Below are 72,089 nucleotides of genomic sequence, written 5' to 3'. Positions count from 1 at the left end.
GGTGAAGGTGAATGACCAACCCAGTGGGCTGTCACAGTCATATAGTCTTTGGTTTGGCCACTTCCACTTGTCCACATATCTGTGGTTAAGTGAACAGTGGGCAGAATGGCATTTTTCAGCGCAATCTCTACATTTTTACACACTTTTTGGTATAGTTGTGGAATAGCTTTACGGGAGAAATGGTGTCGCGATGGAATTCTGTAACGCGGACACAAAACCTCAATTAACTGTGAAAAACCAGCTGCGTTTATTGTGGAGATTGGACGCAGATCTAACACTAACATTGCAGCCATGGCGTCTGTGATTCGCTTGGCGACTGGGTGACTGCTGTCATATTTGCTTCCCCTCGCAAATGATTGTTTCACAGTTAATTGCTGAAATGTAGGACTGCTCATTTTATTCACCTGCCTCTGGGATGACGATTCACCCCCAGCAGCAGCAACAGCAGCAGCAGGACTAACGCTTTCTTCAGAGGAATCAATAATAGTGCCGGAGTCATCCAGCCTTAAGTGGGATGCCGGGCTAACTCCGAGCGCTACTGAGGATATTGATGAGGATGGTGTGGTGGGTGTATTTTGTAGCCGTCGGTATGTCGGTGAGCGGAGGGTCTTAGCTGATGAGGGAGTGCTTGTATTCTTTTGGGAAGAACTTTCAGCTTTTCCCAACACTTTGCCATGAACTCTCGTTAAATGGCGTAACATAGACGAGGTTCCAAGATGGTTAAGGTCCCTCCCTCGACTGACTGTGGCTTCACATACACTACAAATGGCTATACAATTGTTGTCTGGATTTGGGTAGAAATAATTCCACACATAAGAAGTGGATTTTTTTGTTTTATGCCCAGGCATGACAATGGCCTTTTTCTTGTCACGTGCCAGAACTGCTGCCACTGGTGCAGGACTTACACAAACAACCTCATCCTCATCAACATCCTCATTAGCGCCCTCGTCGCCTACACAAATCTCCCCCTCATCCTCTTCTAATTCCAAAGTGGCATCCTCAATTTGGGTATCACCGGCTACACTCGGGCTATTAAGGCACACATCAGCAGAATGCTCACGATTAGACATCCCACTGTTGGATGGACTCTCCACAGGGATTGTTGTCATTTGTGAATCAGAGCAAATATTCTCCTGTAATGCCTCACTGGTATCTTGCAGCTCAGCTTTGACGCGTAACAGTAGTTGTGCACCAATTGTAGCCTGGGTAACTTTTTGGGATCTGCCACTAATAGCCAAAGGTGAAGGCCTCATTCTCTCTTTGCCACTGCGTGTGTAGAATGGCATGCTTGCAATTTTTTTTTTATCGTCACTTAACTTTTGCTCAGTTACACTTCTTTTTCGCTTCAATACAGTAAATTTTTTTTTGTTTTTTGTTTTTTGCACTAATTTGAAAACACTCTGTTGTTTGACATCGCCTTGGCCAGATGACGTACTGGGAACACTAACATCAGGACTGGTGACAGAACCTGGTTGCTCATTTAGATCATATGTGGACTGCTTTGAATCCATTCTGAGCGCAAACCACTGAGGAGTGCTAAAAATTATTGAGTAGATACTGCTGACAGATATGACTTTTGACAGCCAGAAATATTAATGCACAATTAGGGAGGACACCCCAAAAACACTGAGGAGTGCTAAAAATTATTGAGTAGATACTGCTGACAGATATGACTTTTGACAGCCAGAAATATTAATGCACAATTAGGGAGGACACCCCAAAAACACTGAGGAGTGCTAAAAATTATTGAGTAGATACTGCTGACAGATATGACTTTTGACAGCCAGAAATATTAATGCACAATTAGGGAGGACACCCCAAAAACACTGAGGTGTGCTACAAATTATTGAGTAGATACTGCTGACAGATATGACTTTTGACAGCCAGAAATATTAATGCACAATTAGGGAGGACACCCCAAAAACACTGAGGTGTGCTACAAATTATTGAGTAGATACTGCTGACAGATATGACTTTTGACAGCCAGAAATATTAATGCACAATTAGGGAGGACACCCCAAAAACACTGAGGAGTGCTAAAAATTATTGAGTAGATACTGCTGACAGATATGACTTTTGACAGCCAGAAATATTAATGCACAATTAGGGAGGACACCCCAAAAACACTGAGGAGTGCTAAAAATTATTGAGTAGATACTGCTGACAGATATGACTTTTGACAGCCAGAAATATTAATGCACAATTAGGGAGGACACCCCAAAAACACTGAGGTGTGCTACAAATTATTGAGTAGATACTGCTGACAGATATGACTTTTGACAGCCAGAAATATTAATGCACAATTAGGGAGGACACCCCAAAAACACTGAGGAGTGCTACAAATTATTGAGTAGATACTGCTGACAGATATGACTTTTGACAGCCAGAAATATTAATGCACAATTAGGGAGGACACCCCAAAAACACTGAGGAGTGCTAAAAATTATTGAGTAGATACTGCTGACAGATATGACTTTTGACAGCCAGAAATATTAATGCACAATTAGGGAGGACACCCCAAAAACACTGAGGTGTGCTACAAATTATTTAGTAGATACTGCTGACAGATATGACTTTTGACAGCCAGAAATATTAATGCACAATTAGGGAGGACACCCCAAAAACACTGAGGAGTGCTAAAAATTATTGAGTAGATACTGCTGACAGATATGACTTTTGACAGCCAGAAATATTAATGCACAATTAGGGAGGACACCCCAAAAACACTGAGGTGTGCTACAAATTATTGAGTAGATACTGCTGACAGATATGACTTTTGACAGCCAGAAATATTAATGCACAATTAGGGAGGACACCCCAAAAACACTGAGGAGTGCTAAAAATTATTGAGTAGATACTGCTGACAGATATGACTTTTGACAGCCAGAAATATTAATGCACAATTAGGGAGGACACCCCAAAAACACTGAGGTGTGCTACAAATTATTGAGTAGATACTGCTGACAGATATGACTTTTGACAGCCAGAAATATTAATGCACAATTAGGGAGGACACCCCAAAAACACTGAGGAGTGCTAAAAATTATTGAGTAGATACTGCTGACAGATATGACTTTTGACAGCCAGAAATATTAATGCACAATTAGGGAGGACACCCCAAAAACACTGAGGTGTGCTACAAATTATTTAGTAGATACTGCTGACAGATATGACTTTTGACAGCCAGAAATATTAATGCACAATTAGGGAGGACACCCCAAAAACACTGAGGAGTGCTAAAAATTATTGAGTAGATACTGCTGACAGATATGACTTTTGACAGCCAGAAATATTAATGCACAATTAGGGAGGACACCCCAAAAACACTGAGGTGTGCTACAAATTATTTAGTAGATACTGCTGACAGATATGACTTTTGACAGCCAGAAATATTAATGCACAATTATGGGGGACACCCCAAAAGCGCTGGGGAGTGCCAAATATGAAGAAAAAATAATAAACCTCTATCCTCCTCTCTGCACTAGCGATTTTGGTTAGAGCAATTGCAAGAACAATATGGTATTCTCTGTCCCTGCTCTAATTAGCCTATGACTACACCCTGCTCTCTCCCTCTGTCAAATGGCGATGGATTGCTGTGGAGGCGTGTATTTATAAAGTTGAAGTATCGCGAGAACCGAGTCCCGAGATCCGACGACGTCACAATGATGTTCGGCCTCGATTTGGATTCGGAATGGGCGGGAGAGTACCGAGCTGCTCAGCTCGGTACTCGGATACCCAAAGTTCGGGTGGGTTCGGTTCTCGGAGAACCGGACCCGCCCATCTCTACTAAACATGTAAAACTTTGGAGGGGGGCCTGTGACACCTCTATACATGGCTCTAAAGGAGAGGGTTTTAAGTGCTGGTAGACTGATAATCTTATAGGATTCAGTCTGTGAGGACAGGAGGTATGAGCAGGGCTGGAGGTAGTGCCCTGGACACTTTGCCCCCACCTCCCCTCGCCCCCACTAGGGTGCTGCGTCTCTATCACCCAGAGCCATCTGCTTCTTATCTTATCACAGCAAGGAGTTGGAGGGTGTAACTTGTGCTCCCATGTACCAGACTGCCAGTGTGGCACTGGCCTATGACATAATAGCCCACGGCAGCACGGTGGGCAACATGGTGGCTTAGTGGTTAGCACTTCTAAAAAAGATCAGCTGGCGCTAACTTAAACAGTAATCACACTTAAACCGGAACCAACGAACGCAGCTGTAGAAGGGTGGTGTCACATCCCAAAAAAGATAATCTCAATAAAAACAGGGCCCTCTTAACAACATTTTGGGCCCCCGTGCAAAGCAGTGCACCGGGGCCCCTATATATATTAAAAAAAAGTGATTATATATATATATAGGCCCTGCAGCCCGGGGGCCCGTCAGAGACAGCGAAAAATAAAAATCCTGAAAAAAAAAGAAGAAAATACTCACCTTGCGGTCAGCTGGTGATCCGGCTCCCTCCCTGGTCTCCTCCTCCGTGCTGCGCTCCGCAATGGATGTCGGGCGGGTGTGATGACATCACACCCGACATGCACTGCGAGCGCAGTAAGGAGGAGGAGACCAGGGAGGGAGCCGGATCGCCAGCTGACCGCAAGGTGAGTATTTTCTTCTTTTTTTTTCAGGATTTTTTTTTTTCGCTGTCTCTGACAGACCCCCTGGGCTGCAGGGCCCCCGGGCAGCTGCCCATTGTGCCCAATGGGAGAGACGGCCCTGAATAAAAAAGGATATACACAGCGCTGAAAGTAGACTTCCAAAAAGTGTGTATCAAATGATACAACAGTACCTGGTTGATGAAAATTAAAGATATCCAAGGTAATATAGAATACAATGTAACATTTTAATAAAATAACCACACATATAAGGCACAAATCCCAATTTCTAAAATGTTACTGCAGTAATAATAGAATGATAAAAATTATCCCAGAATTAGGCATCAACCATGATAGTTAATGTTATAGCAGCAATAAAACGATATGTGTATACTTAATCAATGTAGGACTGAGAGTTCCACGATAATCAGCCAGAAGAGATGGTAATTGCTGAGAATAATAGTCCTATAAGAGATATCTGGAGAATCGTGGTATATTCACAAAATAATATGAGCTTGTGACCTCTCCAATCGTGATATCAGCAACCGGTACACTGACTACTCCAGATAACAAATTGCTAAACCAGTGAATATACTATGATTCTCCAGATATCTCTTATAGGACTATTATTCTCAGCAATTGAGATCTCTTCTGGCTGATTAACTCTCAGTCCTACATTGATTAAGTATACACATCGTTTTATTGCTGCTATAGCATTAACTATCATGGTTGATGCCTAATTCTGGGAAAATTTTTATAATTCTATTATTACTGCAGTAATATTTTAGAAATTGGGATTTGTGTCTTATATGTGTGGTTATTTTATTAAAATGTTACATTGTATTCTATATTGCCTTGGATATCTTTAATTTTCATCAATCAGGTACTGTTGTATCGTTTGATACACACTTTTTGGAAGTCTAATTTCAGCGCTTAGGTGATTAATAATAGTAATCAATACCACCACGTGAGCAACGCAACACCCCTGTGGTGAATGCACTCACAGAATATTGATTGTAACATTGCGTTGTATATCAAAGATTTGTCATCTTCTTAAAGCCAAATACGTGCAATATCCCTTTAACATCAACTCGTTCCTTGTATAGAAAAAAAGAAATGCTACTAATAGTGCTTTATCGTTTACATATCCATACGCCTGTATAAAGATTTTCAACACATGGTTTCTTATGTGAGGAGGTCCCATAGGACTTGATATAAATATTTTCAAAATCAAAACGCGTCGGGCGAGCGCCAGTGAACTATTCCTCCATCCTTGATATCTGTAAAAAAAAAAGAAAGCCGGCCACGCCATTGTGGGGAGTACATTTCTATATGCGTATATCTAATGTGATTGGGGTAAGAGTCCACCTTTTATCTGTGTGCATTAATCTCCATCTGGGGAATCATTGTTATTTTTATAATTGTTTTTATCTGTTTAATAAATATGTAAACGATAATACACTATTAGTGGAATTTCTGTTAAAAACTGTCTTCTATTGCCATCTACTGGTCAATTCAAGTTCAGGAACACAAACACTTCACAGTTCAAAAGAAACAGGGGCTGCAGAAGGCAAGCAGTATTCAAAAGGGAGATGTTGCAAAGCACACAGAGGCAGATCGTGAAAGACTTGGTCCGTATCAGGTTGAAATAAGTTATATATCGTAACAAAGGAAACATATTCCAATGGTAGACCTTAGTTAAAGATAAACAGGTAGAGGACATATGTGTGACAAAATAATAGTATAAAGTCTCATTTAATTTACAAGCATCTTTTTCTACAGCTACATGATGTGTCTGTAGTCAGAGCAAACAGAAGCAGCTGATGAAAACTCCTTTTAAAAGAGAAGGTGTTTGTGTCACATGCCCATCAAGCTAGAGCTGTGGGAGAAGTGTCAGGTATTTCACTGTTCAACGTGACCGATGCTAGAAAAGCTTGCCAGTGTCTAGAGGTCTCTGTTTAGTGTTTAGGGTTGCAAGAAACTGTATGGAATCTTTATGCTGTCAAGTACTGTACCATCCTGACATTAAGACAAATTAAAAAGGCAGTAAAGTGTTTGCGTGTTTTTCACCAAAAGTGTGCTCTTACTACAATATATATATATATATATATATATATATATATATATATATATATATATATATATATATATATAGATATATATATATATATATATATATATATATATATTCACCCGTTACTGTGATTTTTGTGTTCTGTGTAGAGATAAAATTCCTTACTCGACTATTAATTTAATTGTTGCAACAGTGGTCAAGTTGACAGTAATAATTTGAATCAGACAGTCAAAGTGTGAGGATAGTTTGAGGGGTAAGCTGACCCCAAAACAGATTATGATGGAGAGACAAGGGGGTATATTTACTAAACTGCGGGTTTGGAAAAGTGGAGATGTTGCCTATAGCAACCAATCAGATTCTAGCTGTCATTTATTTAGTGCATTCTACAAAATGACAGCTAGAATCTGATTGGTTGCTATAGGCAACATCTCCACTTTTTCAAACCCGCAGTTTAGTAAATCTAGCCCAAGGTCTTAGAAGCATTCAGTGTTGTGATAAGTGGGTCAAGTTGATCAAAGATTGTGGATTTTGTTTCTCTGAGGAAGGGAGTTTTGATGTTAAGATTGTATCTTGTGTGAAGGTTAAAATTCATGACAAAATAAGTTTGTCTTCAAAACAAAAACATTTTTTTTTTTTTAAAAGAGTCTGTAAAAATGAAAGTCAGTAAGAAGGTGGTAACAGCAGAGGTTTTAGAAATTTCACATGCACCTTTACCACCTCCCTGTGTATCTAACACATGTGATAGCGGTACATGTTTCAATGAAGAGGTTTTCCAAATCATGTGTGAACTGGTCGGCATTAAAAGTAAATTGCAAACCCCCTACAGGCCGCAAGCCAGCGGCAAAGTTGAGACATTTTATAGCACGATTAAAAACAAGTTGGGCAAAATTATGGAGGAAACAGGCATGCAGTGGCTAGAGGCGTTGCCATTAGTTTTGCACAGTATTATGTCCACCCACAGACCTTCCATGAACCTTTCACCATTTGAGATACTGTTTGGAAGACAGCCCAATGTGATGATTACACCCCAATACACTTTAACATTGGACAATGAAGTGACTGTTAAATAATGTATTAACATGAGTAAACAACTTATAGCACAGTAATGAGAGAGGAAGATGACACAGATGCTATTACTAAAAGAATCCTGCATGGTATTGAGGTATTGAGGCAGGGGATTGTGTTATGATAAGAACATTTTTAAGCTCTGGTTCTTTGACAGACCAATGGGAAGGGCCGTTGCTGGTTCTGCTAACATCTACCACCTTTTTGAAAGTTGCAGAAAAACATACTAGGATCCTTGCATTCCATTGGAAGAAGGTCAAGTCAGAGAAATCATCAAATCTGCCCTTTATGGACAATACTGAGTCACTTGGCCTTCATGTACTTTACGAACAAGAGGACTTGCATCAAGTTTGTGATGAAGAAGAGCTGAGTGAAAGGGAAACATGGCTTGGTTTGGGCAAGTAGGACTCGGGAGAAGACTGACAGAACAATGACGAAGAGTAACATGGTTGGGGGACAAGAAGATATTTCTTTTGCATATTCCCTATTTTAACTCTCATGATATGCTGTTATTCTCATCTCAAACAGGTGCAACATTCCAATAGCTCAAAGGAATGGACAGGTAATGAGAGTTCTCCTATTGTGCTGGGTATTAAAAAAGGCAGCATGCCTCAATCCAACCTCAATCCAAATGACCTTTGCCCACCTTGAAAGCGAAAACTACTATTCAAGTGGTGAATGAAAGTCAGTATGTTAAGTTGTCGTTAAAACAAAATAAGAGAGGAAGTTATATTATTTGTGAATTAAAGGTTAGTGTGCAGAACACGACTAATATCAGACTTAACATTTATGGACCCAAGCTAATGTATTGTGAGATGAGCAGACTTTCTCAGGTATGCACTCTATCCACATTTGTTTCGAAACAATCTTAGTGATAACATCGACACCTGAGAGAATGAACGATCACCCACTTCTAATACTTTGCTTTCACATGACTCAGGAAAATCTGTTCCGATAGGTCTGGAATTTGCCTCTGTTTGATAAAATAATAAGGACTAGAAGAAGTAAGGTCAATGATATTTTAACTTCAATAGTATTGTTTTTACAAATATAAGGGATACAGAAGAAAAAGAAGGGGAAGGGAAGACCAGAAAAAAGAAAAGGGAAGGGGGGGTACATAGTAGGTTCAATGATATTTTAAAAGGAGACAGGAGTTGTAAAAGTTTATACCTGGAACAAGCCTGCATATACAATTATTGTGGTCAATTACCTGACAGAATGTGTATAAGGCGGTGTGACAATGATCAATCACATTTTCTTCAGCAACATCCTATAAATCTGTATCATATATTAATTAGTAGAAAGTTGAATATCAGCGAATGCTGAGTATGTTCACACATGCCTAAGAGACATGAGAATACAGGACTTAGACCAGTTCAAATTGGTGTGACACACTTATCTAATTCTTTCAGTTTAGAATGCGGGGAGAAAACTTTGGGTAATGCAACACTAGTATGTCACCACATTTAGTTCTTTGAGGGTTTTACCTTCCTGACAGTACTATGTGCTTTAGTAAAACTACAGTTCCCTTTGTTACAAACCAACATAAAACTAATCGAGTGGTTTATGTTAATACTAAACGCTATTACTTAGGATCCAAAAAGCAAAGTAAAAATGCTATATATCATAACTCTAATACCATAATAGCACAATTAACTACTCTACATTTTGTGAATGGAACTAGTTGTGAGCTAGGTTATTAGGCAATACACAATGCGATGCTTGATGTTCCATATAGTTTATCCCTCCCCCACCTGCAGCCACAAAAATTGACTTTAAATGTTTTCACATATTTGGTCCTTACCACCTTTAGAAGATGATGACCCAGATATGGGCAAGGTACAGGGCCATCTTAACAACATTATGGGCCCCTGGGCAAAGCAGTGCACCGGGGCCCCTAGATATAGATATAGATATATAGATGTATACAGATATAGATATAGATATATAGAGATAGAGATAGATAGATGTACTTGCTCAGTGACCCTTGAAGGGTTTTTTGCAGGTTTTTTTCTTTTGCAGGATTATTTATTCTCATTAAGAGCTGTGCCTATGGGGCCCCCTTGCCCATGGGGCCCCCAGGCACTTGCCCATCGTTCCCAATGGAAAAGATGGCCCTGGCAAGGTAGTAGATTTTGATATGCGAGTCATTGGCCGATATATACCCTTGGCAGCAGTTTCCACTTGGCCAGATCGTTAGAAGGCAAGGAATACAAAATAGGAAATCTTAGTGCAGCAAGAAATTTCCTGTCTGGTTTAGACAAAACATCTCCAAGCAGTTTTTACAACAAAGAAAACACGTATATTAATCCATAACAGATCTCGCTGTTCTGGCCCACAGAGGCTCATCCTGTGCCGTAACAGCGGGATCTCTGGTGATCTGGGTGAGATGGAGTGTCCATCTCATGTGCGCTATATGAAGGGAAAATGGATGAATTTCCACTTACCACCTTAGAACGGGCAGCAAGTCAAGTTAAGTTGGATAAACCAATCTCAGCTGCATTCCGCCGAAGACTGTCTGTGCTGTGGGTCCTCAGCTTTGTAAGCCAGACAACAGCTATCTGGTTCCTGCCATCCGTTAGGTAATTTTGACTGACACCTGAAATATGTACAAAATATAACTAATTATTCTCCTGCAGATTTAAATTTGGGACTGGTTCATTTATCAGACAAAAATTACGGGATACAGAAATACCACAAAATTATTTTAAGAAAACGATCTAGAATATAATATATATTCTGGTACAAATACACAATGACAGAGAATGCCACTCAGAATACATTAAATATATTTATGTACACAATAGAAATAGTAACTTTGAACTTACACATATGGTTAGACAGGAGGATTGAACAGTTATGAAGCATCATAGCAAACATAAGGTTCTCACCTGCCAGTCTCCCTCAGAGAGGATGTTAGACACCCATACGCGGAGTGTTGGGGTTACCATGCCATGATTGGCAGCTGATATGTTGCAATGAGATGCTAAGAGCTGCCGTTTGTAAAGTGATCAGCAGGTGGCAGCAAGGCACAAATTATGTTGGAAGTGCTGTAGCCATTATCACAACCTTAGGCAATCCTGCGACAACAATGCCTTGGGAAACCTCTCCTATGTGCAGATAGGAAGCCCTTGTGTCAGTTAGCTTCTATTAGAATGACTGAGGAGCAGGTTATGGGCATAGGAGTGGTTCTGACTTGTGCAGCCTCTGGTAGTGGAGATAAATGGGTCCTTGTGTAGTTGCCATAAAAAGCCTAAGGGTGATGGGTCAGGAGCTTGTATCATGTAGGTAGTGACAAATCAAAGGAAAACCCAGTACATACTGGCGCTTACAGGTGGGCTCCCTAAGGCTTTCAGTAGATATCATGGCGACCAAACGTATGCTTGGGATAAATAGGTCTCAGTGCCAGTTGTCAAATTTTTCGTTGGCCACTCTGTACAGTTCTCTGGGGATGTAGGTTCCTTGGGTTCAACTGGTGTCTATCTTGATCAGAAGATGGGCAGGAAATCTGGTACTGTTTGGGTGCTGGCAGGGTAACCCTGCAATGTACTGGGTATGCTGGTTGGGCCACGCTCCAGAATAACTTTTTGGGGGGATTTTCCTGGGTGCTTGGCTTGTTGCTGAACCTGTGCCCCTAGATAAGTGTAGGGCAGTCAGGTGCCCTTCTATGACAGTGTCACTGCCTCCGAGAGTATAGGGGTATCCGTGAGGTGAGACAGAGGTGTAGGTCCCCAGCACAGGAGGGATACTACACATTACCTCTGAGGAAATTGTTACGATGAAATGCGTCAGTCCAGGTATATTGTATTAATCAGTACCACGATTGTCTTTGTGTCTAGCCTGAAAGTTGCAATCATACCCCTGCTGTGAGCTGGTCATTGAGTGGAGAGAACAGAGCGCTTGCTATTTGCAGCCCTACAGGCTTTGGTATCGAAAGGCTCCTTTGACATGCTATCAGCCTACGTACATTGGAATCTCCACATTTATCGGTGAAACCGTTCGATTATGAGTCACGGCTCTTATAGCATTATATGAGACGGATTCCTGATATTATCTCCACTGGTTAAATACGATGACTATTTGGATTTCTTATTTATACCACCCAGGAAGATGTGAGGTTTGGATGAACTCCGGTTTGCTCTCAGACTATTTTTTGGAATCTTTGTATCTAACTTCATTTGCTAATTTGATTTATCTATTAGATGAGAGTTATATCGGATGAAAAGATCTATTACGGTCTACGGAAGGCCAATCAGCCAAAACTGAGATTCTTCTACCGAGATCTAATAACACATAATTGGGATTCATCTTCCAGCTTTTTCAGTGGTGGAATTTTACTATATATTCGTACTTTAGATGTGGAATAAGGCTCTAATCAGTGATATCTATTTTTATTATACCATGGCTCATCAAACTTCTTTGTATTTGTTACCTAATATTTATATTATTATCTTTATAGAAGTCTTTGTTGTTCAGTTCATCTAGTAATGAGACAATGATTATATATTTTTACATTTTTATGAATTTTATGTGTTAACCATAGATGATTTGTATATTTATTTATGCATTTATTTTATATTACAATAAATTATCTATTTTGTATCATTCATGAACTCACAGGCTCTTCTGCAGCTGCAGGTCACAGGTTAACTTTATATTTAGTTCTATACTTAGACTCTTCTGTCAACACAAGGGTATTTTTTTGCTGTTACAGGAGGAAACCTATGTTTGGGAGCTGTAGAGAACGTGTGAACTGCAAATGATTTCTTTATTAGTGCATGGGGTGCATATGCGGGGGCTCTGCAGGCTGAGCAGTTCCCACTTAAAAGCCACAGCTACAGCGCCGACTCACCACTACAGGGCCACGGACAGTATTATGGTGGATGGGGAGTCCTCCCAGACTGTCTGTCCTGTCTGCCTGCACAGCTTGGTATAAAAATTGCTGCCAGTGAAGGGAAGTCACTCAGTATTTATGCCTCAGGATCAGCGATGGGGGGTTCCGCTGGGAGAATAGGACACTACTTGCTAGCGGTCTCCTCCAGGTTTCAGTATGGGGCTGAAGTCAGTTACAAATCAATCCCAGGGGTTTCTGATGTTCTCCACTCAGTGGTGTATCATGGTGAGCAGAGGAAACTAGCAGAATAGTAAAGCTTTTTTGATCAACTGAAACAGTACATATGTTTTCATCAAATATAAGAAGAGATGAGTTTTTATTCAATCTAATATTATGGTAAGTAAGAGTGCCTTTGTTCAAGGAGCAGAAGTACCATTAAAGAAGCTGAGATTGTAAGGCTGCAAGCAATGTATTAGAGTCCAATGCATCAAATAACCGCAAGGTAGAGCTATAACTCTGTGAGATAAAGCAATATTGGAGTGAATAGATATCGAGCAGAGTTTTCAGCTGATACAGGGTTTCTGATTTATAAATATACAGGCTTATATCAGTTTTAATGCAGTTGAGGAGAGACTGTTGTCCTCTGTGCCGTTTGGTTTTACTCACTGTGCACAGAGTTATGGCATACTGGTATTTCTTCAAGGTATGTGATCACTTTTTCAATAACTTCTTGCGATATAATGATGTAAAATTTAGAATATAGCCAGAGTTTAGTGAGTAGTCAGAATTACCTTGATATTTTCCTGACTATGCACCTCGAGATTCTGTTGGCCATGATTGGTTGGCTCCTTCCTGTGATAAAGCTGTCATATAATAACATGTTAAGGACCGATGGAGGAGTTTTTATGAGAGTTATTGGCTATTTAACCTGTTCACCTCAAAGCCAAGCAGTAGGTGACTATACACCCGTAGAGTCTGTTGGCGAGAGTGGCTTAATGGGGTTTCCATGCAGCAGTCTTGATCTGTGGGGTGTCCAGAAACTCCCGGTGGTCCCGATCTGAGGTCTCCGGAGAGTCAGGTAAGTCATTGGCTCTATGGATTCACCCCAGCAGAGCAGCTCAGGGGGAACAGGTGGCCCGATATAGACGCTGTGTAACAGTCTGGAGACTAAATTGGAGTTCAGTGGCAAAAAGAGAAGCAGGCCACTAAAGGTTAGTTAATATAAGAATGGTCAAATGCAGCCAGGTTGGGTACACAGAGAAGCAAATAAGGTAAAGGGTTCAGGCAGAGCCGTAGTGAGGGACAATCTGAGGACAGTATACAAATAATGGATAATTGGAGGCAGCACGCAGCAACAACAGCAGGAACTAGATTACTGGCAGGAGCACAATAATCTGGCAAGAAAGACAGGAACAGTCAAGGATTATATAGGAATTCAAGGGATGGGGTTAGAAAATACTGGAACATAAAGAGAACAATAAAACTGAGCTAGAACACAGTGTAAAGGCAGGGAGCTGTCCAGCAGCCAGAATAGCTCAGTCAGCAGACAAGCAGTCTCCAGAGGCAGAAGATCCAAGTCTGAAACTTGAAACGCTGCCATCCAATCTAGAGACCTCAAGAGGGTCTTTTTGGAGGTCCGATGGCACTTAGCAGTGTGAGAGTATAAAACAATGAATAGTTATTAAAGGTACAAAAATATGTGTGAAATACCTTAAAAAGCTATAACTACAGATATGAGAACTACGCCCTTGACATAAGAGTTGAAGAAAAAACAAGTGTTTACCATGAAACAGGGACAAAAACAGGATGATATACTAAAAACAATGCCTTAAGGACATTACGCAGTACTGGACAAAGGATATTACCTTATATGTACTTATTGTTGCAAAGAAATCTTTGCTGAGCTAAAGAGATTTCCTTATATGTACTTGTTTTTAACCAGTTAATGCTCAAGCTTAAGTATAAATAAAGTAAAAGTCTGGGAAGTCCCTCAGAGTTGATTCTGAAACTACAGCCACTTGTCTGTGTTTCATTTCATCCTCTTCGGTCGACAGTTTGGATGCTGAAAGGAAATCAGGTTATCAGAGATCGATAATAGGGGCACCAAGCCTCGGTACCCCGGCAGTAGGGGGCAGATCCCAGCCTATTTGGCACTTGCGCTCCTACTAGAATAAACAAGGGAGGCCACCCCCTATCAGGTCAGTTGCATATTATGGGCCTCAGGTGCAAAATTTTATTTTCTAGCTGTTGCCTAGTTCTCTTGGGTCCCAGTGATGTTGAGGGACAGTGTGAACAATAAAGTATGAGATTGGATGACAGGGTGGATCCCTGATGCTGCTGGATTTGGTAGATTTGGTGAAGAGCTCTCCCCCAGAAGCGTCTTCTTGCTTCGGGTGCTAAGCCAAACCCCTAACCTAATATTAAACATAGAACTACTATCATTTCAAAAGTGTTTTCCCATTTATATTTCTACCACTATGCGGTTCAAGTATATAGTTTTACAACCTGTGAGGCAATACGGGTTTGGCTTCACAATACCCCTGATGATATTTGGAAGTCAGGGTGTTCTGACTCATTAAATGTTGTAGGTCTATATTTGGACAATTAGCTTTGGCCTTTTGATATAGGCATCCATTTATTATGCACATAGAAAGGACAGTAATCCACATAAGCATAAGTATTATTTTGAAACCTATCTAACATGCCGATGGTTCTAGGAGAAGTCAGCATCCATCCGTCTCTCCTGAAGCACATCCTGTGTCAGGTGCATGCTCTGTAGCAAAGTGTCGTTCTGCAGCTGAGATACAGGTTTTGGATATGGAATGAATGACCTTGAGGGCCGGTGTATTTTGGCTATGAGCCATGTCTGAACAATAGTGCTAACCCCACCTGATCTCTCCTTCTGAGGCTTCTATACATGGGAGCCTGGTAACACTCTTATCTGTTTTTCTACCATAAAAAAGGTGGATAGATTTGTTAAAAGTGTAACAATCAATTGAAAAATATGTCTAAATTAAAAATGAAGGTGTTCAACTGATATCAACTGAGTAAAAGGAGGATGTGGTTAAAATAAATAAATAAACAATAATAATAAATAAAATAAATATCTGTAAAAAATGGAAAGATTAAGGGCCTTGTGACCATAGTTCAAGGTTTTAAGCCTTGATTACCTACTCTGCCTCTCTGCAAAGTCCTAAAATAATATTCCCCTACACGCCCACTCCATTCTGCTGATAGCATTCGCCTCTCTTCCTCTCATATCACCACCTCATACTCCCATCTGCAGGACTTTATTCTCCCTTCTTACCTTTGAAACTCCCAGTCCTGCCCTGACCAGACGCAACCTCCAATCTTTCAAACACTTCCTACAAACTTACCCCGCCCCATCCTAAGACAACTCCCTCTTCATCATTTACCTGCCCATTCCACTTATTTCCCACCACCCTCATTGTCTTCGTTCGTTTCTTCACCCCTCTAGAATGTTAACTCTCATGGGCAGGGTCCTCTCTACCTTCCGTCTCCTGTCCTCACCTCCTTGGCCTCCTGTCTTCTGCTAGGTTTAGTCTTCTGCTATTGTTTGCTCTCTTGCTCCAATATTTAATTTTATTATGCTCTGTTTTGTGTATTACTGACTTATGGTGCTGCAGAATCCATGGCATTTATAAATATTGTTGATGATGTTACTATCTTCTTGGTCTGATCTGAAGGTTTCTGCTCGAGCTGAGGCTATCTGCTTCTCCTATTCATCTTGGTGTAGTAGTTTTAAGCATATCAGGCCTTCCGTTTAAACATACACTAGCCAAGTGTGGGAAGCTTTCTATTCTTTTATACTTTTACAGTTGTGGTGGTTATTAGCAGCCTTTGAAAGGGACCTTATCATCGAGCTTGAACAAGTGAAGTCTGGATGGACATCTTGACTAGGATCCAGTCACCGGGTTAGATATTAATTCCCTGATTCATGCTCGGACATACTTAGTGTATCTGACGTGATTCCGCACTGTGCATGCCCAAAAACGGACTTTATACCAATGAGCAAATACACTTATACCTTACAAGTTGAAAGGCAGAAAGAGGAAGGAATGGGGAGAACTAACCTAGACCATTTACTGTAAGGGCGTGTTGACACAGATGCGACCAATCAAAATCCTCTTTTTGTCGTAAGTACTCTTGTTTCTTTTACAACTGCTACAGGGCTGGTGTGATTACCGGATGATAGTGATTACTGGCACGGCATAGTCTTTGAATTGAAAATAACATGTATACGTCTCAGTAGCTATCACAGAACAACTATGTACATTTAAGATTTACTATCAACATGTATTGTATGCACTGTAGCCTTGAAGAGTTCTTTATTTAGTTACTCAATTTAAAATAATTTATGAAAATAAACATAAAATATGGATTACATGTGAAAAATGTTTTCATTATATTGTTAACTGTTGTTATTTTATGTTTGAATAAAAGTTTTGTGCGTCCTGATGAAAAATTATTGTACATACATACGTGCGTATACTTCAGTCTGTTATGTGTGTACGGCAAGTACTGTTTATTCAGAACATATTTCCACCTGTATTCAAATTGTAACATGGTGGCTTAGTGGTTAGCACTTCTGCCTCACAGCAGGGGAGTTATAAGTTCTCCCCGTGTTTGCGTGGGTTTAATCCGGGTGCTCTGGTTTCCTCCCACACTTCAAACACATACTAGTAGGTTAATTGGCTGCCATTAAACTGACCTTAGTCCCTCTCGGTCTGTGTGTGCATGTTAGGGGATTTAGATTGTAAGCTCTATTGGGGCAGGGACTGATGTGGGTGAGTTCTCTGTACAGCGCTGCAGAAGTAGTGGCTCTATATAATAAATAGCTGATGATGATCTTAAGATACACTTTGACTTGAATAAGGGTGAGACTATGTACAAGTTACATGCTCTTTAAATCTATTCATCTTGGTGGATTGTTTATAATAACCCACTAGGCTTCAGGACACGTGATGCCCCCATTAGACCCAAAGTAGGAGACCTCTCAGTTGACATTACCACCTCATAGGGTCTAAGTCCAGTTTGTGTGCCAGAGGAGGCTGTGATAGTCATCAAGACCAGTGGATGTCTCCCTGGTCATGATAGTTTTGTTTAACTCACAAAGGTTTGATAATTTTATCTTAGTGTTTTGATTCTTTCTCTCCACAAGACCTGAGGACTGGGGATGGTAGTTGCACTATATAAAGATCTGTTTTTTGTTTTTTTTATGTTTTCGGGGCATCTAAGAACAGCAACATAAGAAGGCAAAAACACAGTCTCAAGGAGCAAAACAATTAGATCTATACTCCATTAGGACACCCTGAAGATATCTAAATATTAGTACATACCCTTTAGCAATTATGGAGCCCTAGTAAGTGTTCACAAAAATGATGCAGAATAAAAAGATAAGTTTTAAAATGCATAGTGCTGATTCCCTCTACATGTACCAAAACACTACACTTAAACTCTGCTTGTTTAATACCAATAATCATAGTAAAGACACAGACAAGGATGTAAGATTGGAAGAAAGGTCACAGTTTTATTAAATTGAATTAAAGGAGGTGACGGAGAGAGCAGCGCAGTCAGCTAAAAGCATATACCAATAAGGTGGAAGATCACTTTCCCAACGACCCAAGAAAAACCTTATCTATTGGCCAGTACTATTGTGAGGCAATAAGCGACTATCACCCTCTGGACTCAAACGGTGTTATGCCCTTACCAGGCATCCCAGGGTCCTCCTTACTAGAGCAACCAAGAGTCATGTGCTTCGAAGGGGACAGTGACCATTACCCCGAACCGCGTTAGGATCGTCTGCTATCTGCGAGCCTACTGCGATGCTCTCCCACCGGCAACTGTGCCTCATCTGTATAGGGATAAGAAACATGTTAGTCTTATAAACATTTAATGCAGGTTGGGAGGGAGGTATCCGGATCCTTGGAAAAGGAAGTTGCACACTGCTTCCACTGCCAATATGAAACAGCTAGACTCTCCACATTCTATTGGTTGGTCACTCCCCAGATTTAACCCTGCAGTGTTAAGTACATGCTGGACACAAACCCATGATTTTAACTATGTTCGGCTTAAGTGCCTATCTTCACCTTAGCATCACCTAAAAGCATAACAGTTAGAAAGGACAAGATAGTCACAGTGATATGTACATGTAAACCGAACTTTCAAAAACATTAACAAAATTACTGCAACACACCTTCACTTCTTGCAAAACATGTCTCAGCTTAATCCCTCCTTTGTATAACAAGATTTTCCTCTATTCTCTAAATTATCCAACCCTTCTTTTGGGGGCCAGCTAGGGAGGGATCACATACTGTCATACATCACAGAATGAAGAATAGAGGCTACTGGTTATAGTGTATATAGTATAAATATCTGAACTATTTAGTGGAGAAAAAACAGGGTGCTGTATGACTGAGCAGCCCACCCCAAAAAACAAATATATTTCTTGCTTTTAAAATCCAAAGTGTTAGAAGCTGAAAGCAATTTTGTGAGGGGCAGTATCAACAACTTGCACACTCACAGAATCCTGAGGAGAGTCTAAGGGTATCCATGAGTGCTAAATGTTAGTCTGACGGTCCAGGTTCTGACATTGTCATTAGAGAGCAGCTTCCTTCCCAAATTTCTCAACCATTTGGACATATGGAGGGTGAGTAGTAATGATGATGATTTAGACATAGAAATTAAAGATGCTACATTGGAACTTGTTAATGTGCAAAAGGATGAGTAGGATAATTGTGGATCTGAAAACGAACATGTTGTACTTGAACAAGATAATGAAGAGGATGATGATGGTGATTGTGTAGAACAAAGACACCCACCAGCGGTACCACCTCATGTCCATGATAATGAGACTCTTACAAGTAGTCTGTGTGGACTGAAACAGGAACTGCAGTCTGGAACACTTCCACATCCCCAATTCATTGTCGGCTCAAATTTGGAGCAGTGAGACCCAGCAAGTTAAGTTTTCTCATGGCCTACAGTGACTTCAACTCCTCTCTGAAGAAATTAAACTGGGACAGCCGTTTTCCCAAATCAAGTTCCTGAGCCTGGGCTCTTGTTTCAAGGTCAATTCTTATTTGGAGTTGCTGCATTGTACCATAACCCTTCTGCTGCCGTCCTGGCTAACGGTGTCGCCTCGGTTCCTTTCCGTATTAAGAATGGCACCATGACAAGGTTGCCCGTTCTCTCCTCTCCTTTTTGCTCTGTTGACTGAGCTATTGGCATCTAGGATCAACAATGACGACAATATTACAGGCAGGCAAGCTGTCCCTAGAGAATATAAGCTTTCCTTGAATGCTGATGATATCCTCTTAACAATCACAAAGCCTTTCGCTCTATCACTAGCTGTTAATAGGTTTTGAGCATTGTAGAGTTTTTTTTCATTTGTAGACATTCTGTTTAATGAGGTTTTATATCTTTATGGAAATATTTGGCAAGTAGGTTTAATACAAAACAAAAAAATGAAAAAACAAAAAACATTCTTCTGGGTGCAGCCCACCTTGGTCTATCTACTTGTATAAAATGACCACCCTATCAGCCAGTGCTATGCCACTATGTTTCATAAGGATTGTAGCAAGCTTTGCACACAAAACTTGTTGTCCATCATCATTATTCTCATCCTTTCCGCATAGTAGTGCCAGTAAATAACATTCTGCTTTTTTGTTGTCTGAGCACAGCTTTTTGTGGGCTTGTGGTCCTGGGCAAAGTAGACATCTGCTAAGAGTTCCAACTTTTCTAGGACAAACTTGATTTCCAAAAGCCAAAAGAAGTGTAACTTCCCGGAAAAAGGTGTGATCTTTAGTAAAAAATAAGAGAGGACTGAACATATCTGGGTGTGATTTGGCTGGATATTGGGGGTCTCATTCATCAAGACACGCAAAACGAACGTAAAGGTGCAATTTTTAAAAAAAGTCACATACATCGGGTGTACGCACATCCATATTCAACAAGGAGAGGATCTGAAGATACCTCTGGTGATGAATACAGGTTTCAGGTGCGCTCTGCTCTAACAGACAGACACTGCAGGATGTGTCCTATACCTATGTGGAATGTCAAGTCACAAAAGAACGCACACAAAAGGAACCCACTATGTAATTAATGTCACCTGTTAATAATATAGTCATTAATGGCAAAACATTAAAAATTCCTGATTGCACACACATGTTCTAGCGTGTATATACAGCCACCATCACTAGTAATTGGCACTTACACCAGACCTGAAGCTGATACAAGGGGTACGACTGAAAGTCACGTATCTCTGAGATCCCTAAAGCTTGAATCGGACGCTGCTCCGTGCGCTCAAGTTGGGCACGCCCTTACCGTACATTGACTACGTGCATACGCCCAGTCCCCCTCCCTGTTCCATCCCAGTAAACATAAGCTGTATTGTCATTTGCACTTGAAGATGAATTGGACGTTGCTGCCTTCGCAAAATACAACACATATCGGCATTTACGTTCCCTAAATGATCCAGGCCCTGAGTGTGATCTATTTTGTCTCAATTCCCGATACTGAATAGTCGGTATGAAAATAATCACATCAAGTCCTGCCAACCAACGCATTTTACAATTCTCTTCTTAAATTCTACTTGTCAATGCGTCATATATATCTTAATTAGCTAATGACAGTAAGGACACTTTTTATTTCAGGTGGTACAAATATATACTTTTACTGCATTTGGGTTGGTTTATGCTTGCAATAATAGGTCTCCACAATGGAATCTACCTAGGCGGGTTAACAATGGTTATTATGATAGATAACAAAAAAATAAAAAATAAACACTAATTTTAGCAGTGATCAAAGAGTGACAGCAGCTGAATGAGCTGACAACGTTCCCAGGCTTGCTACACCCAAACGACAAGGTGCAGCCTGAATGAATGAATTAGAGGCATAAACCCAATAAGCGATGACATGGGAAGATTAACACAAGAATTTGGCCTGAGGCAGTTTCTAGATTCCAAAATACAAATTTTTCAGCCATGGGTCATAAAGGTTGGGATGTTTATTAGATAACAAATCGAGGTGTGTAAACATAACAGAAGTAAATAGGCTGTATGATCATCACCAGACTTCCATCTATACAATACAAACTCTTCAGTGACTTCTGAAGGTATATTTATTAAACTGCACGTTTGAATGAATGGAGATGTTGCCTATATCATCATCATCATCATCATCATCATCATTTATTTATATAGCGCCAACATATTCCGTAGCGCTTTACAATTGGGGACAAACGTAATAAACTAATAAACAAACTGGGTAAAACAGACAAAGAGGTGAGAGGGCCCTGCTCGCAAGCTTACAATCTATGGGACAATGGGAGATTGACACATGAGGTTAAGTATACATTTTGCATCTTGGCCCAGCCAGACTGCAAAGGTAAGGTGACTCATAAGCTAAATGATCCAGTCACACAACAATGTTGGTCAGGGGGTAGTTGTCTTGTGTGAAATTGTGTAACAGGCTAAAGGTAGTGAGGTTAAGAGGGTGGTTGAGGAATATTATAAGCTTGTCTGAATAGGTAGGTTTTTAGAGAACGCTTGAAATTTTGTAGACCAGAGGAGAGTCTTATTGTGCGAGGGAGAGAGTTCCATAGAGTGGGTGCAGCCCGAAAAAAGTCCTGTAACCGGGAATGGGAGGATGTAATGAGGGTGGATCAGGCCCGGTGCTTCCATTAGGCAACCTTAGGCAGTTGCCTAGGGCGCCGGGACCTGCAGGGCGCCGCTGACTAGATTTTCTAATCTAGTCAGCGGTTCAGTGGCACGGGAACGTAGTGCAGCGGCGGCGCGGTGCCGCCGCTGTTTTTCAATGTCTGCGGCGCATCTCACACATGATCACTGACTGACGTCAGTGATCATGTGATAGTCTGTCCGGCGGCGCCTCTGAAGTTGTTCCCGACGTCCCCCTCCCCTTCCCTCTCAGCATGCAGCTAGAGGAAGATAAGGTAAGAAAAAATCTAATTCTTTTTTTATTTAGTGTGTTCGGGGGGGGGCGAGGGTGCGGGCACGGGGGGCGTGGCGGCGGCGAAATTTTGCCTAGGGCGCAGCAAACCCTAGCACCGGCCCTGGGGTGGATGAGAGACGCAGATCTTTTGCAGAACGGAGTTGCCGAGTTGGGAGATATTTTGAGACAAGAGAGGAGATGTATGTTGGTGCAGCTTTGTTGATGGCCTTGTAGGTTAGTAAAAGTATTTTATATTGGATTCGGTAGAAGACAGGCAGCCAGTGTAGAGACATACAGAGTGATTCAACAGAGGAATAGCTATTTGCAAGGAAAATCAGTCTTGCCGAAGCATGCATGGGTTTGAGTCTGTTTTTGGGAAGACCAGTAAGGAGGGAATTGCAATAGTCAATGCGGGAGATGATTAGTGCATGAATTAAGGTTTTAGCAATGTCTTGTGTGAGATATGTGCGGATTCTGGAAATGTTCTTTAGATGTATGTAACATGATTTAGATATAGAGTCAATGTGGGGAACAAAGGATAGGCGTGAATCAAGGATTAAACCTAGGCAGCGAGCTTGTGGGGTGGGATTTATGGTCATGTTATCAACAGAGATAGAAATGTCAGGTATGCTCTTGTTGGCGGGTGGGAATATTATTAACTCTGTTTTAGAAAGATTAAGTTTGAGTTGACGAGAGGACATCCAAGATGAAATGGCAGAAAGACAGTCAGTTACACGGGACAACACAGATGTCGAGAGATCAGGAAAGGCTAGATAGATTTGGGTATCATCCGCATAGAGATGAAACTGAAAGCCAAAGGAACTTATTAGATTTCCAAGAGTAGCGGTATAGATAGAGAACAGCAGAGGACTTAGCACTGAGCCTTGTGGTACTCCAACTGATAGGGGAAGCGGAGCAGAGGTGGCTCCAGAGAAATTAACAGTGAAAGAGCGATTAGAGAGGTAGGATGCCTATAGCAACCAATCAGATTCTAGGGCCTGATTCATTAAGGATCTTAACTTAAGAAACTTCTTATTTAAGTCTCCTGGACTTAAGTCTCCTGGGCAAAACCATGTTACAATGCAAGGGGTGCAAATTAGTATTCTGTTTTGCACATAAATACTGCCTGTTTTTCATGTAGCACACAAATATCAACTTAAAATTTCAGTGTACAAATAAGCTATCAAGTATTTGTGTGCTGCATGAAAAAAAACCAGTCAGAATTTAACTTATGTGTAAAACAGAATACTAATTTGCACCCCTTGCATTGTAACATGGTATTGTCCAGGAGACTGAAATAAGAAGTTTCTTAAGTTAAGATCCTTAATGAATCAGGCCCCTAGTTAGCATTTATTTAGTACATTCTACAAAATGACAGCTAGAATGTGATTGGCTGCTATAGGCAACAACTCCACTTTTTCAAACCCGCAGTTTAGTAAATATACCCCATGCTCTTTGATAAATTTTCAGCAACTGCAAGTCCTGTCACAAAACTAAGTGGCTGCTTTAATGTGCACAAATTATCTAGGGTTTTCTTATCTGATCCTTGGCTTGATTATTAAAGGAATGAAATCTGGTCAAGGAAAGAAAGGTTTTTTTTGTCTGACCTCAGGAACATTGTCAGGGTCATACAATTACTCAGTGCTTTTTTTGTAAAAAAAAAAAGGTGGTGGAACTCACATCTTGTTAATATTTTATGAAAAAAAATGATATATTAATGTCTAAACATACCTTTAATGTATTGTATTTCAGGCAAATGTTCATAGTAAATTCCAAACACTAATAATAATTTTTATGTCCCCCTTCAGGTGTCATCCTGTGCCAGTGCCCCTAATAATTTTTATGTCCCCCTTCAGGTGTCATCCTGTGCCAGTGCCCCTAATAATTTTTATGTCCCCCTTCAGGTGTCATCCTGTGCCAGTGCCCCTAATAATTTTTATGTCCCCCTTCAGGTGTCATCCTGTGCCAGTGCCCCTAATAATTTTTATGTCCCCCTTCAGGTGTCATCCTGTGCCAATGCCAGTGCCCTTACTAATTTTTTGGTCCCCCTTGAGTTTTTATGCTGTGCCCCGGGCCCTACTAATTTTTATACCGAACCCCCTTCCCCCTTCCCCCCACCCTCATGTTGGCCTTTTTAAAAAAAAAAATTACCATTTATTTTTTTGCACACTTTCTTTTAAACGGCCCCCCATTTTTCCTTTAACTTACCTTGCTTTCTATTGCCTCCTTTCTCCTCTTCACTTCTTATTAGCTTTCTTTTCTGGTGCGGCGCTCCTCCTCTTCTTGTGTTGAATATGCTCCTCACACCTCTGTGAATGAATGCCGGGCGCGACGTGCGTGATGATGTCACGCCCCACAGTCCTAGCAAATAGAGAAGGGAGGAGGGCGCAGCCGCGCCGGAGAGATGGTATTTGTTTATTTTTTTTACTTTTTATTGTTAAAGGCCGGCGGAGAAGCCGCCGCAAACCAAAAAAAAAAGGTCCCGGAACGCCGTTCCCAGCGTTCTATGGGAAAAAAAGCACTGCAATTACTAAAACCATAAACAGGGGAGCACTGGCAGATTTTAGGGGGGGAGGCAAGACTCTACTTAGCAGCCTATTAGGAACATTTTAAAGGTGTCTTCTTTGGCCCAGATTAAAGTGGAAGTAATATGTTGAATACATTTGAAGGTCTGAAGGGGGTGCAAATGGGAAGAGCTTGGAAAGGAGTCTAGGGAGAAGATTCATTATTTTTATTCTCTTATTTCTAAAAAATAAAACAACTAACCTAGGTTGCACTTTTAATCTCTTTTGCTTGAGTTACAGGATTATGACTAAGAAGGAATTTTACTGTTCCAGATTTCCATCTATGAATTCCCAAAATTTGATTACTGATCTGCTACTCCTTGTATGTGTTGGTACGATTTCACGAGTAATCAGAAATCCGCTGATTGTGTGAACGTTACAATATTTTTCAATATTTTACTTTGTGATTATATATTTTTGCTAATAATAAACTATAAGACAATTATACATATTTTTAATGAATTTATGTGATTTGGGGGTGAGTGTTTGAGCACTCTAACTGTTGTTTTCTTAAATAAAATAACAAATTACAGTTGTGCGTTATGTTTTGCACAGGTAAAGGAGTCGTCAAAGATTCCCAGGGGGCAAATCAGCATGGTGGCTCAGGGGTTAGCACTTCTGCCTCACAGCACTGGGGTCATGAGTTCAATTCCCAACCATGGCCTTATCTGTGTGGAGTTTGTATGTTCTCCCCGTGTTTGTGTGGGTTTCCTCCGGGGGCTCCGGTTTCCTCCCACACTCCAAAAACATACTGGTAGGTTAATTGGCTGCTAACAAAACTGACCCTAGTCTCTCTCTGTCTGTGTGTGTGTGTTAGGGAATTTAGACAGGGGCAGGGACTGATGTGAATGAGTTCTCTGTACAGCCCTGCGTAATCTGTGGCGCTATATAAATAAATGATGATGATGATGATGATGATGATGATATTGCCCTGGTCTGCTGCCTGCCTTTTGACCTCCGCCTGTTTTGCAAATTATTCTTGGACCACTGCCAGTCTCAGACCATTGCCTGGCTGTCCTTGCTCTTAGATCTTGCTTGTTAGTAAACATGGTGTCCTTTGCTAGGTGTTTCAGTGTTACTATCTTATCACTGTTGTAATACTGTGCTTTGCTGTGTGTGTGTGTGTGTGTGTGTGTGTGTGTGTGTGTGTGTGTGTGTGTGTGTGTGTGTGTGTGTGTGTATGTGTTAGGGAATTTAGACTGTAAGTCTCCCAATGGGGCAGGGACTGATGTGAGTGAGTTCTCTGTACAGCGCTGCGGAATTGGTGGCGCTATATTAATAAATAAATGGTAATAATAATAGAAACATTTCAAGGAGTAAGAATTCTTCATAGATCAAGCTAAAATTCTAAAGGAAGTGGTTATTCAGAAGATCCACTAGAAAACTGTTATAATGATTTGAAATAGCTGAAACAAATTGTTAAAGGGGGAAGAAAGTAAATTAAAAGACCAAACATAACTTAATCTTACATTTATCACAAAATGTAACAATCAATATAGATTAAGAAGATAATCAACACACATTGGCATGTCCTGCTATAAGACCTATCCTGTCTGAACAGTAATTATTAGATAACTCCCAAGCTTAAATATATGTTTAGCTCCCACGGATACAAAAAATGTACAAACCAGCGGTGAAAACTGGCTCAGCCAGTAAAGGTGTTTTCCTATGTGTGGACTGTGAGCTTGTAAATTTGGCGTTACACATATCACAGTGAATATAAAGATAAAAAGCATAACATGCCACTGCAATTTCATACTTTGTTTCATGAAGTAGCCTTGTGGCCTCCAGTGTATGGGAACAAAAACCGAATCACTTAAGATCTGGGAACATCTTTGAAAAAAAAAGTTACGAGGGGCCTACAGACACAAAGCGTCATTTAGAAACTTCTCGTATATATACTGAGAAAATCACAACTGATTTAAAAATTATGGGAATGGAGAGAGCATTAATGGGAATAGAGAGAATGTTTTTGGATAGCAGTTGAGGAGACTGCCAGAAAGAGCTTTCACAAAGAGAAAGCTATTGGATTTTCAAATTAAAAACTCCCACCAAGGTTCTAATCTCACCTCTCTGAGAACAGAGGACCTTCTGAGTCCATTGTTGCGTAATTATCTTGTTAATAAAACACCCCCCCCCCCATTGTCCTCACCAGAAAGTTAGTACTTCAGAGACATTCCATCAAATTTTAACAGATGCCTATCAAAATCACTTTTTTCAAAGATATAGGCGCAAACTCAATTATTGATTTAGATATCATTACAGTAATTTTATTGGCATAGGTCAATTAACATTATATATATTTTATAAAGTAATTGATAATCAGTAGCTCTGTTCTTGTTTGCTGTGCCCATCCTCTTGGGTACAAGCTCTCTATTCTGCCCCCACTTCTCATGCCTCTTTCCTCAAGTTATAGTGAGAGGTTATACATCTCCTAGAACCTCATTGTAGCTGGATCGGCTTCTGTGTATTGTACAGTTTTGCCGTTGTGTGCTGTTCTGTGTATTGTACTGTTTTGCCCATATTGTCTGGTCCTGTGATGTCGTGCACTTGACTGTACAATGCGGTGGACTATTTGTGGCACCTTATAAATAAAAGATAATAATAATTAAATCCAATAGTTTATATTTTATTTCCCCTTTAGTTTTTGTTTTTTTGCTTTTATTGAATCCACACGGAACCGAAGGAGGATTTTTTTTATTTTAAATATTTTGTTTTACTTATGCCTATTATCAAGTTTATTGTTCTCCGGTCCAATAGAAGAGAAAACTAGGCCCAAAAAAAGCTCTTTTTTATTCTTGACTATAGTGATATTGATATAAGACATTGAATATATGTATATTCTAATGACAGCGATCATCCGCAATAAAACAAAAAGTCAGATCTCTATCTTATATTACATTGGAAATACCATTATCAATTCGAATGGATTAAGATATAGTTTGTTAAACGATAGAGGGACGTTGACGACTTCTGCAGAGTAAAGCTCTCTTCCTTGAACCATCGCTGCAACAGGCGATATTCCTCCTAATAACGCCACACCCTGGACTGTAAAGAAAAAAAAATGTAATTAATTAATTTAAAGACATTATTTTGCAAAAAAAAGTTTTGATAAAGCCACAAAATTTAATTGACACATTAAAGCGGATTTACGTTATTTCCGATTAATGGATTTAATCCCTGCAGACAATTAACACCTAAAACTCATTTCTTTATTCAAGCATAGCAGCCCTCCTCCTAACTCCTTTGCCATGACCATCACCTCCACTCCCCCACCCTATTTGTCTCTTAACCTTTCCTTTGGCATCTAACTAGCAGGGCCCTTTATTTGTGTTCTCCTCCTACGATTCTATTAAATTCCCGTGTGTTCCTCTAGTTCTGTTTTTTATTAGCCCAGGCCTGCTCCCGTTGAACATAACCATCATTGTCACTCCCTCACAACAACTTGATCTGCATGACCAAGTCATCATCAACTTCATCATCATCAACATCATCATCATCATCATTTATTTATACAGCGCCAGCAACTTCCGTAGCGCTTTGCACACGGAAATATCCTGCAAGTTATCGGCATAAAATGTTTAAATTAGCAGATGTCTGATATTTTTTTTATGTATTATTATTTAATGTGTTGTGGATCGTTGCGGTCTGTGTATTGTATACTACTGTATATTATAAATGAATAATAATAAAACGCATAACACATTTGTTGCACATGACAAAACAAAATCACTGTCCAAAAATACAGTTGGTGTTTAATATAGCACCTTAAATAGATAATACTTTTTTTATTTTATATGTATTTTAGAACTTTTTAGTTATTCTCCCATTTATTGAAGTTAATACACATGTATTATTAAAGATTAAATTGTAGTTTCACATGCAACAATCAGCCATCATGTGTTTCTAAATATCCATTCATCTTTAGATGTCTATTTATGGGTTTAAGGTATCAATTCAATGTTTTTTTTATTGTATCGTCCAATATGTGATTTTGATTGTAGGACTATCCCTTCGTACACGGCGATGGTTTGAAACATCATTGTACAAAACATAGATAAATATGTGAATAATTTGCCTTGGGTTTAAGGGGAGAGAGTTTCACTATTGTATCCCAATTTGTTTTACTAATTACATACTAATCAGCCTGTCGGTAACAGCACTGCTACTGTAGTTAAAAATAATTTGTAAGTGTTTTAGAAACGCTGTTCGAATAACTAGACATAAGCTGGTTTCACTAATTCACATTTCTTCTCATGTCTTCGAAGGATCAAAAGAAAAGGCAGCCAGTTCTGACTTAATTAATTCATCTAAGTTGCAGTTCTGTGACAAACAGGGCCGGACTGGCCATCTGGCACTTCTGGCAAATGCCAGAAGGGCCGATGGCCAGAAGGGCCGGTCCGCATGTCCGCCGAGCAGCAGCACCCTGCGCGCTGCTCGGCGGATGGAGAGTCAGTGACTGGCGACTATGTGAGTAATCACATGGGACGGCACCACGTGACAGGCGCTGTCCCATGTGATTACTGCATAGTCGGCAGTCATTGATTCTCCGTTGGCTGACCAGCGCGCAGGGTGCTGCTGCTGCTGGATGTAAAAAGGTAAGTGTCTGTGTGTGTAAGTAATAGTGTGGCAAACAGTGGGGCTGGCAAACTGGGACAAACAAACAAACAGTGGAGGAAAAACAGTGGGGCTAACAAACAAACAGTGGAGGAAAAACAGTGGGGCTAACAAACAAACAGTGGAGGAAAAACAGTGGGGCTAACAAACAAACAGTGGGGCTAACAAATAAACAGTGGGGCTAACAAACAAACAGTGGAGGAAAAACAGTGGGGCTAACAAACAAACAGCGGGGCTAACAAACAAACAGTGGGGCTAGCAAACAAACAGTGGAGGAAAGACAGTGGGGCTAACAAACAAACAGTGGGGCTAACAAACAAACAGTGGGGCTAACAAACAAACAGTGGGGCTAACAAACAAACAGTGGGGCTAGCAAACAAACAGTGGAGGAAAGACAGTGGGGCTAACAAACAAACAGTGGGGCTAACAAACAAACAGTGGGGCTAACAAACAAACAAACAGTGGGGCTAACAAACAGTGGGGCTAACAACCAGACAGTGGGGCTAACAACCAGACAGTGGGGCTAACAACCAGCGGGGCTAACAGTGTGGCTGTGGGGCTAATTTTGTGCATGTGTGGCCCCATGTTGCTATAGTGTACGTGCGTGATTGGCCATGTTCATATAGTGTGCGCGAGCGCAGTATTTTAAATATAGCGTGTGTGTGCGTGCGCGCAGTATTTTAATATAATATGTGAGGGAAGGGAGGATCTTAATATAGTGTGGGAGGTAGGCTATTTAATGGTGGAGTGTAGGTGGGGGCTAATTATTTAAGGTGAGGTGAAAGAACCTTTAATTTAATGCTGGGGTGGTTTAGGGCTATCAATTGAATATGGGGCTGATTTTGGGGAGAAGGGCTATTTATTGAATGTGAATATAAATTATTTATTGTCGGGATTGGTTGTGGAAAATTGCTATATTTATTACATTTTAATGCTATTTAATTTATTGCTGGGACTGTTTGGAGGGAGGGAAATATGTCTTGAGTAAATGGGTATACTGTTAATTTAATGTTGGGGCTGGTTGGAGGGAAATAGGTCTACTTATTAAATGTGAATATTATTATTGTGGGGACTGGAGGGAGGCCTAATTATAAAACGTGAGTGCTATTGTTTTAACACTGGGGCTGGTTGGAGTTTTCTAAATCTCATGTACCCATTTTTTTTTTCAAAATAGGGCATCCAATATTCCAGGATCAAGACAAGAATGAACTGAGCTAAAGAAACCATCTGCTACAAGTGGTGAAAGTGACCAAGACAGGTAGGAGAGAGCAGGACAGTCTGCCAACTGTTCTGAATCTGGTCGGGCAGTCCTGAATTTGGGTGACTGTCTCCCTTAGTCAGGATTTGGTCCGACTGCAAGGACAGTTGGGAGGTATGTCCCGCTTCACAACGTACTGCTTGTGAAGGCAAAGCTGTGTGCTTCTAACAGTAGGGCCTGTGTATTTGTCTAAAATGCTAAATGTAATGTATTATTATAATGTATGTATCAATGCCCCATGTTGGTCACACCCACAACACAATGAGGTCACGCCGTGTTCAGCGCCACCGCTACGCGGCGGCACATATTTTCATTCCTGCTGGAACTGAGGTGGGCCTGTGTACCTTAAATGCCAGGGCTGATTTTTAGTCCCAGTCCGGCCCTGGTGACAAACATATATCTTCTTATGTGATTCAGATTTTTTTAATAACATACTACGGAATCAGATTGCTAAGAATATAAAAACATACTGTGGAATGACATGAAAAGATTTAACACAATTAGATTAATTTAATTTGATTCCGTGGGTAACATCCTCATCATCATCATCATCATGTTTAGACTCCGCGCCTCCTAGCTTTGCAGCGCAAATATCAGCAAGTGGCCTTCAGTCCCTGTATCTCGTGACACACTTTATGTACAAAAGTATTCGGACGCTTGACCATTACACAAACAGGGATTGTAATTACGATGTATTCAAATACATATACTTTAATATGGAGTTGGTCCCCCTATTGCAGTGATAACAGCTTCCACTCTTCTTGGAAGGCTTTCCACAAGATGTTAGAGTGTTTCTGTGGGAATGTGTGCCCATTCATTCTATAGAGCATTTATGAGGTCAGGCACTGATGTTGGACAAGAAGGTCTGGCTCACAATGTCCGTTCCAGTTCATCCCAGAGGTGTTCGATGGGGTTGAGGTCAGGGCTCTGTACGGGCCAGTCAAATTCTTCCACACTGAACTCATCAAACCATGTCTTTGTAGTCCTTGCTTTGTGCACTGGGGCACAGTCATGTTGAAATAGAAAAGGGCCTTCCCCAAACTGTTGCCACAAAGTTGGAAGCATAGCATTGTCCAAAATGACTTGGTATGCTGAAGCATTAAGATTACCGTTCACTGGAGATAAGGGGCCTTGCCCAAATGCTGAAAAACAGCCCCATATCATTATTTCTCCTCCACCAAACTTCACAGTTGGCATAATGCAATTAGGCAGGTAACGTTCTCCCGGCATCCACCAAACCCAGACTCGTCCATCTGTCTGCGAAACAGAGAAGCATGATTCTTCACTCCACAGAACGTGTTTCCACTGCTCCACAGTCCAGTGTCTGTGCTATAAACCACTCCATTCGACGCTTGGCATCGGACTTAGTGATGCTCGGCCATGGAAACCCATTTCATTAAGCTCCCGCTGCACAGTTTTTGTACTTACATTAATGCCAGTGGAAGATCGGAACTCTTCAACTATGGAATCAGCAGAACGTTGGCGACTTCTACGCACCATGCGCCTTAGCAGTCATTGACCACGCTCTGTGATTTTATTTGGTCTCCGCTTCGTGGCTGAGTCGCTGTTGTTCATAGACGCTTCCACTTTCTAATAATATCACTTACAGTTGACCGTGGAATATCCAGCAGGGAAATGTCACAAACGGTCTTATTGTAAAGGTGGCATCCTATCACAGTACTACGCTTATAGCCACTAAGCTCTTCAGAACAACCCATTTTGTATCACAAATGTTTGCAAATGGAGATTGCATGGTTAGGTGATTGATTTTATACACCTCTGGCAACGGGTCTGATTGTAACACCTCAATTCAGTAATTAACAGGTGTGGCCAAATACTTTTGTCCATATAGTGTATGTTCTGTTGAACCATTTAATGGACAGATGGATAAATACTATATAGTTGCCAAGAACATATGTGTCATCTTGACACTATTTTTATAGCTACTTTTCATTTGCTGTACTTGCTAATCATCCATTGGTACTTGCTGATATCTATCTATCTCATAGTCCCATTTAGATGAAAAAATACAGGGAAGAGATCCGTATGTAATGTTGATCATCGCATTATTGAACAAGGAATGAACTATGAAAAGGGAAAGAAAGAAATGCCCGACTTGGAAGTCACTCACCAAAAGCATGATGACGATTACATATTTATTTAAGAAACCTGTCCCAGAGGTTCATAGAAAAGTAGATTTCAAGCATTACATAAAAAGAGCAATCCCTTCATGTGTGGTTACTGAACTATAATATGTAGCTGAAGGGAAAACAGGTTCACACATACCTATTACTCATACCTATAACGTATCACGAAAAGGAGTGGTCAGCCCAAAACAATAACAGAAAATAGTTACGAGACAGCCAGTGGGATAGTTAAAAACAATGATGACATCACAGAGTAGATCTATTCATATATTTCATTGGAAACAATTACATCAAGGCTGTACAAATATTTAGGTACAGAAGGTTAACTTTACTGACAGTCAGTAAAACATTAGTCAAAGTTTTGTCTGTCAGTAAGAAAAAATAAAGATCAGTAATGCCACTAAACCATACTTGCCAACATTTGTTTTCTGGCTTCCGGGAGATGCCGGCTGGGACGTGGGCGTACAGGGGGCGGGGTGCCGAGATCGCGTCATTTTGGCCCCGCCCCCTTGACGTGATGATGCGAATCGCGTCATTTTACAGCGGGGGCAGGGCCAAATGTCGCGATTCCGGGTGAATCGCGGCGTTTAAACCGAATTTTGCCGATCAGGGAGATTGCCACACTCGCCCGGGAGTCCGGGAGACTCTCGCAAAATGCGGGAGTCTCCCAGACATTTCGGGAGAGTTGGCAAGTATGCACTAAACACAGCACCCAACTGGTATCTAACCAAACTTTAATCATCAATCCAGTAACTTGTAGATAGGCTACAGTACACTATCCGGCAGCTATCTGCTGTCACGACTGGGTGTAGGATATACACACTTGCTGGAGTTAGCACTACTGAACTTGGAGGCGTGGTCTCTCACGCGTCCCTGGTCCTCGATAGGGACCCCCGCAAGAAGCTTTGGTCTTAGCTACTAGGGACGCGCAGGTCGCGGTTCTCCAAGACAGTCGCTGGCGAAGCATAGGGGAAACACAGGAATAGTCAGACGAACCAGGGTCAGTACCAGCTGAAGGATGCAGAGCAAAATCAGAACCAGCGGACAGTCAGATGGGCCAGGGTCAAACCAGAGAGCAGAATAGGGCCAAATCGGAATCCAAAAGCGAAGTCATACAATGCAGGGTGAAACCAGGAACGAGCAGGAACAGGAACAATCCAGGGGAAGGGGTGCAGCAAGCAGGGTCAGAACCAAATGGAGATTGAATACAGAGGAAGCGCTGGAGTAGAGAAGACATGATACGCAGGGCCGGATTTACCACTAGGCAACCTAGGCACTTGCCTAGGGCCCAGCGGTCCCCAGGGGGCCTGGCAGCAATGCGGGTGGTGGGATATGCCATCCAATGAAAAAAAAATATTGTGTCTGAGGGAGAAAAATGCAAATTAAAAAAAAAATCACATGATTGCAGCGGCCCCCAGCAGCCTTCTCCCCTCCTCCCTGCTCCGTTGCGTTCCACTGGATGTCGGGAGGGAGTCACGCCGTGTTACGCCCGACATCATATTCAGAGAAGACACATTGTGGAGCGGAGAGGAACAGCGCACACGGCGGGGCAAGAAAGAAGACAAAACAGAACAGAAGATGAGAAAACAGAAAGAAGAAAACAGAAGAGAAGAAAGCAGTAGAAAGGTATGCGAACTAACGGAGGCACAATGGCACACTATGATAAAGGGTAAACAAGTCATTTCAAACACAATTATGAAGGGGCACAGAGGTGATATTGTGAAGGGGCAAAAGTGGCAATGAAGGGGGATAGTGTTATGATGGAGGGACAAAAGTGACAATGAAGGGGCAATGTGTTATTGGGAAGGGGCACAGTGTGATGATAGAGGGACAAAAGTTACAAGGGGCACATCCTTGGATTTATGCGTATTGCAAACAACTTAATAAGTATTTCTGCCCTGACTTAAATACTTATTAGATTGTTTTGACCCAACTACTTAAAAATCGGGACTGCTCTGTAATTATTTAGTGTTGCCTTTTTCTGTAGGAGGGTGGCCTAGCTCTTTTCACATATTAGGTACACCCCCAACGATGCAAGTCACGCCCCCAATGGTATGGCCACCCCTCGTTTTGCGGCACATAGCTTCCCTTCTACTCAACTATAGGGGTATATGGTATGCTACAAAAATATAGTGCTAGGGATTGTTTCAGGTAGGAGGGCCCCAAACCAGTATCTTGCCTAGGGCCCCATGAGGTCTAAATCCGGCTCTGGTGATACTCTGGCACCCTAATGGTGCCAAAGCAAGTTTAAATAGTGGCAGAAAATGCTGATTGGACCCCCACCACGGCTGCCTAGCAACTGGGACGCGAGGAGAATGTCGGCGCATGCGCACCAGTGGGGAGAGCTGGCCGGAGAGCAGAGAGCAGACTGCGGGGAGAGCGCCTGACATCTGTAAGGGTTAGACAACGCATCTGGGAAGAAATCACACAGCGGGTCAATGCTGTGGCTGCCATACACAGTCTTTGAAATCAAGAAGAGGTGAGTTAACCAACGTGGCCAAAATAAATTATATCTGCGTAATACATTTGGACAATGGCCACCTCCTTTCAATATTTTTCTAGATACAAATGTGGCCTGAGACATGTGATTTTTATATTTTCACGGGATCTCTTCCTAAGTAACGATAATCAATCACAAAACAATACAAAAAGCTAACAATCTGTGCAATTGTATAGACTTTTTTTTTTTTTTTTAGCTGTCTTTAATTAATTAATTAATGACCTTTATCCAATAAATAGAGTGGCAAGATTTTAAACAACATCTAAAAATAATGCTGTGAAGAAATAAAAGTAGTTAATACTTGTTGAATTATGTATCAAGTTATAATACATTGCCAAGTCATGATTTTCAAATAATTAGAAATAGCATTAGATTGATAGTAATCAGGATATGAAGAATCTCAAGAAAGTGCAATATCCGTATCGCCTGACAACCAAAATGTCATCGACACTCACAAGATTTTGGTGAACATATAGGCGCCAGCAACCGTGTAGAAACTACCGTAAGTGAAATTTGTCACCGTTTATTTAAAGAACATGAAGGAGTGACCTATGGAAGGAGAACAGACAGAGCCAGAGGCTGTAACACCTGCTTCCTAGCCTGTTCCATCCCCGGCTTGGATAACTTCCAATATTCGGCCAGGAGGTAAAAGGTTCAGACACAATAATATGTGCCCTTATCGTTTCTTTCTGTGTATCACTATTTTGATTGATTATTTCACCAAATACACTGTTTGAAAAAAATATATATATGCTTTCCTTTATTTATTTACAAAATTAAGCATAAAATTGTAACTAATTCCAAAAGGTACTTACATGAAAAGTAATTAGTAATCATGTACACGTATATGCGTATGTATGTGTAAAGCATGATGAAACACTATTCGCGGGTTTTTAAAATCAACCCCCCTCTCCCACCCGCTAAGTGTTCCAAGCACCAGCGCTCACAGACGGCAGTTACGGTAAGAATATCCGCTCATTATTCCTCACACCTATATGAAGATAAAATGAATGGAGATTCTAGCCGGAACGCCGACACAGACGTTACGGAGAAACCTTACACCGAATTGAATCTCCCTCATAGTGTCCTCTGTCATAATGACGACCAGTCCTAGTTTGTTCAGCACATTGCTGAGTTCACTAGGAAAAACCTGGCACGCAAAAACAAATGTGGGCCCCAGACCGTAGAAGACAACAGCCCCATGCTGAAGTACTAGGGTGCTTCCCAAACATCGCTGTGGTGGTGAGTGTAGGTAATCATATTTAAATTATAGACTAGTATTTATTACTGTTGAACTACAGGTCCCAGCAAACCCTGGCATGGCTGTCACCTCACAACATTTGAAAGAGAAAATTCTGGATACAATAACATACACTCCAACCAGGGGCCTAGGAATTACATTTTTCATGGGGGCAAAAAGGCCAAGGACTACTATAGGGTTTGGAGACCCTTTTCTGTTTGCGCTTGGTATCTCGTTTTACGACAGTTGTAATAGTGACTTTAGACATACAAATACTCCCTATCCCAATCCTATGTTACTTGTTGCCAGTGTTTCAGGGGTTGGCCAAACATGTATTTATATATTATTAAATAATAATAATAATAATAATAATAATTATTATTATTATTATTATTATTATTATTATTATTATTAATAATAATAATAATAATAATAATAATTACCAAATAGTACAATAGCTGTTATAAAGACAGATAAATTAAATTGTTAATCCTAAAAATTTACATTTTTCATAGTCATTAAACTGTTTTTTATTCAGATTTCATGATCTGATTTGATTGGTAGCATTTTTAAATCAATAATCACTGTCTCACTGGTTATGGTATGTGCTGTAAATTTAAATTTCTATATCTCATGTTTGTTACAGGATTCACCGCACAAAATTCAGGGTAAAAGTAAAGGGAATAGTTGTTCATCATCAATACAGGTTATTTATTAAATGTTTATGAACAGAACACTTAGAGTTTTTTTAAATAAACAAATCAATCAATCTGTACTAAATCTATACTAAGCCAATCTATATTAAAGAACATTTGGTAGGTATACTAAGACAATCTATATTAAAGAACATTTGGTAGGTATACTAAGACAATCTATATTAAAGAACATTTGGTAGGTATACTAAGACAATCTATCCTTTAAAGAAGTTTCACAAGTTTAGAACAGATACCGTGACTTCAGGAAGTAGCATGAAGGCTTTTGTGTAGAAGTTGATGGGGGGACAAAACACAAGTCTTTGCCCACCCAAGAGAAATCGGTCAGGTGCTACTACTAGCCGATGATGATGACTTGTTATAAACCGAGCACATATATTATCGATTCAGAGGCAGACGCATATCGAGCTCTGCCTGTGGGTGGAAATACGCTTTTTAAAAATGTACGCACATTTTGCGGTCAACTTTGCCTTAGCCCCAAATTGTCTACTGAATTGAAAGCCTGAATAATGGGTGAGCCCATGTCATGACTGTATATAGGTGATGGATCTAATATAAGTTAATTTATTCAATTACATTCACCCTTAAGGTATCATAAGCGATAATGGATTGCAGACTCGCACAATAGCCATTGCAATATATTGCTTTTTGTACAGTAAGAAATCAGAGACTCTGTCACTTGATCTCAATTCTATTTCTTCTGACACATTTAGCCTGTGACATAAAGATGATACTATATCCTATCCCCTGCAACTTAAAGGTAAAGGACTGGATAGACCAGCTTGGGAGCCCGTAATGCAGTTATTAATAGCCTGAAAGTTTTGGTGCAGTTCTCATACCTGCCGGCTGCCACACATCACCCCTAATCATTGAATCCAATATAAAATTATTCTACTAGCATACAAGGCCGTTAACAACATACATCTCCTCACTTGTCTCAAAATATCTCCTAACTCGACACCTCTGTTCTGCACAAGATCTGCGTCTCTCTTCACTCTCATCACTTCCTCCCTCGCACAGTGAGACTTTCCTCTAGTCTTCAAACCTTCAAGCGTTCTCTGAAAACCCACCTCTTCAGACAAGCTTATAATATTCCTCAACCACCCTCTTAATCTCCCTAGGTTACCCTATTACCACCCTCTACACAGCTAACACAAGACAACAACCCTCTGACCAACATTGCTGTGTGATTGATCACACAGCCCACTCAATACTTTTACCTTTGCATTCTAGTTGGTCCAATGTGCAATATGATGTAGCACGTGCCCTTGTGTTTCAAACTCCCATTGTCCCATAGATTGTAAGCTTGCGAGCAGGGCCCTCTTACCTCTCTGTATGTATGTATTACCCAGTATTGTTTTATTAATGTTTGTTCCCAATTGTGAAGCGCTACGGAATTTGCTGGCGCTATATAAATAAATGTTGATGATGATGATGATGATGATCATCATGGTAATAACGTAAAACATTACATTTCATCAAAGAAAGAGACACCGATCTGTAATAACATAACAGCGGGCATTGTAAGTGTTACAAGTTATAACAAAGAAACCTGACAGTAAAGCAGTAAGGATGCTGGGGGCTACAAGTCAAGGCTCGGAGGCCCGGATGTGGCCCTGGGGCAGCCTCTTGCCCATCACTGGTGTAATGGAACATTCCAATCTTTTTATGTCACCTGAGAGCAAGAAGGGTAAGACACACGCATGAGGTTTTACATCCCAAAGATCACATTTGCAGACACACCCTCCTTATATTATCTAAAAACCCAATTCCTGCAACACCCATTATCTGCACTGAGACTGATCTCTGCAAGACACTGGTATGTATTATATAGCATACAACATAACTGACATTGAATTGTAATGCACTGGAATACTAAGAAAGTTTAATTGTAGTGAACTGGAAATTCATAGAAAATGATTACCTGAATTCACATATAAATAAGGTATTATCTTAACTTTTTATGCCTATGCAGCTCAACATTTTTCAGTTTTTCATAGTCCCAGGAACAGTCCCACGTTTTAAAGATTTTTTCTGTAGAAAATATATGTCCCTGAAAATGTCCCTATTTTTCATTCTTTTTTTTTTTCATTTGTTCAACATAATTCCTCCAATTTAGTCAATAGGATGCTATTCTCAATCTCTGTTCTCATTCTCTGGGTTCTATGAGTTAATACTTATTGAAAAGTAGTAATTAACCTGCAAAATATATATATATATATTAAAATGAATACATTTTGGCAACTATATAATTGATCCTTACCGCCAAGATTAATGAAAATGTATGGGTGAGTTTTGAGGTAGGTTAGTTGGGTATTTTCAAATGTCATTATTAGGTCAATATTGCTTTGCAGAATCTTTTTAGCTTGTTTCACCCAAATCATGTTTTGATTTTTAACTAACATCCTAAAAGCAGTACAGGTCCCCAGAATGCCCCATATGGGTTTCTTAATGATGTTATGCTACAAGGTGTACTTGTTGAGTTGTTTTAATAAGATTTATTTGTTGAAATTAATTTACTGCTTTCTTTGTGTATAATAATGTGCAAAGTGCTCAGTCCTTATAACACTGTATGATTTGCTCTGTTACATTAATGTTTGTAAATTCTATGTTTAAATTTGCAACAAATTTGCATTATATGTACTCTAGGCCTTATACCAAACACACTGGGGGGCCAGATTTGTTAAGGAGCATAATTAGCGATTTGTTCCCTACAATGCGCACAATTGCTCTGCGCATGCCCAGATCTGGACCATACGCCATACAAACGCAGCAGCTTCCAATTCATCTTTGAGTGCAGAGGCTGTGTTTTCAAGGGCAGAACAGGAAGTGGCGCATGCACGTAGCCAATGTCCAGTAAGGGCGTGCCAAGCTCGAGCGCACGCAGCAGCATCCAATTCAAGGTCTGGCCATCTCTCAGCCGTATGTCTTACTCAGGTGCCGATTAGTTGAGTATACATGCTAGAACATGTGTTTGCAATCAGGAACAACTGTAAAAATGTATTTTATGTACAGCACACATTAATTACATCCTAAGAAATATATTTCATGGATGGGGTTATTTTTTCATGGTTTGTTATTATTGTCATTAATGATTATATTTAATAGGTCACATTAATTGAATAGCTTTGGGGTTTTTTTGTGCATTCTTTTGTGAGTTTATATTCCACATATTTATCGGACATATCGCACAGTGTCCTGTCTAGTAGACTACAGGGCACCTACACCCGTATTCACCACCAGACGTATCTTCACGTCCGCTGCTTGTTGAATATGGACGTGTGTATGTACAATTTCCGGGGTTTAAAAAAAAATCCACCTTTGTTTTGCATTTCTTAATGAATCAGACTCTGAATGTGCAGCACAAATCGCCTCAGTTTTAGTGGGGCACTAAGGTGGTCTGCCCAGCAGATATCAGGGTATCCTTCTCTCAGGAGAGGCCACTGCAAACTAAAAGTACAACTAGCAGTGCACGGGGAGGGAAAACCTGTAGCTGCAAGAGGCACCTCATTAAAAGTAAAGAGTAACTCCCAATGTCAGCCACTGCTTGTATGTTGGTGCAATAGGAAGCACATTAATATGTTAGTCTTATATTGAGGCAGGAAGGTTCTGATCCACCTAGCTTCAAAATAATCTACACTTTGAAAAAAACAACAGGTACTACCATGGGAATGGCCATGCTCCTGCATATACAGACATCTGATGACACATTTGCACTGGGGTCTGCATTTTTACAGCTTTGAAAATTACTTTTATAGGCTGTTTAAATTAGAGATGTTCACTGACCCCCGTGTTCTGGTTTCAGTTTTGGTTTTGGATCTGGATTAACTTCGTGTTTTGGTTTTGGCAAAACCACCCTTGCTTTGGTTTTGGATCCCGATTTTTTTCTAAAATCCCCAAATAACATATTTTTGCTTTTTTTTTTTCAGTTTTGGCACTCAAGTGTCCATTGTAGTCTTTTTGGCAGTAGACAGGGGTCAGTATGGGCACTCTCTCCCCAAGCGCATCAATGAGCCTTGGGTGCCCATGACCCTGCCGCCGGTTCACCGTTTGTTCTTCCTTGGACCACTTTTGGTTGGTACTAACCACTGCATACCGGGAACACCCCACAAGAGCTGCCATTTTGGAGATGCTCTGACCCAATCTTCTCGCCATCACAATTTGGCCCTTGTCAAAGAATGAAGCTTTAAAATAAGAATAAATTAAAGTAAAGTTGCATTCTTCATATGCTGACGACCCTGGAAAGCCTCCTATAATGGGGTTTAGTTAAGTATCTGTATTGATGCTGTATTATGTCCTTCTACTATTGAACTTTGAGAACACATATAACAAATTAATATGTTACCAATTCAGAAGAATGTATTAACAAAATGGAACCCACTATAGGTAGTTCAAAATGCACTTAACTATTGAAGCGGCTAATATTAAAATGAAAATAAAGGAAAAAGGTGCATAGAAGTGGTAAAATAAAATATACATATGTCCCATAACTTTAAACATTTTTTTGTTTGCATTTTTTTTGAGGGGAGTGAAGCCTGCTCAGCTAGATATGTAATTTATACAATGAATTATTAACATTGCTTTTAACATTTACTTCTCTAGCGCCAGCATATTCCATAGCGTTTGACAATTGTGATTAATTAGCATAATTATGTTATGTAACTGCGCCAGGAGAGCTTTGATTGGTTTTAGTATAAAGACGGCAACATTTGAATGGTTATGTGAAAACAATTGTTCATATGAAATCACACCCACCACAGGTATTTTGCAGCAATCTATGTAAAGGAGAATCGGAACGTTTAGAAGTTTATTAACCTTTCCAGAACAAAGGGCGTAATACCGGAGGAGCTTGGGGTGCGTCTGCTATGGGGCCCGTCTCCCTGTCAAATTTGTCAAACATGTGTAAATGTCAGTTTTTCACCATTGGGCCATGGGGCCCACAAGTATCTACTTACGCCCCTGTGTGGAACATTGTCCTTACAACAGTCCCCCATGACTCATACGTAAAAACATGTTTGGTAGAATATCTCATACTATATATAAGTACAATATAGCCGCAAGCAGCTACTAAATCTGACAACAAAACAATAGAGTGAAAAATTACGTTGGTAAGTAAAAAAAAAAAAAAGAGTATCTCAACAAATAAACAAGTTATGCACAAATATAATATATTTGATGATAAATGGCCAAATAATAATATGAAAAAGAAAGTCTTTCCCAGTTCAGTGTTAAAAAAGAAATTCAAAACAAGGTTTATGCATAAATTATTTTTTGCTTGTCCAGATACGATATTCCGTGTTTGATGCCACGTGCCATATGACAATAAAAGACAGGGATACAGCATAGTGCAAACTGTCACTACATTTATAAATGCATCTCATAGTATGAAAGATAATAAAAAATTGTCTAAAAAAGCAAACAATGTGCAGTTTATCATGTGTTGTTGATATGCTAAGTTCAAACTGAAACAAATTTGCAATATCCACACTTGCAAGGTAGTTACGTATATATATATATATATATATATATATATATATATATATATATATGTGTGTGTTTTTAAACGTGTTGTATCCAAAACATTTTGTGGTATATTTATTAAACTGCGGGTTTGAAAAAGTGGAGATGTTGCCTATAGCAACCAATCAGATTCTAGCTATCCTTTATTTAATACATTCTACAAAATGACAGATATAATCTGATTGGTTGCTATAGGCAACATCTCTACTTTTTCAAACCCGCAGTTTTGTAAATATACCCCTTTGTCTTTTTCCATATGTGTTCTGGATATACTCCATTGTGATTTCAAGCGTCAGTTATGAACCAAAGACAATATAAACTAACACAGAGTCTGGGAGAGTACAAACACAGTGGACTGTGTAGACCACTCTTGCTATTTGTTAATACATGTATTATTAAAAAAAAATTCTGCTAGAAAATAACAATATGTTTAAGATGTTTTTAAGCTACAACATCTACTTGTATCATAAGGGTTTCATGGCATGTGAAAAGATGTGAGCCATAGGAACCAGATCTGTGAGCTCTTGAGCGCCACCAATATTCGTACTGCCCCACCCCCTAAGCTGTCGGAACAGTTTTACCCTATTACAGTGTGCATCGGGGCTGCGATGATACTTGAATCACGTCACTATGCCCCGCCCCCCACCACTTAACTTAATGGACTGCCAGGTACTTGGGTGGTTGCCCTGGTCTCCTGGGAGACTGGGAGGACTCCCAGAAATTCGTGAGTCTTCCGGACATTTCTGGACCGTAAGCAACAATGCACTAACCATGTCTATGCATGATGCAGAATGGGAATTTTGGGGAGTGTCCGACATTGACTAACTTTTATAGTATGTCTTTAGATAGGAGGTCTATTGTAAATCTTACATTGGGCCTCCCTAATTTTGAAATAAAAATTTCATAAAATCTGCACGCCTGCCCCTTATTTGTTTTGATGCCAAATAAGGTAAAATGAACATATCATCATCATCTATTTATTTATATAGCGCCACTAATTCTGCAGCACTGTACAGAGAACTCGCTCACATCAGTCCCTGAAGCACTGGAGCTTACAATCTAAATTCCCTAACACATACACACAAAGACCGAGAGATGCTAAAGCCAATTTGATAGCAACCAATTAACATACTAGCAGGTTTTTAGAGTGTGGGAGGAAACCGGAGCACCTGGAGTAAATCCACGCAAACACGGGAAGAACATACAAACTCCAAGCTTATCCTGTTAATTTGAAATATAGATAAATAGAATATAAGCCTTGTGAGCTGTCAATAGGAGGTCTAGTAAACAAAAGTGAAAACCATGACATATGTCATTCTGAATCTTACACCAGTATAACATATCCCTATATCTCACTCAGTGTTTTTTTTCACACAGGCAGCTGACACAGGAGTCAGCATGATGCATTCCCCGAAACAGGCAGCATTGCTTCTCATCGCAGGTATGTCCCGAGTGCTCTACTGATTTTATGTAAAATATTTGTTATCTAATCTAATCCTCTCACTGACCAGTAAAATAGCCAAAATAAAGTTACCACAGGCAGCCATTTTTCTGTAGACTTCATTTTTGAAGGACACCAAGTCACCTTAGTTCTCTGTCTATAATTCTCAGCCCTTATTTTCCAACAGCTGCAAAACAGAACTGGTGACTCTACTTACAAATCCTGATCCTTAAGAATCTCTAGGAGCATTTAATTATCTTTAGTGGCGTATAATGAGAAAATTGGGGCACAATTATAATATACTGACCAACAGGCTGCAATATGATGGAAAATTGCTACCTCAGATGAGGTACGTAGCGGAAAAACATTTTAGAAAAAGAGTGCTCCTGAAATCTAAACTCATCAAATTTGTTGGCTCATACACAACTATCCCCTGTAAATGCACTTTCACCAATGTCTGAAAAGCACATTAAAAATTAGATTACTGGTTGCATACGGGCTCATAGGTAAACGTGAATGAATGAATGAAAAGCAAATGGAAAATGTGTTAAAAATCGATCACTAAACTGCATCTAAAGCGCGCGTCAGGTTTCTTGTGTTTTTACCCATTTTCCCAGCGCATATCTGTGAACAAGCCTTGGAGCTATTACAGTTATTATAATGACAAACACAGACGTTTATGTTCTGAATTTTATCAGCTTGTTGACAGATGTACAAGGAATGTTACTTTGCCAGAGGCTATTGTGAACTACAAATGACATTAATTCATCCTCTTTTTCAGGTTTTCTCGTGACCTTGACGTCTGCTGTTACCACAGTAAGATTCCACCTGTCTGAACATAACCTTTTCAATATGATACAATGGATAATCCAGTTTGACACTCCTCTGAGAAAGTAGACTCGCTATACGATAAAAAAAATACTTTTCTGTTTAAATTTACTGTGCATATACTAAACTGACTGCAAATAAACTAAGGACGTGCTTGATTTTATTTTTTTTTCTAAATGACAATGATGGTGCAATAGATTATCATGAAGTATTCTACTAAAAATCTAAATAGTTGTGTGTGTGCCACTATGTATGTGCCAGGGGCTTGAATGGGCACAATGCCAGTTTATGGTTGATATGTACAGTGGTGGAAATGGGGGTATATGCGGTGGTATATCGCCACTTCTCCTACTGCCGTCATTGTGACATTATCACATTTCAGTCATTTACATATAATTTATATGTAAATATATTATATACAGTGGTGAAAGTGGGGGTGCATACGGGGTATGCCATACCGCTACTTCTCCTACTGCCTTCATTGTAACACTATCACATTTCAGTCACTTACATTCCCATTAAATTTCCACTTTGACCACCGACCGTATATATATACACACATTTATTTATATATATATATATATATATATATATATATATTTATATATATATATATATATATATATATATATATATATATATATATATATATACAAGTTAATCCGTGCATGATACTCATGCATTCTAGTCAAATCAAACTATTTAAGGTGTTAAAAAGGTTCTTGTCATGCATTGATTGCCCCGATCGCACCCCCCTGGATCCGCCACTGTACACATGTGTTTTCATGAGGTAAAATTACCTTACGAAAATGAGTTTGACCCTTCAACTCATCAATAATGTCAGTATACCAAATTTCAGCCCTTCTTTGAGGTTTTTTTTCCACACACATTAAGAATTTAGTAGGTCAGGTAACCCGTGCATTATACTCATGCATTCTAGTCAAATCATGCTACTTAAGGTGTTAAAAACTCCCCACTGTCACCCCCGGCAACCACCAACCACTCCCAACTGTCACTTCTCCTTCAAGAAATATATATATATTTTTTTAAAATCTTTATAAACACTTTTAACAATTAACAAATTAAATTAACAAATTAAAAACATCTTAGTATACCAAATTTCAGCCCTTTCTGAATTTTTTTTCCCACACACACTAAGAAGTGTATAACTCCGCCCAGCAGGTGGCGCTGCAGCTTGGTTTTATTTTTTCCACACACAGACAGACTAACACACGCCACTAGACATTTATATTATAGATATCTATATATATATATATATATATATAAATATATACACAAAATGTGTCAACCATAACTCTGTCCCTTTCCTTTTAGATTGTAAGCTCTCATGAGCAGGGTCCTCTTCTCTCCTGTTCCTCCTCCTTTCATTACCTATATCTTCTGCTCGCCAGCTATATTTTGCAGCTCCTCCCTGGGCTCTCTGCCCCTTGACTCCACTCCTCTATTGCCCTCTCACCTTTATCAGCAGCTCGGATCCTGTTAGCTCCTGGACACAGCCAACACTGAGTATACCCCTTCCACCCCATTTCCCATCTAGGCGATCAATAGCTGTGTTGAGATTTGCTTTGTTATAGGTTTACTGTTTTGTCCTGTAATACCATGTACCGTTGTTTGCCCTCTGTACGGCGCTGCAGGCCACTATCTGATGCCCTTTAAATAAAGTATAATAATAATAATAACTGCACAATATTTGGGTCTTCTTAGAGCATTTTTTTTATATATTTTTCTGTATGATTGCTAAATTCCACTTACATCATTTTCTCTATTTATTCACATAGTGTCCTCCAAGCAATATTACTGGTAGGTTCCTTATGTTATCTAATCCCTTGTATAAGTATATATTATAAAATGTAAACATGTTATTATGTTGTTTCATATATTTCTGTACATTAATAGGAGGTTTTTTTTGTTTCACAGATGTATCAGCGTGTACAAACATATCCCCGTAAGTACCCAATTCTGTCAATTATGTTTTGTGTATTTAATCTCATTATATTGCTCATCTAGACTATCCTCAAGTTATTGGCCAATTAGATCATGGGAATGTTCACAGAGTAGCCAATCAGATCATGGGATTAGATATAGCTATAGAAAGACTATATTTGTTGTTTGTGCTAGTATACATATAGCAAGATGCAAATGATTCTGGGCAGTCATTGTGTGTTATGCAATCCCTTTATTAAACTCTCTGGGGCTTTAAATGTCCATCTGATAAACAACAATTATGAGCAGAGTATAAGTGTATTTCATTCACATTTCCTGGATGACTGGAGAATTCATCCAATACATACTTGCTTATTTTTAGGACCTCACCTCCAAGGAGATACATGAGGGGAGATGAGGCAGGTGAGGGTGTGACGTCTCGTCATCAGTCTCCAGCCACCATCAGGCGATGACAGGAATTGCATTCCTGTGCAATGGAGGTGGGGACTGATGACGTGAATCGGATCATCAAGGCCCAGCCCCCTTCACAAAAAAGACAAGAGGGATCTGGGAGGGTGGCATACTCTCCCAGGAATCCGGGTGGACCTACTCTCCCAGGAATGTCCTCCTGTACGTTTCAGTAACCCCTACATATCTCTCCTTCCTTTCCAGTGTAGACTTTGTGCAAGAGCCTTGCACCCCAACCATTCAACAGTATGCCTGTTCATCCGTGAGTATTTCCATCCACGTGGAACGAGGATAAGGATCACCATCCCCAACCTTAGCTAACATGTATTATCTTTCTGCGTCTCTTCTTAGGTATCAACCCTGGCTGCCCTCCCAGATGACTTTCTGGTTACCCTGTCTTCCTGTTATAGTAGTGTCACTGTACTAGGACTGGATCCTATATACTCAGCCTTGTATTTCTCCAAGATGGACAACAGCAAAATCAATACTGTATTATCCAAACTAAAAATCCAGGTTAGTAGAATGAATGCTAGCACTTAGTGTCCATGACACTTACAGAGGACAAAGACATCTTGTATTTTAGAACATACTTATTAAGGCTGTCCATTTTCTATGGTGGGAAATAAAGACTTTGTTGAGACCCTGGTGTTATCGGCAGAATGTTGAGATTTCCATTGGCTGAATGTGGTGCCTTTGCTCAGAAATATATTGAGTATTGTATCGTTTTACCTGTCTTCACACTGCAGAGGTAGACTATAGTTTGTTGGACTCTATCCCATCAGAGATGCTATATATGGAAACAAAATATTTAAATTAGTCTTCCAGTCTCTCGACATATACCCTAAAGGCACCCTAACCCCATTTTCTTAATTTTTTCCATAAAATTTCTTTACAGGAATGTAAAGGACTTATCCAGAAATACATATATAACAAATACAGAAAAGCACGTTTCTGCCTTTTCAACAACAAATTTTACGATACAGCTCTGACGTTTACATTTAGGAAATCATCTCTGGGGGTAGCCTTAGCACAGTCTTAAAGTTGTGTGTCATAAGAGGTCTTGAGAGACAAAGCATTAAGTCATGGGTAGATTTGAAGGGGCAGATCTGGATTGTATTGGGAGATGAGGGCGGAGGAAGGAGCAGAGTGTCTCTGTGAAGTGGGTGCTACTATTTAAAGTGTTATTTTGAGGAGCAGCGAAAGTACCTGTAGGTATCCAGACAGAACGACATCCGATGCTTGTGGATGCCTACAGCCTCTATAGAAAAATGCCAGATAACGAGTTGGGAAAAAAGTCCACCATACTCTCTGTACTTTGAAATTCACACAATGAGATGTACAAGGTGTGAACCGTGTTTCTCAATATTATTCTACAGAAAGGTTTACACTGTAGCTTGAGGCAAATGTCTTTCTTTTCTATGTCTAGAAAACAAATGTCTGCACAAATAAGACTGTGCTATTTTATACTATTATACTACTGTGCTATTTATACTACATACATTTGATATGCCTGGGAGTAGCCCTTTTGTCTGCTGTTAAGAGGACAAAGAAACAAATAGTTTTTATGCGACTTTATGTATTATGTACTTACTGAAATAGTTTAAAGGTTCTTGGATATACCGAGCATTGTATACACAGCCCCATGATCTCACAGCGATTCACTTATATAATGGTACCTTGAAATATTTTATTATAAACAAATTACAATGTTCCCAAAAATATATTTTGGTAACATTAACTGTTGGAATGTATTATGCTTCATTTGTCAACCAGAACCAGATCTTATTTCCATCATTGTAGTGAATTCAGGGTCTTGTGTTTGGTTGACTTTTTTTTAGAATTAGTACAATTAGCAGATATCCTTGTGACCAGCAAATGAAAATGGTTTCACCTTACTCAGACCTTCAGGGCCACATGTAGCTATAATGCAGACAAATTACGTCTAAAAAAATAGACACATTTTACAGGGTCTTACATGCTGATCGTAATCACTATCAGTTGGTAGCTTACACCGGTAATCAAGCACCCGAAAGTTTCCCATCTCCTGACAGGCGCAGTTTACATAAATCGCATCTGCTCCAACGCGCTCTTATAAGTCCCCTCCTTCCGCATCCAATTCTACATGAGCTCCACAGGGGCAAATGCAGAATTTCTAGAGTGGGGCTTCCATGCCACCCCACCAGCGTAGGCATGACCATCATGCCAGGGGACATGTTCATCTAATAGTCATCTGTTCTAAAGCTAGGTAGACACTACATGGTTTTCGTCCAATAATCGGCTCAATCAGCCGACATACGACCGCTCGTTCAAAAGTCGGGTCAGTGTGTGCAGTGACACGATGGTCGAAAATCTGCCCAAATGAACGATTGTCGCCTCATTTGGTTGGTCGTACCGTTAGATATTTTCATTCCAATCTCGTTTCCGCTGTGTAGTGTGTATAAACTTCCGACCAATCCACAACAGTGAGTACGAAATTACAGTCATTGCTCACAACAGCATAGCTGTAAAAAGTCGCTAACGGGACAGCTGCTCTTCCCTTTATAGTCTAAAACAAGGCTAGTGTGTATGCAGTCCATGGACCGAGCGATCGGACCATCGATCGATCGCATGTAAAATCGATCGGCATAAAAAGTTGGTGGAAAATTCTGTAGTGTGTACCCAGCTTTACACTCCTTCAAAAAAGCAAAAATACTTTAGCTGAGTTTTAAACTGTTGTAACCTTTGATCAGTTCAAACAATTGTTTCATTGACTCTTTCAATTGTATTGTATAAATATGTAGGTGGATAATACAATGGATATAGACAATTTAATCTTCTCACACTTTGTTTATTTTGATTAGTTTACCAGTCTGGCACCAGAATGGAGAACATTTTTACTGAAGGGAATCTGGTCCGTTATCACGCAAAACCTGAACGGTTCTGCAGACCAACTCCAGTGGATCCCAACTGATGTTCAGCCATTCCTTGCCTTTGTCACTCCTGACATGGTGCAGTGTGCACAGAAAAAGAATGTGACCTGTGCAACTTTCCAGGAATTGTAAGTACTCTCCAGGTCATTTTAAGCCTAATTGTGCCAAGAGGAGTAGGTGAACGCTGTGTGGGTGCTTGAGCACCCCTAAAATATGAGCTACTTCTAAACATGTCTATGCAATGGCATTTTCACTCATCTAGGAGGGGAGGGGGGTGGGTAACGTGAGCACCCCTAATTCCTTAGGGAATTTAAAGCTGCAATGGCTTTTAAAGGCGAGTTTTGCCTTTAAAGCCATTGGTGCTGTAAAATTCTCCAGCAAATTCGCTGATATTCGGCGACTTGCAGAAGGCGCAGTTTCATACATTTACCCCCGAGAATAAGATAAACTATTATTTTATTAAATAAGTATCTGTCATGAAGCATTGAAAATAGAGCAGGAATTTTCATATCTAGAGAGGGGCGTGAATCCCATAAACTGCATGTTAATGGTAATAAAACAGAAAGGATAATTATACAAAATAGAAAATACATGCTTCTGGATATTGTATTAGGCTCTCGATCACAGTTAACCCAAATATTTGAAAATCCGTTGGATGGTCTTATATGATACAACATTTTGTACTAATTAATACACTGAGTGCACACTACTAATGGGGAGCTTTATTTTTATACTGTGATCTGGGGGTAAATGTATCAAGCTGAGAGTTTTCCATCGGGTGTGAAAAGTGGAGATGTTGCCTATAGCAACCAATCAGATTCTAGCTGTCATTTTGTAGAAAGTACTAAATAAATGATAGCTAGAATCTGATTGGTTTTTCAAACTCGCAGGAAAACTCCTCTCAGCTTGATAAATTCACCCCCTGGTGCAGAGCTAAGAAAAAACCCCTACCCCCCCCCCCCCCCCCCCAACTATACGCCTCTTTACAACAAAGGAAAATGTGCGACATTGTACCTTCTAGCTAGACTTGAGTATACTATTTTATTATAATATAATATATTACTATCATATATAATGTACTGTTCTGCTACTGCTTACATGTAACTTCCTCTGTTTACCAGAGTGAAGAGACTTGACGCGGCATCTCCCAACATGCCAATTACCAAGAGACAAAATCTTTACCCAGCTCTGAAGTCATTCCTCATGAGCCGTCAGAACCTAACAGGCAAGTAATAGACGTATTGGGTCCCTGTCACTTCGTTTACCCCAATGCATGCGCACAAAAATGCAGTTGGGCAGCGCGGTGGCTCAGTGGTTAGCACTTCTGCCTCACAGCGCTGGGGTCATGAGTTCGATTCCCGACCATGGCCTTATCTGTGTGGAGTTTGTACGTTCTCCCCGTGTTTGCGTGGGTTTCCTCCAACATTCCAAAAACAAACTAGTAGGTTAATTGGCCCCTATTAAATTGCCCTTAGTCTCTCGGTCTGTGTGTGTGTTAGGAAATTTAGACTGTAAGCCCCAATGGGGCAAGGACTGGTGTGAATGAGTTCTCTGTACGGCGCTGCGGAATTAGTAGCGCTATATAAATAACTGGTGATGATGATGATTAGTGTCTCCATGTATACTGAAGCGCATCTTACACTTATGACTCCTTACATTTAGAAGGGTGAGTGGGAAGAGGTATGCAAGCCTTAGCCAAGTACCGTAAGGGTGTGGTCACGTAAATGTGAGCTGGACGCAGACACATATGCACCCGCCAGGGGGAGTGTCTCTTGCGGGTGCTGGAAGGCAGCTATAGAATAAGCAACTATTGACAACGAGACCACGTGACCCTGACGCATATGCATTCAGTGCAACCTGTACACATCGTCAGATGCATCTGGCTCATTAAAATAATGAAAAAGCATTGATTAGGACATGTGTAACGTATTGTAACACTCGTTCAGGGTTACTTAGTAACACTGCATTGTATGCAAATTTGCACTCAAACAATAGCAACAAATTCGCAATTGATTTTGATCTGTCTAGTGCAGTAATGGGTACTAAACAGCTCCAGGACCGCATGCGGCTCTCCGAGACTTCACCGACGGCCCCCGACTTGTTCCTGCTTTATTGTCAGATTTATTTGTTGTAGCTTGTAACCTTTGTTTACAATTCCTGCTGATATATTAGTAAAGGTCGCTGTTTCCTTCTTTGATTATATGTACTGTTTAACTTATTACGAAGATTACGGGTAATGTACGGCCCTTTTGAAGGTTGATGGGCCGCCCGTGAAGTATATCAGTATGGTTTAGTACAAGATTGGACCTCATTGCCCCAATCAATATTATTTGCATTCATTAATTATAGTATTTTTATTTGCTTATTCTGTCTGTCGATCGCTTTAGGTTCGGCTTGTCCTGTGAGCGGCAACAGCAGTGCGTGGTTACAACAGAACTTTGGGAATTTCTCTCAGTTTGCTGATTACAACGACTTTGTGGCACTTAATGGAAATTTCAGTGCTGTAAGTAGCAGTTGTTAAAGAGAATATTCGATTGGTGCCTCCGTACAACAAGAGTATGCAGACCATGCACCTTTGAGATGCACCTTATATTGGGTTATACACATCTTTGAAACACATTCTTAACCAAGTGCAAATCATGTGCCTAAACAAAACAGGCATAGTAGTTGGTTGCTGGGTATTTGCATTTAACAGCTAGATTAGGGGTAGGCAACCTGTGGCTCTCCAGGTGTTGTTAAACTACAAGTCCCAGCAAGCTTTGCCAGTAGATAACCAGTAGATAGGTGGCAAGGCATGCTGGGATTTGTAGTTTCACAACACCTGGAGAGGCGCAGATTGCCTACCCCTGAGCTAGATCATAGTTGCCTACACTTGCGGGAATTTCCAGGAGACTCCCTAATTTCTGGGAGTTCTCCCAGACTCCCGGGAGAGCAGAGCAACTTCCCGGTTACTATAATAAAGTGGCAAGGGGCAGGGCTTATGACGCGAAGAGTGTGTCATCGTGGCCCCGCCCCTGCTATAATTAGACAACAACAGTGATGCCTGTTTAGGGGGTGGGGCCTAATAACACGTACCCCACCAGCGCCGTCCCCGACACGCCCACCTCCCCTGATCTCCAGGACCACTTCTTGCCAAAGCTGGCAAATATGAGCTAGATTAAAGGATGCACTTATCTTAAGATGTAACTGGAGATACAGAGGTGACAGTGTGCAGACACCTATTTGTAAGTAACCCCTGTAGTGTACAATGATCTGACTTCCAATATTATAATAGCACAAGTTGGTTCTACAGAACGCACATCTAGATGCTGAAAATTATTTTTATGTTTACAGCAGCATTGGAGAAACAACTTATAGCTGCTCTCCCAGCATCCTTAGCAATTCCTCAGCTGCAGACAGGACTGTAGATTATTTTACAAGATAAAACTGCAAACTTTAATCTAATCCAGAGAGCAGGGCCGTCATATCCTAAAGAAACCAAAAGAGACAACTCTCCCTAGTGGCTAGAAAGAGCTTAGTGAAAAACACAGAGAGCAGCAAAAAAGATAAAGCAATGTAGTTAGTAAATGTTGCAGGAGGGCACGTATAAACCAACAAATTAATGTCATCTGAAGGTAGAAAACTTGCTTTTTTTAGTTTTTTTTGTATAACTGAGTACGGCATTTAGATTGGCTGATTTACGTGTACTGTTTTACAGATGGAGGCACTGTCTTCCCTCACTGTGCCACAAATTGTAAGCTGCAGTCTGTTTCCTGCCACGGGTCCAGGCGCCGCGGGCAATATCTCCGACAGTATCGTGGGAACGTTAAAGAACTCCACCGATGTGTATAACTTTCTGACTTCACTCAACAATGCTGTTACCTCAGTAAGCCACGCCTCTTCTCCCTCTGCCAACCTTCTAAGAAGGAAAAGTGGTTACCCATAGCAACCAATCACATTCTAGATATGATTATTACGCACATTCTAGAAAATGATATCTAGAATTTGGTTGCTATTGGCAACAATTCCACTTTTCCTTTTTAGAAGGTTTGATAAATCTACCCCCATGAGTTCATTCACAGTTCATGCATTCTTCATCCATTTTTCATACATCCTGAGTTGGTGAAAACTGGACGGCAATAAATGAAAACGTTGCGTGTAAATTTCCTATGCAGACAGGTTGGATTATGGGTTTCGGGTCTACAACCACAAGCTATATAAATACAAAGTATGTGTTTAATGTAAGTATCTCCTTGTTTGCAGAAAAACAACGGCTCTGTGACTCCACAACTATCCCAGGCTCTCCTGAACAAAACCTTCCAAGTTATAAGGACCAACTTCAGCTCCTTCAACAGCTCAGACTGGGCTCAGCTTTTCCAGAATCAGCTAAGCTCTGTTCTGCCAGGAATAACCACAGACCAGCTGAGTCTCATACCAAATAACATCTCATGTAACTCCTACCAAGCCATGTAAGTGTCGTTTTCCCCTCTTAAAGCCGTTCTGTAGCCTGTAATGTTGCACTATAGAAAACCTTATTATAGTTGGGGGGTTTATTTGTTGTTTCTTTGTAACCTTACTCTGGAGAGTTACGAATGTGGATCTTTGTCAGCTGGAGGTGTCCATGTAGGTTTATGGCAAAATTGGACAGGTCCGGCTGTGACATTGCTGGATTCTGTGTATGTGGATGGTGACTGCACACAATCAGATCCACGGTCATCACACCGTCACATAATCTTTCAGACAAGATCAACATATGAAAGATTTTGGTTATATGTTGATAAGGGCTGGTGGCATTTTGGGGACATTCACATCATTGTGCCAGTTTCTGTCTGAAAAATCGTAACAGAATTTTTTTTTTAATTTAAAATCAATAATCACAAGGGCACTCTGCTCCTGCTGATAATTCCTTAGGCAAAATCAGATCCTCCCCACCCCCCTTTTCATGCGCTAGTATCATCAACGTGGTAATATGGATTATCCATTTTATTTTACATATTGATAGAGTTGCAGAGAATAATATTCATTCATTATAATATGTGTTGTTTCTCACAGAGTCAAAGGTCTGGATTCTAATTTCTCCCAAATGACACCAGCAAAGCAAGAAAGTGTTTATAAATCTTTTGTCAAACCATATTTGACCAACAAAGGTAAATTCCATTTGTGATAAATAGACAAAACTTTAGCTATACGGACAATTAGTCACGTGCAGGATGAAGGTATTACAGACCCACTTGCCACCCCCACTTCAACGAAAGATACACCAAGCTGTAGTTGAATGCAAAAATGCTTCTCATAACTTTGCCCATTGTATTGAGTCTTGTTTGACAAAAGCCCCACATACTTTTTACTGATAACGCCACCGGTTGTAGACACACCTGCAATGGAATTCTGTGTACTAAATAGGTTAATTCTAGTGATGACAAACATAGAAGAGGAAGCACAGTGGCTTAGTGGTTAGCACTTCTGCCTCATAGTGCTGGGGTAATGAGTTCGATTCCCGACCATAGCCTTATCTGTGTTGAATTTGTATGTTCTCCCCATGTTTGCGTGGGTTTTCTCTGGGTGCTCCGGTTTCCTCCAACACTCCAAAAACATACTAGTAGGTTAAATGGCTCCTAATTAATTGCCCTTAGTCTCTATCGGTCTGTATGTGTATGTTAGGGAATTTGACTGTAAGTTCCAATGCGGCAGGGACTGATGTGAATGAGTTCTCTGTACAGCGCTGTGGAATTAGTGGTGCTATATAAATAACTGGCGATGATGATGATTAGTGCGTGTCTCCATGTATACTGAAGCGCATCTTATACTTACGACTCCTTACATTTAGAAAGGTGAGAGGGAAGAGGCATGGAAGCCTTAGCCAAGTACCGTAAGGGTGTGTTCACGTAAACGCGCCTGAGTCTGAGCTGGACGCAGACACATATGCACCAGTCAGGAGGAGTGTCTCTTGCGGGTGCTGGAAGGCAGCTACGGAACAAGCAACCAATGACAACAACCACGTGCACCTGACGCTTATGCATTCAGTGCAACCTGTACACATCTTCAGATGCATCTGGCTCATCATAATATGCAAAAAGCATCTTTTAGGACACAATTAACGTCTAACGTATTGTAACACTCGTTCAGGGTTAGTTAGTACCACTCAAACAATAACAACAAATCCACAATTAATTTTGATCTGTCTAGTGCAGTAATGGGTACTAAACAGCTCCTGCTTTATTGTCAGATTTATTTGTTGTAGCTTGTAACCTTTGTTTACAATTCCTGCTGATATGTTATTAAGGGTAGTTGTTTCCTTCTTTGATTATATGTACTGTTTAACTTATTACGGAGATTATGGGTAATGTACGGCCCTTTTGAAGGTTGATGGGCCGCCCATGAAGTATATCAGTGTGGTTTAGTACAAGATTGGACCTCATTGCCCCAATCAATATTATTTCATTCATTAATTATAGTATTTTTCTTGCTTATTCTGTCTGTCGAACGCTTTAGGTTCGGCTTGTCCTGTGAGCGGCAACAGCAGTGCGTGGTTACAACAGAACTTTGGGAATTTCTCTCAGTTTGCTGATTACAATGACTTTGTGGCACTTAACGGAAATTTCAGTGCTGTAAGTAGCAGTTGTGAAAGAGAATATTCGATTGGTGCCTCCGTACAACAAGAGTATGCAGACCATGCACCTTTGAGATGGACATTATTTTGGGTTATACACATCTTTGAAATACATTCTTAACCAAGTGCAAATCCTGTGCCTAAACAAAACAGGCATAGTAGTTGATCGCTGGGTATTTGCATTTAAAATCATAGTTGGCTACTTTCCCGGAATTTTCGGGGGACTCCCTAACTTCTGAGAGTTCTCCCGGACTCCCGGGAGAGCAGGCATAGTAGTTGATCGCCGGGTATTTGCATTTAAAATCATAGTTGGCTACTTTCCCGGAATTTTCGAGGGACTCCCTAATTTCTGAGAGTTCTCCCGGACTCCCGGGAGAGCAGGGCAACCTCCCGGTTACTAAAAACATCTATATTAAAGTGGTAGGGGGTGGGGCTTACGACGTGAAGCGTGCGTCATTGTAGCCCCGCCCCTGCTGTAATTGGACATCAACAGTGATGCTTGTTTAAGGGGTGGGGCTTAATGACACGACCCCCCCCCCCCCCCCGCCGGTGCCGCCCCCAACACGCCCACCTCCCCCGATCTCCAGGACCACCTCTTACCAAAGTTGGCAAGTATAAGATAGATTAAAGTATGCACTTATCTTAACATGTAACTGGAGATACAGAGGTGACAGTGTGCAGACACTTATTTGTAAGTAACCCCTGTAGTGTACAATGATCTGACTTCCAATATTATAAAAGCACAAGTTGGTTCTACAGAACGCACATCTAGATGCTGAAAATTATTTTTATGTTTACAGCAGCATTGGAGAAACAATTTATAGCTGCTCTCCCAGCATCCTTAGCAATTCCTCAGCTGCAGACAGGACTGTAGATTATTTTACAAGACAAAACTGCAAACTTTTATCTAATCCAGAGAGCAGGGCCATCGTATCCTAAAGAAACCAAAAGAGACAACTCTCCCTAGTGGCTAGAAAGAGCTTAGTGAAAAACACAGAGAGCAGCAAAAAAGATAAAGCAATGTAGTTAGTAAATGTTGCAGGAGGGCACGTATAAACCAACAAATTAATGTCATCTGAAGGTAGAAAACTTGCTTTTTTTAGTTTTTTTTGTATAACTGAGTATACGGCATTTAGATTGGCTGATTTACGTGTACTGTTTTACAGATGGAGGCACTGTCTTCCCTCACTGTGCCACAAATTGTAAGCTGCAGTCTGTTTCCTGCCACGGGTCCAGGCGCCGCGGGCAATATCTCCGACAGTATCGTGGGAACGTTAAAGAACTCCACCGATGTGTATAACTTTCTGACTTCACTCAACAATGCTGTTACCTCAGTAAGCCACGCCTCTTCTCCCTCTGCCAACCTTCTAAGAAGGAAAAGTGGTTACCCATAGCAACCAATCACATTCTAGATATGATTATTACGCACATTCTAGAAAATGATATCTAGAATTTGGTTGCTATTGGCAACAATTCCACTTTTCCTTTTTAGAAGGTTTGATAAATCTACCCCCATGAGTTCATTCACAGTTCATGCATTCTTCATCCATTTTTCATACATCCTGAGTTGGTGAAAACTGGACGGCAATAAATGAAAACGTTGCGTGTAAATTTCCTATGCAGACAGGTTGGATTATGGGTTTCGGGTCTACAACCACAAGCTATATAAATACAAAGTATGTGTTTAATGTAAGTATCTCCTTGTTTGCAGAAAAACAACGGCTCTGTGACTCCACAACTATCCCAGGCTCTCCTGAACAAAACCTTCCAAGTTATAAGGACCAACTTCAGCTCCTTCAACAGCTCAGACTGGGCTCAGCTTTTCCAGAATCAGCTAAGCTCTGTTCTGCCAGAAATAACCACAGACCAGATGAGTCTCATACCAAATAACATCTCATGTAACTCCTACCAAGCCATGTAAGTGTCGTTTTCCCCTCTTAAAGCCGTTCTGTAGCCTGTAATGTTGCACTATAGAAAACCTTATTATAGTTGGGGGGTTTATTTGTTGTTTCTTTGTAACCTTACTCTGGAGAGTTACGAATGTGGATCTTTGTCAGCTGGAGGTGTCCATGTAGGTTTATGGCAAAATTGGACAGGTTCGGCTGTGACATTGCTGGATTCTGTGTATGTGGATGGTGACTGCACACAATCAGATCCACGGTCATCACACCGTCACATAATCTTTCAGACAAGATCAACATATGAAAGATTTTGGTTATATGTTGATAAGGGCTGGTGGCATTTTGGGGACATTCACATCATTGTGCCAGTTTCTGTCTGAAAAATCGTAAGAGAATTTTTTTTTTAATTTAAAATCAATAATCACAAGGGCACTCTGCTCCTGCTGATAATTCCTTAGGCAAAATCAGATCCTCCCCACCCCCCTTTTCATGCGCTAGTTTCATCAACGTGGTAATATGGATTATCCATTTTATTTTACATATTGATAGAGTTGCAGAGAATAATATTCATTCATTATAATATGTGTTGTTTCTCACAGAGTCAAAGGTCTGGATTCTAATTTCTCCCAAATGACACCAGCAAAGCAAGAAAGTGTTTATAAATCTTTTGTCAAACCATATTTGACCAACAAAGGTAAATTCTATTTGTGATAAATAGACAAAACTTTAGCTATACGGACAATTAGTCACGTGCAGGATGAAGGTATTACAGACCCACTTGCCACCCCCACTTCAACGAAAGATACACCAAGCTGTAGTTGAATGAAAAAATGCTTCTCATAACTTCGCCCATTGTATTGAGTCTTGTTTGACAAAAGCCCCACATACTTTTTACTGATAACGCCACCGGTTGTAGACACACCTGCAATGGAATTCTGTGTACTAAATAGGTTAATTCTAGTGATGACAAACATAGAAGAGGAAGCACAGTGGCTTAGTGGTTAGCACTTCTGCCTCACAGTGCTGGGGTCATGAGTTCGATTCCCGACCATGGCCTTATCTGTGTTGAGTTTGTATGTTCTCCCCGTGTTTGCGTGGGTTTCCTCCGGGTGCTCCGGTTTCCTCCCACACTCCAAAAACATACAGGTAGGTTAATTGGCTGCTATCAAAATTGACCCTAGTCTCGGTCTGTGTGTGTCTATGTGTGTGTGTGTGTTAGGGAATTTAGACTGTAATCTCCAATGGGGCAGGGACTGATGTGAATGAGTTCTCTGTACAGCGCTGCGGAATCAGTGGCGCTATATAAATAAATGGTGATGATGATGAAGTAAGACTCACAGATAAGGGTGAATGTTTGCGTTCTGCCTGTTGTTAATTTGTTGTGTTCTTTTTAGGCAACACCATTACCTGCTTTAACCAAACGGACGCCAACTCCTCTGCCTGGCTGGTCACTAACATGGCTTCATTCATGACTTACACAAGTGAGGAAGACCTGGCTCTTTTTGCTAATGAAACCATGGTAATATTATACATTATTCATTCCCATGGTGCGTCAATTGGCACCATGCCGTAAAATGTAACGTTCCTTGACCTCTCTATAAAATATATATGGATTTACTGCTCATGTTTCAGTCAGTCGACACAGATTATATAGAGATTCGATTGATTGACCTATAAATCCACAGGCATCAGTATAAGCTGTGTTACCCATTGACTTTTAACACGTTGCAACAAATCAATAACAATATTTACAGTCGGCCTGGCCAACCTGTGGCTCTGCAGGTGTTGTGGAACTACAAGCCACAGCATGCTTTGCCAGTAGATGGCCAGCTGATAGCTGGCAAGGCATGCTGGGACTTGTAGTTTCACAACACCTGGAGAGCCTCAGGTCTGATTTACAGCTTACTTGCCTCTAACCTTGGTAGCAGAATAGTACAGTCCACATCATATATTTTTATTTCTCCTTTAACGGCACACTACTATGTAAAGTTTGTCAATGATATAATGTAAAAAATGAGGGAATATTTGAAGTTACTTCCTAGGTACAGTATGCGAAAAAAAACAATGTTGCTTTCTGGGAAATTAATATACACGGTAACCCTTTAAGTATTTATTTTACCCACTGATCAACCAAAACATGGCACAGGCCAGTGCTGATAGAATCACATCAATACATAGCATTTATTTTATATATGCCCGATGTGCTCCAATCACCCAGTGCAGTGTGTGACTGTGCTGGGGGCTGCGGTCTTTGGACCCTGCCCTAAAGGAAAAGTTCCTTGTTCCTTCCTATCCCTCTTTTGATATCCCCGACCCCCATAGCCATAAGGCTCTTAGAGGGCAAGGGTCTTCGGGCCCACCTTCGCCGCAAGGCACGGATGGGTTCCTTTCTCCCCTAGGACGACTGAAGCTTCCATAGGAGAACTGAGGTTTCAGCTCCCCCCAGAAAGAAGGAAACCTCCGATACTTTGGGGAGAGGTCTGCCTATAAGGGTCTCGGGCAAAGCCCTCCAAAAATGTGCTACGTACACACATAAAACATAAATAATGCAAAGTGCAATATAAGTGCCGGTGTCAATAAGATAAATAAATAAAAAATAGAAAAGTGCCTTATGACCGGAATGTATAAAAAATGTTCCTGACCAGCCAAAAGGCCAGGCCGAAGAAATAAAAGTGTTTCCAGAAAAAAGGTGCTGTGCAAAGTGCTTTACTGGTGTAAAGGTGTTCCCGTCTACCAGTGCATGTTCGGGCACCGCTGGCTCAGGCGGCATCACGGGCATGCTGCACCTCAGGCCAGAGGACCAGGCAATAACCCATCGCCTGTAGAGGGCGCTTTTAATCCCTACTAAGTATATGTGCATCTACACCTGGGGGTAAATGTATCAAAGTCCGGTTTTTTCATCTAAAATTTAAAGCGGCGATGGCTTGTAAAGGCGTTTGCCTTTACAAACCATCGCCGCTTTAAATTTTAGCTGCAAAGTCGCCGAATACCCGCAAGATGAAAAAAACGAACTTTGATACATTTACCCCCTGATCTCAGCCAAAAGGTCTGATTGGGGCTCATCGGTGAAGGTTAGGGCTTTCTATTCAGCATGGGACAAGCTATATAGACAAACTCACTGAAATAATAAAACATTTAGGGAGAGTTTGATCTTCTTCCTTTTAACAATATGCACATATACCACTTCTCTTGGGAATAAGTAATTTCTAATACATGTCAAAAACTCTATGTAAATTATTTACTAATGTTTGATAGTCGATCCTACTCCAACAGAGAATTTATCATTATTATTTTTTTTACATCAATCTCAGAAAAGCTTCCTCTGTTTATTTAAAGGCGTGCAACACAAAAACATTATATCATGAAGTTGTCCCTTTTAAGATTTGTGAGACATTAGATATTCAGGGACAGTATTTTGCATGCCAGGCGTCTATTGATCCAGATGCAAAACACTTAGGAGGTATATTTACTAAACTGCGGGTATGAAAAAGTGGAGATGTTGCCTATAGCAACCAATCAGATTCCAGCTGTCATTTATTTAGTGTATTCTACAAAATGACAGCTAGAATCTGATTGGTTGCTATAAGCAACATCTTCACTTTTTCAAACCCGCAGCCTAGTAAATATACTCCTTACTGTGCTGGCCTGGTCAATCTGTCTGTCATTAAGTGGACAATGGACAGGATCCTCCCAAAAATGTGACATTACTCCTGTTTAAAATATTGTTGTTTAGAATAATGTATACTAAGATGAACGAAGCACAACACAACCAAACTTAGAGGCCATGTCAACTCAACATCTTCTTCTAAAATTGAAGTATGATTAAATTAATGTGACATGGTTTATGTGCCTGTAGGTCTATCTGTCATTGAAGGTTCATTTCTTTGCAGCTACAAATATTTGCCAGTGATTCATCCTGTGTTCAACTTGCAAGTCAGCTGAAGTTCCCCAAAAACACAGCAGTTTATTACACCTCCCTATTGACGTCCAGTGGGAATACTAACTTGTCCAGGTAATAAATATAGAGATATAAGGAGTTTCATTAAATTATCTGTGGAAATAGAGCATTCAATCATTCAGGTTAATTAAGATTTCCCCATGTGGTGGGATTATAATTGGGCAGTTTGACCGACCATTTTTGAGTGTATGTGGGCTGGCCATACTCAACCAAAATCTTATCCGTCTGGTATGGTAAACAAACCGGAATGAACAATTATCTCCGTTGCTGCTTGCGTCAAGTTATAGCTTCACCATGAAGTGCAGGAGCCTATAGTTATCCAGTTGTTTGGTGCAGAGCCTGAAAATCCAGATCTCTGGACTTGTAGTGAATTATCCGAAAGCAAAATGCGTGGGTTCATTACACGGACATGTACAATCCTGGTGTAACCCTAATCCATCTGCATGTACAGAGTAAGGTATTGAAAATCAAAACTAGAATAAATAGTATATGTGGTAATAAAGTATATACATACCATTATTAAATTACTTTATACAGGATAACATTTTTGTAACTTGTAATGTCTTACAAATAATGCCCAGTTGTCTTATTTTACGGCAGTATCTATCTTCCATATATATACAGTATATGTACATAGCTAAATGTACCTGTCAAGTGTAAAAAGTATATTTATTATTACAAGTTATTAAGTGAAAAAGGGTAAAGGTATTCTCCAAAAATGTAAGTTTTGTTGAGTTTTATAGATGAGATAAACCACTGGTGGATCACTAAATCCATTGTTTTCATGCCATGTTTTCCAGCGTCCCTGTTACTTTCTTCTGTTATCTCAAGCCCTCTGCTTTAAAGAAGTTAAACGCAAATGAAGCTTTGGCTGTGAGTAAGAAAATAAACCAGCAGTGTTTTAATGCATCTTCGGGACAAGCAGCTTCTAACCCAACATCGGAGGAAGTTCAGGTAATGTTGTGTTTGAGAAAGACGCCTGTTATGCCAACATTATATATCTGCAGAGAAGGACCGATGGAAGGGAGAGGCAATCAGGCAATTGGTACCTAGGCAACTCTTGTACTTGTGGCATAGATGCATACCAATGAAGGAATAAGATGGCAGGTAGAGATCAGGGCAACTCCAGATGGCATTAAATCCAACTTTAATATATTTATTGTATAATAAACTAACATAACAGAGGAAGTAAAATTAGGATGTATTCAATAACTTCACCTAAACACAATAGCACCAATCCTGAAAGCCTTAGCTGGTGACCGGTTATCCTCTATTAGATTTTACTAGCTATAATTAAAGAAAATTGTTATCTGACCGTTTAGCATTAAATAAATGGAATAAAGGTTGATTTTAGGCACTCCTGAGTATCCTCCATCTCTACCTGTTACAGTGATATAAAGTTCTTCCTGACACACAATAGGCCTCACAAGTATTTAGGAGAAAGATGTACAGTCATGAGTATCCTGCAAGAAGATATGACTACTGATCCACAGTCTGCATCTCTTTAAATCATAGTCTGTAATCATGTGTAATGGGCTTATGTACAGTGGGCTATTTGCTTATACTGTATAAAGAAATTATATATATATATATGGATATATATATATATATATATATATATATATATATATATATAGATATATATATATATATATATATATATACTGTGTATATATTTAGTGGCAAAGAGGGATATTTTCCACAGTTCCACTATAAGGGAACAGGTAGGAACACAGTTAGTTCCACATGGGTGTGATTGGTTTGCTGTGATTTATTGTAGTGCTGGAGGATAAAGACACTGTATGTGTGGGTGGGACCACCGATGCCAGTAAGTGGCCGGCTTGCAGACAGGAAAGTTATGTCTAGCCAGATGTAGGTGGTGGGGATTTTCCGTGTAGTGTTACTGGAAATGATTACTGTACCAGCAATGGAGCTGTTTTACCATCCTGACAACTGCTAATAAACAGCTAAATGGTTCAGCATACCTGTGTCCTATTCCTGTGAATGGTGTACTTTCCCACATTATATATATATATATATATATATATTGCAATGTCAAGCATCTTTAGTTAAACTGATAAGGTTTTTTTTCTGTATAGCATGAGGGGTTTATATATTTTAAGATAACAGGCGGTGCACGTGCCTACAGCTACCTGATAATATATTTAAAAGAACAGACATCTCTTCTACTTCACCTACGATACCTATGTGTCCACTTTCCCCAAGGTTAGTCCAATTTCAAGTCGTGGCACAGTTTGATCTTACCACGTTTTGTTGTTTGTCCACAGGTGGCAACGTCACTGGTCAGCAAACTCAACAACTTCTCGTCTGACACCATTATTAATCTGGGCCAATCGGCCGTGGGTCTCTCCCCATCACAGATTAACAGCATCAGCAACAAGGACTTGGAATCCAGTCTTTCATCGCTCAGTAATATCAATGGCTGGACCAAGGGGCAGTCCAGAGCTATAATGAACAAACTATTACAGTCCAATTTCCAGGTGAAACATGTATAAAGTGTAGAAATCCATTTTCTTAGTATTTTTTTGCTACCATGTCAAAAGCAATTTATTCTCCTCCTACGGTAGATTAAGAACCTGGAGAACCTTGGCAGCTTAGTGAGTGGACTGCCGAGCAAGAAGCTGCAAGATCTGGATCCCCAAATACTATTAAATGCAACGAAGAACGCTCAGTTTGTCAACAATCTGTCCAGCGCACCCCCCGCTCTGCAGGATGCGTTTGTCAAACAGGTAGGTACATTCCTAATTATCAGGGCTCATCTGCTCTATGGTCCAAGTAAGACCATGAGCTAGAGGAAAGAAGGTAAATGGGACATAGACCATAGAAGTGGTCACAACCTGGAAAAATATATTCAGAAGTTACTCAATGATCACTGACATATTTCTGTGAAAGTCCATCCCATAGCTAGAGTTGTTGTCTTGGGCCATTTAAAAGGAAAGTGCCCTGTCAGCAAAGATGTAGAGTGCAGACAACTCTGTATTTTGAACCTAATTAAAATGGACTTCCAGAAGAAAGCATGACTGTTATCAAAAAAATTCGGGCTCAGTTCCGCTCTATTAAAAGCCTATTAGTTACTAACATAAGTTTGAAAAATTACAAGTGCATAGATTTAAGGGTTATTGACCTATTAAAAAGTAATCTCTGTATAAATATGCCCATGCAACACCATTAATTTGTCCTTACAGCCTAGGGGCTAGGTTTAGTAAACTGCGGGTTTGAAAAAGGGGAGATGTTGCCTATAGCAACCAATCAGATTCTGGCTGTCATTTATTTAGTGCACTCTACAAAATGACAGCTAGAATCTGAGTGGTTGCTATAGGCAACATCTCCACTTTTTCAAACCCGCAGTTTAGTAAATATACCCCTAGAAGTAGGTTACACAGATTATTTTTTTAGTGCAGGGATCTCCGTCAATCACCCAGTTTCAGTGTCTTGTATGATCTTCAGGAAATGAATCTCCTCCACAACATTTAATGATGACTCTGGAAACTGCACATACAAATTGTGTAAAATCTCAATGTGTTTTCTTAAGCAATTGATCGCAGAGACTGAAAATCACCTCTGTAGCCATTATTAAAATGTTCTTATTATTAATAATACTGTAATGGGCTTGTTTACTTGTTTCATAAACGTTATACTATTATCAGGAATATAATAATAGTGAAGAAACGAGGGGAAGTTTTTTGACCTGCTCATTTCTGCGGACTTGTGTACAGTGCGGTATACTGCGTATTAACGCATTTGACTTATGGGCGTGCATATGATTAACGTGCGGCCTGGGGGGGAGGGAGCGAACATGTAAAGGTGTGTTGGAGCAACTGCGTCTTATATAGACCGAGACTCAGACGCAGACGCACCTGTCAGGAGACGGGAAATTTGCTCAAGCACTGGTGTAAGCTCATACATGCCAACTCTCCTGGAATGTCCGGGAGACTACCGCATTTCGGGTAGGTCTCCCAGGATTCCAGGAGAGCTGGCGATTTTCCCGCATCTGCCCACTTCACTAAATTAGAGCCGGCATATACGGGCGGAGGCGGCGGGGCTTCGTGATTCACGTAATTTTGGGCATTACGTCACCGGGGGGGGGGCGAAATGGCGCAAATCATGAAGCCCCGCTCCCTCCGCCCATACACCCCTTATGCCCTTCAGGATCTCCTGGACCCGGCCCAACATAAGGTTGGCAAGTATGCCTAAGCTATGAACTAGTAGTGATCAGCTTAGTGGCGTCCAGCTCAACACACCCCTGGAAAATGTGACTTATTTTCCGTCTGTGCTTTAGACGGATATTGCGTTCAACTCTACATGAGGCATGAGGCACTCTGTGTCTCTCCAGAATTCTCAATACATTCGTCTGTACACTCAGTGCATCTAATTGTCAGACTTATCAACTTTTTTTTCTTTTAAACACTGACATTTTTATACCAATGTACTGAAGTTTATTACTTTATACTGATACATTATTATGCTTATTGTTATTATTACTATTATTATTAATATTATTTATTAACAAAATTTGGCCAGTACTGAAAGTTAAAGCAACATTAACATCAAAAGTGGGCCCAGGTAGAGTGAGTTAGGGGTTCACAAAATCAGTGGCCTGGAGTTCACTCTTATTCTGTCAGTAAATTTGCTGAGTGGGTAATTAACAATTACTTAAATAAACTGTTTGCCAGGCTGCATCCACACAGAATTCTTACTCAGGTGTTTTGTCCGTGAGTCGGAGGAAATGGGAGGTGTAGCGCAGAGAAAAAGAGGTTTAGATTATTTTTGTGCTTCACGCTCCATCATGACCAACACACCCAAGGAAACCGTCTGTGGGGACGTAGCGCAACTGTGCTCCGCCCCAGCCCATAACCAACATGGAGGATCAGCTACAAAGCTGTCGGAAGCTGCCCCTCCCTGTCAGCGACCGGCCCAAGGTGTGTGGTTGGGGGGGGGATGGGGTGATAACTGAGAGACAAACAGGACACTGAATGAGTGTATGGACGGCTAAATGACAAAACACCCCCCAAAAAAACTATTGAACTTGAGAATAACATTTAAAAAAAAGTGTAAAGACCGTGAATTTACTCTCATTCACATTTTAAACTTGCATCTTCTATTTCCCTCTCTAGATTACTGCTATAAATTCTACTCCATCTTACATTGTGAAAAATGTCCCTGGCAACCTGGTTAGTTTTATACCCAAATCCCTACTAAACTTTAATTCAGAAAAGCCGGTTCTACAAGACGTCAACAGCAAATCATGGAGCGCAGATCAGGTATGATACATATTCATTATTATTATGTACACTAAATAGAGTATTAACTATTCCTCCTATTTCACACGCACATACAAAAATCCCAGCTTGGTATATCCTTATTTTTCAGTTCTACACTAGCCTTAGATAACCTGTGGCTCTCAACTGGTGGGGAACTACAAGTCTCAGGATGCCCTGCCTCAGGCTAGAAAGCCGCAGGTTTCCCAACACTGTTGTACAACACTGAATTCCGTACAGGAGATTTCGGGGAAACAGTTATTAAGAGACTCGAGCTGGGCACTAGGTTAGAGCCACCTCTAGTGACTCCACCAAAATTTCAATGCAGGACTTTTATGATCAAACAAATTATTCAATTCACCAACATGAAATCAAACATATGAATAGTGTGAAATATATCCGCACTCCTTGTTATAGAGATGAGACCTCTCAAAGTGGTCTCTGTTATCTCAAAGTGGTTTATTACCAAGCCGAAATCCGAATGGTGTTCTCCAATTCCCACTAACAATACAGTGTATTTCCAAGTTGCAGCAGCTGGGTGTATTTACCCATAAAGGTAGTTCTTGCCGTTTCAAATGACCGCGTCCTAATATAAAAAGGTAACAAATATTCTCAGACCAATATAACAGCGCTGACGCGTTTCTCTGGCAGTGTCCCGGTTTCAGCAGAGGATATTGTGAATGATAAGACCCATCGGGTTTTTATCCAGCTTTGCAAACAGTCAATAGCTGGAAGTTAATTATCCACCTGAACCACCAGGATCATAATCAAACCTTGGGACATTTTAAATAATACATTTCAATCACTATCCCACTATAGTTCACTCAAAATTTTGTTTTAAACTAAAGGGCTCATTTATTAATATTGAAATTAGGTGCAAAACAACACCAATTCCAAACAAACAACATCAGCAATTTTAAATTATGTTGTATTCGGGTTCAGCAATCGTTCAGGAATCACTGTGTTATTTATTCCTTTCAGGCTTCCATGTTTTTCGATGACGTTGTGTCCTCCACATCCAGTTACTCACAGTAAGTGTCTTCAATTCAAAATGCTGAGTCTTTTACAATATTACATTGTATCTTCTTAAACAAGTACATTGTTTAAAGGACATTTCTGATGCCACTATGTATCTGTCAATAGACAGGACCCATTGAAAGCAAAAGCGAAAAAAAGAAATACTGCTAATTTGTTACCTTGTTTATTGCACAGTTGAATATACCTTTCTATTACACAAGTGAAGTTAATGTATATATAAAATCATGTAAATAATATCTGTGATATGAACTGTCATTGCTGCAGCGTTCATTAGGACAAGGTGTATTATAATGAATCACACACCTCATACTGCAAGTTATACAGATATTAGAAGTCACCTTGAAATGTCTGTGACCTATATAAATACGCTAACTGCAGACTCAAAATTTTATAGGGGCACAAAAGTCCCTGATTGTGTCTAATATCCATATAATTTACAGTAGGGTGTGCATTATCCCATATATGTAAAGTATTATGGATATAAAAACCTGTATAAACAGTAATCAACTATATCCCTATCTTGGTCAACCTCTGCCATTACTGGTCATCAAGGATAATATCTGTCACTATGGTGGCCGTGTTGGGACAAACCTCAGCAATGCCAGAATGACAAACATAACTTTACTTACAGAACAAACTCTATACTAGATGCATGGTGGCTCAGTGGTTAGCACTTCTGCCTCACAGCACTGGGGTCATGAGTTTGATTCCTGACCATGGCCTTATCTGTGTAGAGCTTGTATGTTCACCACATGTTTGCGTGGGTTTCCTCTGGGTGCTCCGTTTTCCTCCCACACTCCAAAAATATACTGATAGGTTAATTGGCTGCTATCAAATTGACCCTAGTCTGTCACTGTGTGTGTGTGTGTAGAGAGAATTTTAGACTGTAAACTCCGACGGGGCAGGGAGTGAGTTCTCTGTACAGCGCTGCATAATTAGTGGGGCTATATACGTAGCTGATGATGATAGGCCTAGTTTGGCTCCATGCAGCAACCTGGAACCAGGTACTTTTATAGTATCATGAAATTCCTTGATGCCTTATAATATATATATATATATATATATATATATATATATGTATATATCATATCAGTAAAATATACAATTTATATCAGTAAAAGGAGCATGATGTCATCTATAACTTGTTGTTGGCTATAATTTTGATGCTTGTATGGGGGTCCTTTAAATGATTTTGTAATTGGGCCTCCCCATTGGCTGTAAAGGGAGCATTCACCCTGCTGTCCTGCACTCCCGCAGTTTGTAAATGACCTATACTATCTCCATTTGTTTAGGCTTTCTGCATCAGTCCTGCAAGGTTTTACCTGTGGTACCCCCAGTAAGATTAATAAGGATCAGATGAAGAATCTGGCGAAGGCTATGAAGACACAGAATGCGTTACTGAGTGAAGACCAGGTGAGTTAGACAGATGACCCGGCTCCTGTAATATAAGTGTTATTGCTGGAGATTAGGGAGATCAGTACAACACAAGTAACCGTATAGCTGCCAGTTTTACACTAAAGGTCTGACGTCAGGACACAGATAGCCATTCTCCCCGTGTATCACCTTCTATCAACACTGGCAGCAACTATTCTGTGTATATAAGTAGATCCGTCACTACTCGCATAAAATAACACCAGTGTCTTTAAAATATCAGATAGGAATTTCACCAAATAACCATAAAGTGGAGCTAAACCAGAAAACAATACGGGATCATCTCTGTAAAATGACCTGCACAGTTTTAGTTGGGTAGAGAATATGGGATAAATTATAATAAATAAAAATAAATAGACTGCAGAACTCCTTTAATAACATCAGAGCAAATCACTTTCATCAGAGACAATGTAATTGCAAATGTTGAGATTAGCCATAGAGTCGTAAAAATCCGTATTTTACATTTTGGATTTGGTCTCCGTTTAAAAACAAAGAGCAGCTTTGATTGTACTTAGCTGGTTTTCAAGCCTACAACACGGACGGTAAATCTGTGTATTAGTATATATCACACTTGCCAACTTTGGAGATCACATCTCCGGGAGATGTCCAAAGTTGGCCGTGTTTTAAGGACGTGGCGCCCTGCTATACAATACCAATTTTGGCCTATTATAGTAGGGGGCACAGGCAGGATGGCGTGATTAGCCTCGCCCCCACCCTCTTCACCAACGAAGTGGGCAGGATTCGGGAGGTTGCCCTGCTCTCCCGGGAGTCCGGGAGAGCTCCCAAAAATTAAGGAGTTTCCCGGACATTCCGTGAGAGTAGTGTGTGTGCGTGTGTGTGAGCCTCTCCATGTAAGTACTTGGACCGTACTGTTGTAGACCATTAGCAGATGAGTAGCCCAGACTGTTAAACCTCTATCCTGCAATATTTCCTCTTTATAGAACATAATCCACATCATGCTGATTGTCTCCCTAAATCTGTTCTCAGGTGAACTGTCTGACCAGGCAAATAACCAAGGATGGTTACCCGACCGATCTAGACACATACCCCAAGGAAGTGTTTCTGTTTCTTAAGTAAGTTTATCTGCTCTATAAATATTGTCACTTTTCAAATGCCTTGTTATTAAGAAGACAGAGGTCTAATTAGGACTGTAGGAATATAAAGGCCAAGTTGGGACCGATTAGGGGTGGGGGGGGGGGGGTGAGATGGTCAGGAGAGGATAA

The 72,089-nt window shown here is 40.4% G+C and overlaps 2 protein-coding genes and 2 long non-coding RNA genes across 4 annotated transcripts in view; all 4 read left to right on the top strand.

The window, feature by feature from the left end:
* Window positions 1–39,342: 39,342 nt before the first annotated feature.
* On the top strand, window positions 39,343–47,170 carry LOC142098637 (uncharacterized). The gene is made up of 4 exons (XR_012678370.1): window positions 39,343–39,379; window positions 44,458–44,521; window positions 45,303–45,337; window positions 47,149–47,170. It is a non-coding gene; the product is annotated as an uncharacterized LOC142098637 (long non-coding RNA).
* Window positions 47,171–54,397: 7,227 nt separating this feature from the next.
* LOC142098636 (uncharacterized) lies at window positions 54,398–55,797 on the top strand. The gene is made up of 3 exons (XR_012678369.1): window positions 54,398–54,535; window positions 54,913–55,118; window positions 55,702–55,797. It is a non-coding gene; the product is annotated as an uncharacterized LOC142098636 (long non-coding RNA).
* A 1,188-nt stretch (window positions 55,798–56,985) lies between these two features.
* On the top strand, window positions 56,986–63,176 carry LOC142098474 (uncharacterized). Its single transcript, XM_075181319.1, has 7 exons — window positions 56,986–56,989; window positions 57,142–57,257; window positions 58,426–58,593; window positions 58,971–59,176; window positions 59,760–59,854; window positions 60,555–60,679; window positions 63,051–63,176. Exons 1-7 carry the CDS (start codon window positions 56,986–56,988, stop codon window positions 63,174–63,176), a joined length of 840 nt encoding a protein of 279 aa, XP_075037420.1.
* Window positions 63,177–65,626: 2,450 nt separating this feature from the next.
* The window catches only part of MSLN (mesothelin), an 18,934-nt gene continuing 12,471 nt past the window's right edge, over window positions 65,627–72,089 (top strand). Inside the window, exons 1-6 of the mRNA XM_075181318.1 lie at window positions 65,627–65,635; window positions 65,707–65,868; window positions 68,254–68,400; window positions 69,379–69,428; window positions 70,728–70,848; window positions 71,854–71,939. Of these exons, the coding sequence (XP_075037419.1) occupies window positions 65,627–65,635; window positions 65,707–65,868; window positions 68,254–68,400; window positions 69,379–69,428; window positions 70,728–70,848; window positions 71,854–71,939 (575 nt within the window). The remainder of the gene's footprint in view (window positions 65,636–65,706; window positions 65,869–68,253; window positions 68,401–69,378; window positions 69,429–70,727; window positions 70,849–71,853; window positions 71,940–72,089) is intronic.

Source organism: Mixophyes fleayi, chromosome 7 (genome assembly GCF_038048845.1).
Source record: "Mixophyes fleayi isolate aMixFle1 chromosome 7, aMixFle1.hap1, whole genome shotgun sequence".
Lineage (NCBI taxonomy): Eukaryota > Metazoa > Chordata > Amphibia > Anura > Limnodynastidae > Mixophyes > Mixophyes fleayi.
The sequence above is the reverse complement of the archived record's forward strand: the minus strand, read 5'-3'. Positions and strand labels throughout refer to the sequence as shown.

Coding starts and splice junctions, on each gene's coding strand:
- LOC142098474 (XM_075181319.1), top strand. Junction 57,258..58,425: donor TTAACGGAAATTTCAGTGCT/GTAAGTAGCAGT, acceptor ACTGTTTTACAG/ATGGAGGCACTGTCTTCCCT. Junction 58,594..58,970: donor TCAACAATGCTGTTACCTCA/GTAAGCCACGCC, acceptor CCTTGTTTGCAG/AAAAACAACGGCTCTGTGAC.